Source organism: Vitis vinifera, chromosome 10, assembly GCF_030704535.1.
Source record: "Vitis vinifera cultivar Pinot Noir 40024 chromosome 10, ASM3070453v1".
Classification (NCBI taxonomy): domain Eukaryota; kingdom Viridiplantae; phylum Streptophyta; class Magnoliopsida; order Vitales; family Vitaceae; genus Vitis; species Vitis vinifera.
This window is the reverse complement of record NC_081814.1, coordinates 5,702,879-5,767,463: the sequence shown is the minus strand read 5'-3', so window position 1 is coordinate 5,767,463 and position 64,585 is coordinate 5,702,879. Positions and strand designations below refer to the sequence as shown.

Here is a 64,585-nt window from a genome sequence, read left to right as displayed (position 1 = left end):
TGTCTCCTAAGATGCTCAAGCACTTTATTATCAAATCCACCCATTAGAGTTTTTAAGAGTATAAATACACTATATATATTTATGCACCCTTGAGTTTTATTGCCATTATTATTTGTGTATTCTTAATACTTTCAAAGCTCATACTCTAACTAAGTTTGCTCAGTATGGTTGATTATATCCTCTCAAGACTCTTGGAAAGAGATAATGTTTGGTTTAGTTAAGACTGTGTACTCATTCTTTTAGGATTAGTAAATTTGCTTTATCATCAATTAATTCATAGTTTTTACATCTATATAGTTTCTACGAGACTTTATAGGTGGTTTTCCAAGTGCATCATGTGTTTATTGCAAAATTGTTTTTTATTCTAATTTTGGATCTTTCATATTGATAAAATAAAATTACATGTGAAAAAAAATTAAAATTTTTAGGCTTAAAACATAACTACCTATTCATCTTGTCTCTCTCTAAGTAGTTTCAAAAATCAAGATTCGAACTTTTAATTGGTATCAAAGTAAGTTAAATTTAAAAAATTAATTTTTTTCAATTCCTACTTGATTTTTAAGGAACTACAATGAATGAGATCTTTTATTGATTAATAATTCATCACACTTTGATGGAAATAATTATACAACTCATATGGAATTCTTCTTAAAGAGGCAAGAAGAATGAGATTAGAATGTAGTGGAATTTGGTTATGGACCTCCATTAAAATTGGATGGAATTGGTAGATCCACCAGAAAATTAAAGCCCGAACATAATGGGATAAACACTATGATGAAATTAGTAAAAGTGTTAAAGAGGCCTATTCTTTTTGTTGCTCACATGAGGTCAACTCTATTGTAAAGTTGTTTAAAATATATATAAATGTTAATTGCCAAGTTTAAAAATATAAGAATGCATGAAAATGAGACATTAATATTTTTGAATTCTATGTTGAGTTGAGTGATATTGTCAACACAAGTCTCAATACAGGGGAGAAGAATCTTAAATTAAAGGTAGTAAGAAAACTTTAGATTTCTTCCTATGAGGTTTAGTGTAAGGTAATTGTCATAGATGAAATAAATGATATTGGTTCTATGAGAGTTGTGAACTTATCAGATCTCTTCAAACTTATAAAATGTCCCTACCTAGTTCTAAGAAGTTAAAAGGTACAACACTAAAGATGTTTATAAATGAAGGTAATGAGTTTGAAGATCCTAATAACTAATATTTCATTTATGTTGAGCTTTCATTTTTCTATAAAAAGATAAGTAGATATTAAGTGAATATATATATATCTCAAAGAAATAAGAAAATTTAGTGCTTTAATCATAGGAGAATAGGATACATGGATGTTAACATCCTTGCCTCAATAATATAAAAAGGCTATGCAAGCACCTTGAAGTAATTCGAAGTTTGATGATTGTGGGTCTAAGGACACATGAAAGTAAAAATGAACAAAATGATAATCATGATCCCTTTAATGCATTTATGACTTATTCTAATTATAATTCATTGAATAAATTAAAACCTAATGATAAAAGTGAGTTTGATTTGGATAATATACATGGGATCTAAGATGTATTATTTGAGGAAAGCTTAAAAATAAAGGGAGAAAACATAAAAGTGAAAAATAGTTCATTGAAAATTAATAGGCATCATGATTCTCCTAAAATTGAAAATGTCAATCTTTTAAATGAACTTGTTTGATTTTTCAAGTCTTTTTTTATGTCTTTTTGTTCGCTATCTTTTTATTTTTAGAGAGACATCATCTAGACATACTTGTCAAAGAGTATTCTCTTTTCCACTTCCTTCTTCGAAGCTCAAATTTGAATTGTCTACCTTGGTCCATGGTCATGCTTCCTTAGATGATTTGCTAGTTAGTTTGCTTTCTCTCTAAAGAGCATAGAGAGTTTTATAACTCCTCTTTTGTTGAACATAAAGTAGGACCCAAGTGAGAGCTCTTCTGTATTGCTCTTAAGGACACTAACATCCCTAAGATTTTCAAGGAGTATCAATAGGAGTCCCTTGCTAGTCTAGTTAGAGTTGTCTATCCTTATTATACTCAAATGTTCAATATAAACATCTATTAAGTAGTTTCTGGTGTTTCATTCTATGGTACCATGTATGGGATGACTCTTTGATGACTTATAGGTTTATTAGTCGAGCTTTAGGTTTTTGCACTTTTATATGAGACACTTCTTATTTTTCTTCTCGAGGTCCTAGGATTGACCACACTTGAGCCCCAAAAGATTCTTGTGAGCTTGTTTGGAGTTCCACAAAATCTACTTTATACATCTCTCAAGCTAACTTTCCTAAGTCAACCTAGATTCTTGGTATATTTGATAGTTACACCTTTTGCTCAACCTCCATACTACTTGGATTTGGAAAGCTATAATGCATTTCATTCATTATGGTTGGATTTCTCAATCTATCGATATAACTCAATTGATGTTGGACATGCATTATAAGCTCCTAGAAAGACTTCTCTTGTTTTGGGAGTCTTCCTTTTTCCCATCATCATCTCGTGCCTTTTGTTCAATGTTGGCTTTGATTTCTAGCATGATGTACTAGTGCTAGATCAAACAAGTCTTATTGATGAAAGCATAAATTTTCCTTATGATCTACTTGTTGGAATATCTAAATTACTCCATTCCAAGCCTTAGATTGTTAGGTACATGCAGAACTATCCTAGGGATCTCTAGATCTATGCAATGAGAACATTCAAAATAATGAATCTTAAATCTAGGTACTCATAGGTCATACTTGTGATCTAGATGTTCCTAAATTAATTATAGTTGATGAAAAAGGTAGCGGGGATTTCAAATACCTCATGATTTTATGCCTGATGACTCTTTTTCTTAGATCCTGGCATGTGAGAATGGTGAAATCCTTTTTATAGGGATGAATGCTACGGTTATCTCTTTCTAGAAGATTGAATAGCAAAAATTGCAAGTCCTAAACTCTTAAGGGGCCTATAGAGGCTTTCTTATGAGCTTAAGTGACTTCAACCCATTTTAGGCTTAAGTCACTTAATCTAGGTCATTCGATCATAATTAATTAATTAACCTTATTGGATTCCAATTAATTAATTAACCTAAAATAGAAAAACCATTTATAAGCTTTTGTGCAACCTCACATATTTACCAAAATGTCTTTATGCACATATATGAATAAAGAATCTAAATATCTCTCAAATAATGTGCAACGAAGGAATATGAGCTCGAATGGGAACCATTGAGACCTATAGGAAAATACCGACTTATTTGGAATCCAATTTTAAAGTTGACTTAATATCCTATTATAGAGAATCAACTACACCAGTATCTTATGATATTAAATCGAGACACAAAGTTCGAATTCATGACATACTAACAACTTCATGCATGCTCCTCATAAACCGATGTTTATAATCTAATGAGATGAATGCTATCAACATCTCAAGATTACCTTTATCATCATTGAGTCTCAGATTATCCTATTATGTGATCAACTAACATACTATAGTTCTCCAAGAGCATATGTCAAACTCCATTGAATGAATTACAACAATCACAACTCTCATGAGATCACGTGTTTAGGATCACTCAAGAGAACACACTATCTTAAACCCATGAGATATCATAGTGCATATCTTGAGAATACTTATTGTCATTTGCCTTGATTAATATTGACTTTATTCATATGGAATATATGACCACTTTAAAATCTCACTATGGGTCAAAACTACCAAAGACATTAATATTAACTCAATATTCTCTTAAGATTGAAAGCTTATTCAATATAGTAACTTAGTGAAGTTATGACTATCCAATAGTCAATGTCATGACTCATTATAAGTCTTATTCTATATATAACTATAAACATAGTGTACTCACCATAGGACCTCTATCCTGATGACTAAAATAAGTTATTCCTCCAATTAGGAGATAGTCCACAACAACCTTAAATAGATTGTTTAAATCCATGAACCGATTGTGAACTACTCATTAACTTGCAAAAAATTCATGACTTAGATTTTTAGTACAACTTCTAATGCACTTTCATCATATACAATGCAAGCGAAACGGATATAAATGCTCAACATAGACAACACATAAATAGGATACTAAAAATGAAATTAGAATCATTATATAAATATTAATAAAATCCATTTATTATTACATGATGTAATGCTTTTAAGGATTCTAACCCAATGCTACGGATACATGTTTTTTATATTTGTAGAGTTTGTGGGAGATTCTACTATAATTGATTTTCCACATACAACACATATCTATTATGAAATTATTTTTCATTTTGATATATGGATGTCTTCCCCTCCCATCTCATGGTAGGATCCAAGCTTTTAATATCTACGAAACGGAACAAGATATGGTTTCCAATCCCCTCCTGGAATAGGAACTCAAAATTTTGTCAAGGCTTGATTAGATGCTAAAAAAAACACTAGTAAACGTGGAACACGGCCCGCAATTTGAGAAGATACATTCAAATTATGATTGACATGTGTCCATCACAATAATCAAGAGAATTTAATGCCCAATAGGTAAAGGCCGGCGGCGAACCGGTCTTGTAAATTGGTACTGCCTATAGCCCGTGGTAGTTACCTGTGGCAAGACTTAAAAACATGATTTCATACCCAAGACTTGTTTTACTATCTAAAGTGTGATTGTAGATCACTGCGTATATGATAGACCAGGAAGTGAGGTGTCCTAAAGCAGTATATGTAAATCTGAGTGGACTCACTCAAACAGTAACCATTTTGTTTCCATTCAGGATAACTTAGTGCAAGAGAAATGAATGATGATTGGTTGGATGAAATTATCAAATTTTCTTATAGTTTCCCGTCATACAAAAGAGAGTCCACTCGAAACCGACCAGTAAGCCTCTGATTTGTCGGCACTTGGGAGCATTGAAGGCGTCTCGTAAGAGATGGGGGACAAGCAGATATTGCGATGCGAATGTGGCGAAGTAGGGATGAAGGGCAGCCCCACAGCCCCACCCATAGTTGAACACATATCCCCATCACTCAAAAACCATCCACAATCCATTGTTCTCCATCATAATACCCCACCTCTTTAACCCTACCAAACTATACGAATCTTTACTATCAAAGTAGTCTGAGCTGGGCTTTCATTTTTTTCCATTCACCACACCTTTACTTTCCTTTTTTCTCCATGCATGAGCAAGGGATCCCATGACAAAAGTTTAAAAAAAAAAAGTTAAAAAGATTCTAAAGTGGATCATCGTCATCATCCTTGATAACCCAACTATATTATTGTAGTTCAGACAGCTTCTTCGCCATTAAGAAATGTGTTCGTGTGCATGCGCCATGTGGGTGTCTGGATTTTCCTGGTAAAAGCCCCTATATATGGTCAGCTGATCTCTATTTCCTCTACTGCAAAGGCATATGTACTGATCATGTTCTGGTCAATAATTTTACACTGCTTTTAGTAAGGTATTGTCCCCACTCAGTCAGATTCATGTTTTCATAGTTCTTAATTCTTCTGTTGTACAACTTGTCAACCTAATCTCACAAGATAGATAGGCTTTTGTTTGGTTTGCATTTCTCCCTTACTTTACCCAACCCCTGAAGAATTGAGAGAAATACAAGAGAGAAAAAGAAAATAAAAATATAGAAAGTGAGTACAGGAGATAGAATTAGAAAGGAAAAATGGTGTTGATTGATTGATATGTTCTTTCATTTCTGATTACCCTTATCTTTATCTTGGGAGGTTCCAAGAATCCAACATGGTCATAAAGGGAGCTGTGATTTCTAGACTATAGACTTGCTCAACCACCCTATATAGCGTGTGATCTCACTATGATGACAGCATCTTCCATTATATAACACGGGCGGGCATGGCATCCAACGTGGTACATGCACAAAAAGGATAAAAACACTTAGATAAGATTGATGCATGATAAGAGAAAAATATTTCTACAAAACGTGACATGTAGTGTGGCGACACACGAGATTTTCCATTAAATATGAAAATGACGCGGAGTCATATAGGAATCACTAATGCCCGCAAGCTCCATCATCATGGTTGATTTTAATAAAAAGCACGAGCCCGAATCATATAGTTGAAGGTAGGACCACTTCATGGCACATCCATGGATAAACCTCCATATATATTCAGATTGATCATGAGCTACAATTGTGGCTGTCAAGCCAACTGTAAGACTACTAGCTACATTTGATTTTATTCTATTGTGAAGAAATAACAAGCAGTTTTGTGTATTTGTGCTGGCCACCATATGTATCTTTTTGCCACGACTGTATGCAGCTTGACTCACTTTAATTAATATTCCTTGCTTCTTCCTTACTCCCCCTGGCTAGACCCTCCTTTGCAGACATGTATCTTAATACCAATCTAATGGCCCTACCACCACAAGTGGGAGGACTTAGACCATTTCATATATACTTTATGTACTGCTTCAGCTAGAGCTTGGCATCCCCATATGTGTTTTTTTCAGTGGATGTTTATATGGAGAGCATTAGGTACTGGGGTCACTTTTTTTTCTTTTTTGGCTAGAAGTGGTAAAAAATCGAACGGTTTAATAAATAGGTAAGCTTTGAGGAATCGATGTCAAGGGAATAGGTAGGATTGGCCTTAGAGTGCAGATTTTTGGTTAGTTTGGATGGGTGCTTTGGACAAGATTAGAAATGAGTTGGGTAGTTTCTTGTTGTCCCAAAGGTCCCCAAAATTGACAACTCATGTCAAGCTCTATATACATCAAATGTGGATCAAATTCTTCTGTGTTTGAAAATAAAAACAAGAATAGAACAATCATCTGCCCCACATGGTACTCGGAGGTAAGCGTATTAATAGACTCAGACAGATGAAACCTCATCATGAGTGGCTGCTAGTCATTCTTACAAGGAGGCATATGGAATTGATTCATTGTTCCTTGCAGTGAGTTGAGATTTTCATGTGACCACCTCTGTTTTGTTGTTTTGTCTTTAGTATTGTTCCGTAGGGGCTAAAGGGGAAACTGGTAAAGAAGTTTAGGAGCGAAAAGATGAAAACGTTCATTTCTAAATATTTCATGTAACTGGTTTGGAGCCATGGAAAACTATGAAAAATGACAAGGAAAATGGTCAAAAAGAAGTACACAAATTGAATGTTCATGATCCATACAACTTATCATGACTTGAGTGTTTTATAGCCCTGCATTTATCGCCTATCACTTGTCTCTTGTCCAGCTTAATTTCCCTTAAACAACAAAAACGTCTCCACCTTATTTTCCAAGTATTTTCTCACTTTGGGGGAACTTCACCTAAAATTGGGATCAAGATGAAAAATGGCAAACAAAAATGCACAATCCAAAGGTACAGAAAATGAATATGAACCAGCTAGTTTAGTCTTAGATATCTCAAAATTTTCATAATATTTCCAGGAACACATTTTCTTTGGAAACTTCCAGAAAATTTCATCAATTCATGCTTCAATATTTGTGGGGATGATCATAGTACCTGAATTCTGATTAACAATTCTGGTAACATGTTATTTAATTTCCAAATCGGTCTGTATCTAATTGAGTTGAATGATTAAACAAGCTGCACCTACCTAAGCACCGAATCCCTGTCCCAAGCTGTAACCATCAATTGCTGTTGTGGTCCTGCCATCCGGCGCCTCCCGACAGCTTCTTTTACAACAGTCCCCTCATTAATTTAATGACTATATTTGGTACTAAACTAAGGGCTGCTTCTTTCCCAGCTGAAACAAGAAGAGCCTGCACCAGAAGTTGGCGCCCACGACTTAGAGCGAATAGTTTCTGAATGTTGCTAAGTAGTCAAGGAGAATGGTTCATGAAGGACCTACTAGTGGGAAGATGGATTATGTCTTCAGGTGGACTGATTAGACCATCATTTAAAATTAATATTTGATTATTTGATTATCAAGCTCAACTAGTAAAGTTGTTTCCTAAGTTGTGCACCAGACATTCCCTTTTGTCTTGTAGACTATATGGAAAAAAAAAATAGAAAAATTAACTCTACCTAACCAACCTACCAAGTTTGATTTCCATCCGCACTTCCTAAAGATTACACTAAAAAAGCCGACGGTCCAGTCTTAATTATATGCACGTGGCTCACGCCGTCCTAATTGCCCCACATTACCCAACTTGTACAAAGAATTCTCTCCATCTATTTTATTCCATACCCCCATATAATTTTACTTTCGATTGCTAAAAAGCAATGGAGTTTTATGCAGTAGAGCTGCAAGAAACAAGATCAAATTGCTTAATCTGAGTAGAAATTGGACAAACGTTAATGAATGTGGATTGAGCAGAAACACTCCCTCTACTTGTAATAACTTGTTAATTACTAGTATCAAATGTAGGCAGGCCCCAGAGTATCATGACAATCTCTAATGAGTTAAAACGGTAGCAACCCACGAGGGATCACGTGATGCCAACTCCCTCTACTTGAGTCTTGATCTCTCAAAGTAACACATGATGGATCAATAAAAGACGTACAGATGAGACCATGGCCCCCCGGTATAGGCTTTCACATCTTTAGCTTGTCTTTGCCATAAACTATATAGTATGCAGCATGAAGATCAACGTCATTTCTTTCTACCTAAAAAATGTACAAGGCACTGTCGACGGTGGTGGGCGATCCACGTGTTGCTCATACTGCCTTCACCTTCGGGGCTAAGTAATTCCCTCTATAAAATTGCATGTGTGGAAGGGAAGACATTGGTATTATTGGAAAGGAACCAGAGCTGCATAATAATAGAGAGTTGCCCCCCACACACAAATCAATCAAGCCATACGAGGCATTCTGTATTTTTTGATTTTCGATTCTCTTTTTACCATTATTATTATTCCTTTCACAGGTAGATTTGCGAGATAGGCGTAGATATAGGTAGATAAAAGATAGAAATTCTCTAGACATGCTCACTTCTCATCAGCTTCCTAGCCATTTCTTTGCATTTTCTCCAGGGCAAGGCACTGTTTGGCTTAAAAGAAACAATCTCACACTCTTGATGTTCTTCAGATTCATCTCTCTTCTTGCGCCCCGATCCAAAGGCTAGAATTCGCTGTTTGTTTCTTCAACTGATCTCGTCTAGTAGTCGCCGCATCTTGTTGGTTTTTGGAAGACCTGTTCTTGATCTTGTCTGGGTAGAATAACAAGAGATGGTTTTGAGTTCGAAACAAGTTTCTGGAGATGGGATTGACTGGGGTCACACCTTGTTGCAGGGTGGTAGTTTGGAGCTGCACAAGCCTCCTATGATGAGGAGGCAGCAGCAGCAACAGCAGCAGCAGCAGTTGGAGCCATTGAAGTGTCCGAGGTGTGATTCCACAAACACCAAGTTTTGTTATTTCAATAATTACAACAAGTCACAGCCCCGGCATTTCTGCAAATCTTGCAAGAGGCACTGGACGAAAGGAGGAACTCTCCGCAACGTTCCTGTTGGTGGTGGCCGCAAGAATAAGAGGCCCAAGACATCTGCCACTGCAACCGCTGCGGCGGCCACCCCCACCGTGACCTCCTCCCCGGCCACCCCCACCACTAGCAGTATCACCAATAGGAGTAATATCAACATGGGAATTCAAACCCAGCAACAGCGGAAGAGCAGTCTTGCACTCGGTGATCATGAGAAGAGTAGTCTCTCAGATATTCTCTATCAGGCCTTTATTCGTCCACCACTTTCTGTGATGCAACAGAATTCAATCGGCAGCAGCAATGGGATGTCTATGGCTTCAATTCCATCTCTACCTCCAAATCAAAACCTACACTTCCCCTTTCGAAGCTTGAGCTCTTTTGACACCAGTCCTTCTTCGATTCCAAGCTCTTTTCAGCCCTCAAATGTCTATAATTACACTGGAGAAGCCGAAGCAAAGGATGGATCAACCACGGCCTGCTTCATGCCCAGCACAAGCGGAACCATCACTCAGCCATGGCAAATGCCAGCAGCAAGTAGCGTGGTGGACACGACCAACTACTGGAGTTGGGATGACATAGATACATTTGTGTCCACTGACCTCAACATACCATGGGATGATTCTGAGATGAAACCATAAAGCAAATTTAATGTTATTAGGAATGTCTATAGCAATCTCTGTGAATTGGGTGTTTGTGTTTGATGAAGGTTCGTCTCATTTTCTACTGTCCTAGTCCAGTACATGTAGTTTTGTTTTCATTGATAATTTCCATAACTGATCTCTTTGCCTATAACTGTTATTGTGAGACATAGGCTGTTTGAAGCTGTCCTTTTTAGTTTCGGCTTCAGGCTAAGGTGTTCATTAATTTGTACTCTCTTTCTCTCTCTCTTCACTCTCTTCTTCACTGATTGAAGAATATTTGTAAGGTAGGTAAGGATCGTCCACCATAGATTTTGATAGAATTGGTGGGAGTGAGAAAGGGATACCTGAGAGATGGGGTCTCCTCCAGCTGGGGTGGATGACTGGATGTGATGGAAGATTCTTGTGGATATGCACATGATATTTGGATACCAATTAATTTTACATGGATTTGTTTGCTTATAAACCACAGACAGAATAGAACCACTTGCTCAGAATTAAACTCTCCTTCTCTTCCAGTCTTTGACAGCCTCTGGTTTGTAACCAGTTTTATGATTTTTTTTTTTTCTTAAGTCTTTGTACCTGTAATTCTGTGAAACCCCTTAATTTAAGCACTAAAATCTTTGTTCCAAGGTGGTCCTCTCTCCGCCTCTCATTCTGGTTCTACCGAACATGTGCATGCTGGGGCCACCATTCAACAGCTTGTGTATTCTGTACTTTCTCTTGTTTCCTACACTTCATGGGTAGAGCTGGCAACGGAACCTCACCGTTTCATCAGGGTTGATGTTTTAAGTAATTTCCCTCCTTTTTATTGAAGGTACATATACTTGATGCCATGGTTTCTCAATTGAACAAAAAAAAAAAAAAAAAAACCCACCAAAACCCAACACACAGTGTGCTAGTCCCTGGCAGAGGAGTGATGGAGTTCCAGTTCCATGAAGTGGTCAACTTTGGTGAGAGGTGTTGGGTTGGATGCAGTGCAGTTAAACAGGATGAGCAGAAACTGAACCATAAATTTGCAAGTAACATATTCCAATATTTTTTTTCTTATTCTCTCTTGTCAGGAAAATTATGATTTAGCGGTTCCTTCATCTGGATGAGGCATTTTCCCAATTGAAATCCCATCAAGTGGAATCTTAAATTTCCGTGAGTTTGAATGTGGTATGAGACTAAGTCAGCTAATCCCACATCACAAACAGTTCTGCACAAACTCAATATTTGCAATAGATATTGAAGGACAATTCAAGCACTTCAAATTGTTGGAGAGAATCCATTGATTCCATTCCCCAACCAATCCATGTGACTGCCGAAACATTATGCTCCTTGGGTGGCTCATGAAGACTTATACCAGCAGCAAAATGGTCCGGCAAATCCTTGCCTTGGTTCGATTCTGGACCATCAAAAGCAGCCTTTTCCATATCAATCAGTTAGGCCATTTGGAATGAGTTGGATGCCATTGCAATTTTGCAACCATTCTGGGATCAATCTTGATAATTGGGATGTTCAATTTTAATGGGCAGAGACTGATGCCCTTTCCAAAATGAAACATGGCGGTTGAGTTGGTACTAGGATTTGATGGGTATTGGGGATGACTAAAATGGGGACAGAAACCATTTGCCTTGCTCTTGGGTAACCGAGTTCCAAGACATACCCATTTGGAACAGATTAAAAGTGAAACCGTGGGATTGATTGGCATTCTATTTTCAGCTCTGGAATGATGATGAACTTGACTTCAAGCCATGGTCGGTAACCGTCCAACTGATCAGATCCTTTTCAGTTGTCGGGACGATCCAGCAAAGTCAAGAACTCAGAAAATAGGCTTCCTAAAAACCTAGGCGGTTGGAGTAGTTATTAAGTGATAAATACCACCTACAAGGTAACCTAAATTAGGATCCCACTCTGAAAATCAATCCAAAAGATGCTTAAAAGTTTTTCCCTGATCAGAAAAGATTAATTTTCATCTATGTAGGAGGTCATCAGTGATGTGTAACATCAAATATGATTGTCTGATCAACAAGACAGCAGAAAGATGTGGATGAGTGGGGGTGGATTAGCGTGTGGTTTGGTTGTAGTCATGGAGACCAAAGCTCAAATTGAATGGCAAGGCCACCAATACGTGTTCCAATATGGTAAGGAAACTGCAGGACAGGAAGCATTGGCCTTCAGATTGCAGAGTCAGAGAGATTTATCAGCAGGGGAAAAGTTCAGGGTGCTGCTGGTAGCCTGGTATCCGAGAAGAGGAGAGAAGGCACTCAAAAACAGCAGTAAAAAACAAATTTCTAATATTTTTTTAAGTGTTTTCTCTATTTTCAAATATTTCTTAAATGTAATTTCTATTTATAATATTTTATTCTTAATTTTAAAATAACCTAGAAAATAAGTGAACACAATTGAAACAATTAAAATATGTTTTTGAAAACTAGAATATTTTCGGAAAATTTCTCAAAATGCTATTTTCTAAATAAAAAAAATATCAAACTCGTTTTTTAGTTTGAAAAACAAGACTTTGTTTGATAAATGTTTCTCGAAACAATTTTAAAACCTTTGGCCAAAACAATTCTAAAATCCCTCAAAAGGTCAAGGTCGAGGGGGATAGGCTTTGTCTCGCATCCCTAGGTATTATCTACCTACCCACCTGAATGGTTTGGGATACTCGATGAGCCTACACCTAGATAACAAGACCCTATGAACCCTATGAAGTTTTACTGATTCTTGGGATGATTAACTTTGTGCCTTTCCTGGCTTTTGAGAATTTTATTTTTTAAAATGGTTTCGTAATATTTTGTAAAACCAAACTTGCTTTGTATGTTTTAATTTTTTTTTTAAAAATAATTTTTATTGTAATATAATATTTTTAATTATTTTTCATATTTATATAACAAATCTTAGAAAATAAGTAAAACAACCAAAATATATTCTCCCTTTTATGTTTTTAAAAACAAAAAAAGTTGGTTTTTATTTTTTTAATAATAAATATGTTTCTTATTTTTTATTCCTAAAGATAAAAATTATTTTAAAAAACAATTTTTTTTTTAAGAATAAAATACTATTTTTTAAAAACAGTTCCAAACAACCTCTAAGGGCGCTAAGTTTTGATTGTTAAAAACTTGTCCTCTCCTGGGGTAATAAGCTTCAAAACCATCAGAAGTATGTATACTAGCAACCATCTTTGGTTGATTATTGCAGGGCAGGCCTTCCCACAGACTTGAAAAGAGCAGTGGAAATGTCTCTGCAACTTCAGAACAAGATGGAATAATTCCAAAATTACATAATAATTGTCTCCATGTGAGCTCATAAAAAATTTCCTCAGTTTATTCTGTTTGAATTCAGTCGTCATAAAATGCAGAATCCTACCAAAACAGGCTAGGATTACTAGATAGCGAAAATGGTTTTGACATCATAGGAAGCATTGCCCAAGTAGTCTGCTAAGAATCATTCAAAGAAATTAGAAAGCAAGAAATTCAATCTTCGACGACAAGAATGAAAATAAAACACCAGATTTTGGCTGGGCAACAACTTTCTTTGGGGATCAATCCCAAGCCACAAAAAAAAAAATATGATTCTTTCCCTGGTAATGCATCTCCCAAGTGCGTCTAGGTGTAATCCTGTATACTGAGTGAGTGTATATGTGGCATGCATTTTGTCTATTGAAAATGATTGCTTGAGCTTTGGAAGACTATTGACAAAAGAAAACCAGCTTCAATTATGTGGCAATTGTCCGAACATCACAAGACAGGCCCCATTACTTGTTTCCTTGTCCTAATATAGGATTTTGATCCACTTCTTCCACTGCATGGAAGTCTCCTTCTCGTACCATGCCCAAACCGTAGCTTCTAATACTCAGCAGAGACTAGATAATGACAGTTTCTAAACAAAAGCCTATTTCTCAATTTGCAGAAACTTGGGCAGTACTCGATTTCAAGATGCAGAAAGATTGTTGTTGTGTCAGTGGAAGCTTTAATCCAAAGCTTGTTAGTTCAAAAACATAAAAGCTAAAATAATCAACACAAAGTTTTAACGTGGTTCGACCAATCATGTTTACTTGTTTCCACAACCTAAATCATAACCTTTCTCACTACACTAGGTATCTTCCGTTCTTCCTCATATAATAATTCACTTTCGTCTCATGACCTAGAATATTTATAAAGATATTCCTCCTAATTTTCCTTATTTTATAAGAAAATCTAATATTAAAATGATATATCAACTTCGAAAATATTTTATATAATATTCTTTACAAAAACGAATATTTACTTATTAGGAATTCATGACACTTTTCAACAATTGTTATGTTGATGATGTAGTAACCTAGAGAGCAGGAATTCTATGGTATTTTATGCTGTTAAGAAACACTTGCTATTCAAGTTTTCCATGCCTTCCAAAGTTGTTTTGGTGAGAGGCCACTGGTAATCTTCTAAATCCTCCCAAAGTTTTGGTGCAAGAAATCACTTGACAACAAAGAACCTAGGGAGATGATAAATCAAAAATAAATATATCCTTCAAAATGGTAGGTGTTACTACTATTTAATTATAGCAATAATAAGCAACCGCATAAATTATAAGACATGAATAAAATATGAACAACCAGATTTATTTATTTATTTTTTTCTGAATTTCCTAAAAGCAGCATACCTCTTAAAAACGAACAATTACAGATTCATTTGCCAACTTTGGGCTGGTAGAAAGATGTAATGGAAGGACAATCCAAGCTTGAGAAAGAAGCCAACTAAACAGACATATGGAAGATGTTTAAATTCAATATAGATCCTCCAGCAATTAAACAATATAATGTACAATAGATGTATACTCAAACCACACGAACTGTTACTCTCTACTTGTCCATAGTTATATTAAATCAACAGGTAAAAGGTAATGTCATGCACCACAGATCGCTTCAGTTGTAGGTTCCCATCCTCACACCAGTGTCCTTGTTGTATGGAGCCTGACCATCATTAGCATTGGAATAGCTAACATAATAAAGCTCAGAGAGTATGCCAGTAAAGACGATAAAGGCAGCCCCTGCCCCAAAGACTCCCTTTCTCAAGGTCTCACAAGAAGAAAGCTCCTGTGACAAGGCATACTTGGTATGGTAGGCATTCCTCACAGAACCCGCCAGCAAGCATACCTCAGCTATAAAAAATGTCACCCTGAAATATGAAGGCAAAATAAAAATAAGTTTTAAGTTAGCAAAAAGAAGATCAAGTTTATTTGAGAAACACCCAATTCATCATTTTAAGAATTGGGGTTAGGCAAATACCAGCAGGTGATGAATAGAGTAATTGCACATGCCCTAGAGCGACCAGGTTTCAGAGCCCTTCCACAGCACAAGCATCGACTTGCCACCATTATAAGCAGTTGACTACCCAAAAGGAATAGCAATGCACCCACACCCAAGCCGGTCGCAATGTCTGAGTCATAGTGACAATAGTTACGATCACTAGCATCTTTGCGGATATTGGCCTGTAAGAGAAAATGGCAATATGAGTTGGGCCTGCTCCTAAAAGAACACATCAGAATTCGAGTGCTTCAGCAATGGCTTGCATCCACAGCTAAGATGGGTGCTCTTGCACCATCCAAGGCACTTAAAAAGGAGAAACTCTTATGATCCTTTCTTCATATTGCTTAAAAATACGAGAACATTCAATAGCCCTGAAACAGCCCCTAAAAATATAGATATCTGAAGCAAAAACCTCCACTCAACTCTGCCTAGTGCAATTATTCCACCTAATTGAGGTTAGGTTTTTCTTCAAAAGGTTCATATACAAAAACAACACAAAACATAGTATTTTAAAACTTCTGGTTTCTTTTCCTTCATTTCCCAATAGTGAAGAAACCAAAATAACCATGTACCTTCTCAATAAAACAATTTATTGCCCATCACAGGTCAGATCACGCAGTGTTTCTTCAACAACAGTTTGTCTTAAATTATCTTGAAATGGAAAATTTTCATTAGACAGTTTCCGACCGATGTTCTTGAGGGAGATGCTGGAGGTTGTTTCTTTTCTTCGTATCATCTAATTATCTTTATTTTCAAATTAAAAATTTGACGAAATCGACATCACAACTTGTAAAATTATACAACTATCTAAGATAAAGAAGCCATGGACTTAGGATACAAAGTCAAGGGTTCTAACCCAATATGCTCTTAAGGCTAATTTTTTAAGAAATCACAAACCCAATTAGGAAATTGTATGAACAAAAATTCTTCCCCTAATTTTCCTTGACCCTATTGTTGGATCGCCGGGGAAAGCATAGAAAAGAAAAGATGAAGAACTCAACTCAGGAAATCGAAAAGCCCACTCCTAAAAAAGTCTAATTTCTTTCCTTCTTCCCAAATGTTTTCCACAGAAAATTAACAAGCAAGGACAGAATTAAACCGGATAGGACTATCCCAAACCTCAACCAGCCACCCAACGTCTAAAACCCCAGAGCAAATACAAGGCAAAACAGTCCGTAAAGGGAAGAAAAAAAAAATAAATAAAAAAAAAAGGAAGTAGGGAGAAAGTGAGAGAAGACAAACAGTATTCCTCCTCTGCTCAGCAGCAACAGCAAGCGCAAAAGCAATGAGATCAAGCACGAGCACAATCACCAGAAGGAGCGTTGAAGCCATGGAAACAACTGCACCTCCAAAAGCGTTAGGAACACCAAATGAATCAAACACCACACCTCTCTTTATGCTTAACACAGCTTTAATGCATCCGATTTCATTTTACTCATAACCCAAAATTTATAACAAATAAATAAATGTAAGAGTAGCCACTCACAGAAGCACACGCGCCGCGCTTGTGGGTAGCCTAGGGTGGTTTGATTCTCTGTCTTCCCTCTCTTCGGAGTTTCGATAAAGAAGAAGAAGTAGCAGCAGCGGACGCATATATTAAATGCTTGGTTGCGTGCAGGTAACTTCCACTTTCACTAGTGGCCACGTGAGATGCTGCTGCAGAGAAGAGATGCAGTGGAGCACCCACTCAGTCGCCTCCCTTTGCCTGCAACGCTTGTTTTGAAATCAACGGTCTTCATTTCTCAATCATGCGTGCTGGAGTCTTTAGAAGTCAAGCCGTCCCTTTGACCTGTTGATTCGGGGACTTTGTCCAAATCAAACATTCCTAATTAAATGTATAGATACTTAGTGTGAGCAATCAGACCAGTTTTTTCCATCTTAGCAAGACTTTCTTGTTCAGCAATTAAACCAGTTTAATAGTTTTTTAAGATTTGCTTGTTCTTGTTCAGGCATGGCGTGTAACTTTTATTGAAAAGCGTCAAGTGACTAGCAGCAAGACCTATTGAAGAGGTAAATATAAGAAATAAGCATCAATTTTTAGCAGCTTAAAACATAATAACTCATTACTTGGCCTATGGACGGGAGTGTCGTCACGTTGTTTTATAATGCTTCACTCTCCCAAAGAGGCTTTCTCATTGAATGCCCACCGCCAGAAGCAATAAGCTGATGCATGTCACACCACGTACTTTTCTACCCAAACAAAAGGGAGTGAATTGAAAACGAAAGGCTTATAAAGACTGCACAAGAGACATCTGAGAAAGAAACCCGTTCCGCCAAGACTCACAAAACGTGATCTCTCTAGCAACATATGAATACCCAAAAGAGAGAATCTAAACAAATATTTAAACACCTTAAGAGAAAACCGGTGTACACTCGGATTAAATTAGAGCCAATGAAAGTAAAAGATTAATCAAAGAGAAAGAAACAAAAAAATATAAAAAAGATAGGCTTGTACTAGACTATACAAACGCCATATTCTTGGGGCACACATGCATTACATAATGAACCACATTGCAGAACTACACCTACTTCCCCAAAACTCTGCCGCAGCATTGAGATAATACAAACTTCCATACCACGTTCCATTGTACAATGAATGCACAGTATCTATACTGGAAAATTCTCTTAATACGGACCCCTGCTCCTCTTTCATTTACAAGATTAGCTCCTCAGGACGGGTGATACTCAGATGCTCAAGGAGTTGCTGCTCTCCATTGTCTTCCTACAGAGGTTCAATTGTCCCACTCTTTAGCCTCTCCATCCGTGCTTGAAGCCCAGATAATGCTTTCTCATCCATGGGAAGAACCCCACCCTGCACAGGATTCTCTGCAACAGCACGATCTGATGCATGAGTAAGTTGACTAGCGATCCCATGGCTCAAACCGCCATTCACGTACATAAGTGGCCTGTTTCCAGAATCATGGTTCCCACCAGCTGTTGCTAACTGGATGCTCTTCATCCTCTCCCTAATAGCATCTAATGTTCCGCTGGTTACTGCACTTGCTACATCATCTTCCTATCAGGGGTTTTTCAACAAAGCAAAACAGGGAAAAACAAATGAACTAATATGGGTGGCAACCAAAATTACCTCCGGAGGGAAATCTTTCATTCCTTTGGTCGCCCAAATGCTGCCGAAACTCTGGGTGATCAGATGTCAGACCTCTTGAAGGAAGGGCATTTAAGGCCCTGTCATCTTCACCATACGATGGTGGTAAATTAAAGTTTGTTGGTTCGGCTTTCACATTTAAAGATTTTGAATCATTTAAGGAATTTGTATGTAAAGGAGATAGTGGTGCAAATTTGGGGGAAGAAAGGCTTAGAGAAGAAGGGGGAGGTGTCGACATGGGCAAGCTCGATGGGGTCCTTCCAGCTGCTGCATTCTTCTCCATCTGCAACAACAAAAAGGAGGAAAAGAAAAGAAACTGCTTGTTAAAATGTACCCATTGTAATCCTGGAATTTTCAATTTGGATATTCTAAATGCAGACCTGGGCTAACCCATCCCTGATATAAGTCCGAAACGCCTCACTAGCATTTTGGAGCTGCGCAAATATATCAACCTGAAATAGAAATCACAAATTAACTTTCTGGCAAATACAGTAGACAGGAAGATAGATCTAATTAAGAGATCATTGTGTTAGCAATCTTTGGCCCGAGCTCAACCAATAACAAACCTCATGCTATTCACTACTTAAACTTCTTTTAAACATATACCATGCAATTTATAGTTTACCTTGGGGTACAGTTGAGTAATACGGTATAGTTCATATAAACCAATAGTGCATGTTTGCTTGTCACCAATTTTCTTGAATATAGCAGCAAGTTCTTGCTGCAAGTTGAAATAAAAACAAGAGAATCATTGTCAAGCAACAGGAGAAAATGAGATTGAATATACACACCACTAAAGAAATTGAAAGTAAAACATAACACCCATGAACAACCTCAAATATGATCTTCAAAACAATAAATGAAGAAAATAAAAACATTATAGTACCTTCAACTGGGCATCTGCAGAATGTGTAGCAGGTGATGGATTGTTGGCACCTGAATCACCCCAGTGAGTTTGGCCAACTGGCCCAGATGGGGTCAACATTCTTGCCGCAGCCAAAGTCTGTAAGGTTTGGAGAAAGAAAAAAAGGAAAAAAATAAAGAAGAAAGAAAAATAATTTGATGTCCAGAAAGAATAAAACAGGTATTTAAGTAAATACTTGAACTCAATTAATACCTGAAGATTAAGGTCAATATAGGCAAGGATAATTGGCTGGGGTTCCATGTCTATAGGAACCATAGAAAGGTGACCCTTTATTGCAGTTCCGCGAAGCTTAACAAGTTCATGTAGAACAGTTTTAACCATGCGTAATGGTTTGTCATCAGCTCCAGCTCTTATGGTAGTTCATTTCATTGTAACAGCCAAAAGAAGAACATTAAGCAACTAATGATAAAAATCAACTGCATTGCCTAAAAAACAAAGAAAAATCCTGAAATTTTTCGGAACATGATTACACAAGGGATACCTTCTTCTGATTTCTTCCATTCCCAATTCTTGCAGGTATACATGTATACTTTGAAGGATGCGGTCAAGGTCAACATCAAATATAGTACTTTGAAGAACCTGCACCATGTGGAAGCTGATCTATGAGATTGATCATAGCACAAAAGCCCATACCAAGAGAATGACATATTAATGTTCAACCATAATTCAAACAAGTTGAAATTTACAAACAACCAACACCCATTCCAAGAGCTGACTTCTGCAAATGTTTACAGACCAAGGGAAACAAGTGTGATTTGCTGATGTCATAGTTCTATAGAATATTAGTGGCACAATTGTAAAAACAGATTCTCATGAATCAGGAATAAGTTCCAAGTTTTAGCAATTTGGCTTATGTCATATAATGCATTTAATATAGTTCTTCCAGAGTCCGAATCTGAGTCAGGAGCAGACAATTTACCCAAACCACTAGTTAGTCAAGGCTTTGTTTGGAATCTAAACAAAGATAGGGAATTAGAATTTGGAACTGGAAATCAAGATAAATAAATGGGCATTTCCAATCCCAGGGTTTTTAATGCACAAGATTTGGGGTACATAGAATTGGAATCCTCATCGAAAGCTACATATATTAGGTTCATAATGATCTCAGAAGAAGTTATGGGAGCTGGGCCAGAGCACTTTTAGAGAAATACTAGTGGGAATGATAAACCCACTGTCAATTGAATGCCAGGAAGAAGATTGGATTCACCTCCTTGGGAAGAGGCCCCAAAAACATTTGAACCACTAGGAATCCTTGCAGAATGGCAACAACCATCTCGGATTCCTGCCAACCAAATGTGACCTATGGTTCTTTCTTTCTGTCATTGCTACTGATAACTGTGGCAACTAAGTGCTCATTGAAGCTTTCTTCCTCTAGTTCAGAAGCTTTTAGAGCATTTAAATTCAAGTATTCAATTTCCATATGCACAAACAGGCACACAGAGGTTGAAGACAATTTGTAAGTGTGCATGATAAAACTTCACTCCACAAACAAGTTGAAAATATACTGAAAAACATGTAACAAGGTGCCAAGCATGAAAGATTACTTTTGTGAGTTTGATTAGACATTTGACAACCAAATCAGAAAACTTCTGATTTCTAGCAGCAAAATTCTCATTGGAAGCAGGAGAAGGCCATCTTGAGGCGTCCAAGGGACGTAAGAGATTAATCAGGACAACAAAGGATGCTGTTCGTTCTGCATTATCCTGCATTTGTAAGCCACTAGTCAGAATGGCGAGAGAACAGATACTATGAAAATACAACAAATTTATACATGTTGAAGTAGAACTTAACCAGGATCTTAAGCATCAAAACATTCAGAGCTTTCAGAAGTTGGCTGCCATCATCCATATGAGGAACCCTTTCATCCAAAAGCCAAAGCAAAAGCTCAGTGATAAGACTGTCAAGAGTAGACTCCTTGACAGCATGAGCAAGTTTTTTATTCTGAAATGTCTGCAAAAAACTCCAAGTAGTTAAGTTTTTGTGACATAATACATTTCCTTCATGCACAGTACAGTTGTCAAGAATCCAGATTTTTTATTTTTATTTTTATTTTTAAGATTAAAATGTTTTCAAAAATCCAATTTTTCTTCTCCTTTTGTCTCTTTGGCAACCAACCAGTGCACAAAGCAAAACTACTCATAGAAATTGGATGGTAATCTACCTGCATAAGTGTGTTCAGAACATATTTACAAGACCTTGATGAAGCTCCTGTAAGACTGAAATCAAAGGTTTTTGCTACCTGTTACCAAAAGAAAACTCTTATGAATTCTCTAGAGAATATAATTTTTATAATCCATTTAGGAGCTAATATAGGCACATAACACATGCAGAGGAGAGATCAATACATGGAGCTGTATTTGTTACCTTATTAGCTAAGCATGAAACGAGTCTATCCGCATCTTTCAAAATGTCATCCATTGCACTTCCCTCTGGATCACTGGTCGCCTGTGCCAACTCATGGCACACAACTTTCATTCCTTCAACAGACTGTACCCCAAAAATATTTACAGAATAAGAAAGTCTCTTCCAACTAAAAAGGGAAAAAAAACAGATGAGGAAAAAAATGAAGCTAAGATATGGGGATATCAAATTATAGAATAATAAGTAAAATCATGCGTATTAGCAATCGTGAACCAGACGAGTATAACTTAGGTCACATGTCAACCAGGATAATTGGAGGAAAAAGTAACAAAAAAAAAATTAGCCCCCAAATCCAAGGCCCAACCAACCGTATCATAAATGAACATTTAACAAAAAAAAAAAGTGGATTAATAAGTAATTCACAAAGAGTGATAAATTATATGTTGAAGCTATTCAACAAGCTTTGAAAAACAAAAACATATTTCAAGAACTGATGACCATTTTTAACGTAAAAAACGTTCACAATCATGTTTTGACAGTACTAATCCAAGGAAGAAGCACCTTCTTGCATAACACAGTTTGGAAGGCATGTTTTGACAGTTCTTATTCATGGGCAAGCAACAGTGGCAAGAGAAAATGGGCAACCTGTTTTGCCATCAAACCTCTTCACATTACAAGTTTCAGCCCAGCACCTGTACTGCATCATAAGAGTTGATTCCCTTTTCCAACAACTTGTCTTTCACAATAAAGTTACACATTCCACAGTATAACCATAATATAAAAGTATACAATACACCATCCAAAATTACACAGTCCACAGTATAACTATAATTTAGAAGTATTATAGAATAAGCCCAAGACTACATATGAAAATCAATGATATCTAAACTTGACACATTGATGCACTGAAAAGTCACAATTAATTAGAAACTAAGGGTAGCAGCGACCTAGTACCACAGGTAAAAAGCTTATTGACAATGAAAGAGATCAAGATAAGACAGTAGAAAACCTGCTCAGGTGATCCAAATGAAATGATATCCAGAGCTTCATTCCAATCTGTAGGACCGTTTGTACTAGGAAGTGTACGGGGCATTAAATGTCTCTCCATGTGAAACTCAGGATGAGCATAGTTTTCCCTAGAACCAGACCACATTAACATCATATACACCATCAGGCGAAACAATATTTACAATCATCACAGGAATATAACCATGGAAACTTTGAAACTGAAATGTAAAAAGAAATCCATAATACCTTGTGAAGATTGGGCCAGATATAGATCTGGCAACATCTCCACTTTGCTCTGCTATCTCAGACCTAAAAATAACATAACATGTCACATTATTTACAACTGCTGCTTTGGACTTATGGATATCCATTATTGAAGATTTGAAACAAAGTAGTCACTGATAAAGAATTTCTAGTGTACAGCTTTCTGACAAACAAAAATGGTAACAAACACAAGATATTCTGCAATCAACACCTAGACAAAAAAGAATCAATCATATGAAAGATGGTTTGTCACTTCAAAGAATCAAAAGGTGATACAAAAAAAAAGGGACAATGGGACAAGATAACACTGCAAGCACATTTTGCATCTTACAGAAGAACTGCATGAAACAATTAACCAAATATTCATGGTAATATAATATTAACGTTCGCATCCTACAAAAATAAGTAAGACATGAACGAATATTATTGTTGTGTTTGTATCCTACAATAGCACATTTTCATCATATGAAACAGAGACCAGCAGACCACCTCCATTTGCCTAAAAGGACCATTCATCACAAAAATAAAATTAGAAGCTAATTCATTATATCCTGCAAGTACAAAAATATTTCCAGAATCATTTTCTGCATTTACTTCATCCAATAACAAAAGCATCCCCAGAAAAAATATTTTCAAAATGGTTTCGACACCCTTTATTAATGAAACCATCACAGTGTAACATGATGCAAGGGACAGCTGCTAACTGCTCTTTTTATCAATCTTATTTTCAACAAGATAAGCTATTACAAACATAGCATACACAAGCTAAACATCAAGCATTAAAACCTACATGGAGAGAAAAGATAATGAAAATCCAAATGATGTTATTGTTTTTATTTTAATTGTGTTCATTTAAATTTCTTATAAAGGGACCAATAGTGAAATTGAACCCTAAAGCAGGAACGACAAATAGAAGAAAAAAAAATAGATGGTTGATAGACCTCATTATGCTCATTTCGCATTCATAATGAATATACCATTAGGACAAATATGAAAGATGGAAATGGAAGCGGTAAATACATGAAACTGATCATTGAACAGTAAAAAATGTACACAGCAAGCATTAAAGCAGATACACACCCATTTTCCCTAACAGAACGCCTTAAAGCGGCTCTAGCTTCACCAGGCTTTCCTTCCTTCCGTTTATCCATCTCCCGGGCCTGAAAAAATTTATATTAGTGAATGGAAAGAAACAGAACAGAGCAAAGTCCAAATGCATTTACTAACCTTCCACTTAAATCTGTCATCTAACATGCTTTTCTGAGCATCTGTTAGCTTCCCAACATATCTCCATATGTCCTCACCTAAGCAGTTGGAGAAATTTAGCCAAAAGCAGCCCAAGAGCAATGATTAAAAGTAAAAATAAAAATACAAATAAACCACATGCTAGTTGCTTACATCACATATGCACTAGAACATGACATGTAAAGGTATAGCCATGGAACCTTTGGGATATGGGTCCAACATGCCTATCAGTCAGACACATCCCAAACAGGTCCATTCAAAAAAGAAAGAGAAATTCCTAGTTCTTTGTGAGTAGCCTTAAGCTCAAGTTAGACATTCTAAGTTACATATTCCAATTTGGCCCAGCATATAGAATAACAAAAATGAAAAAGTAAAAACTCTTATACAAAAATTATAGACGTGCTTATGTATGTAAAAATTATTTTCAAAAATTTTGACATTTGAGGTAGTAAAAAAAAATTTAAGGCCTCAATTTTTTTAATCGGTTTTTAAATACCATTAAATTTTCAATGAGAGACTCCAAGAGTTCTTCTGTTTTATATAAAAGTTAGTAGTATTGTCTGTTTTCAAAAACAATAAACAGGAAGTATATCCCAATGTACATTAAGTAATTTATTCATCTTGTCCTGAGATCTGAGGAATAAACAAATCTGAAAGCAAGACAAACAGCAACACAACACTTGTGCCTAGAAATCCAGCCAGATGCCCCAACCCCTAAAATTGGAGAAAAGGGAAATTACCTATATACAGTATACACAAAGAACTATCTTCCTAATAAGTGAATCTCCATTTTCAGTCTAAGACCTCTAACATCAGAACGTACCAAGAATCTTATAACCTGTAGCCAGTGTATTTAAAGCAGCTTTCCTAATTTCACCATCACGCTCTGCTGTCAAGCTTGCAACCACCTGCAAAGATTTTAATTGTCCACCAATCTGTTGAAACAAATTGAAAACAGGTCAGTATCCTGAAAAAACTCAAAAAAGTCAAAGAAAAAGTTCTCTATTGTACCTCAGCACCATGATGATCTATTAAGAATCCAACAAGATCAACACTCTCTATCCGGGTCCTATTGTTCTTAGAACGCAGACCTTCCAAAATATAAGGAAAGGCTTTTTGTGCAGAATATATGTGAAAAATCTGTTTTGTCAGTTCACGCATTTTTTCTCGTACTTTCTCAATGTTGTGCCCAGACTGCAGTGCAATAAACAAAAATCATCATGTTTTTGCCAACCCACAGCTACTTACATATAGAAAAAATCGACATACAAGAAGAACTACATGTAACATGCTAGATAATAATAGTAAAAAAAATCAGCACCATACATACAACACCATCAAAAGTCAGTAATCTTTGCATAGTGTTTTAAGAAATTGAATCTAATGTAAACAAAAAATCAAATTATTAAAGTTTAAACAAAAGAACCTTCTCGATCAAGCATGGAAGAAATATGGCAGCTTCCGATTCAGTTAAAGCATAGGATTCATCTCTCAATGTGCCAAAAAGTTCAGGAAGAAATTCCAGCACCTGTTTTTTTTAACATAATAACTGAATGAGTCACATTTGATAAATCAGCATATTCATAGACCAAAAGGAAAAAAACAAAGCAATGAATGGGGGAGAATACTTAACCTTCAATAGACAGGTAGTGTTAGATTCACAGAACCGCAAAACAAACCATCTCAGAAGTATATCTAGAATTTCAATTATTTCCTTTCCAATGGACGGAAGTGCCTGGGGAGTTTTAAAAAAAGAAGGTCCATATTAAACCGGTAACAGACGATTCACATGTGCAAAGCAAATCCATGTAATCGTGAATATATCACAAATGCGACAGCAAAAGCACCTTTTGTAGCATTTCAAGACCATCAACTTGTTTCTTGAAATCTGTACTTAAAAGTCTCCTTTGCAAATCCTCTCTCAAATACTTCATAAGATCAGTCTGCAAAAAAGGTACATTTCTGGCATCTGAAAAATGTAATTTGGAAAACATAAATCAGTCCATGAACATTCAGCAAATATAACCTCAAGATCTTGAATCTGTTCTATCCTCAGCTCTTCAAATTTAAACCTGCGAACAACCATTCTTTCCCTATCCTCCTGCACATTAGCCAACCAAATTATAGTTGCTATCAATAAAATTTATATAGTTTCAAAGTTATATACATCATCTAAAGATACCTTGTTTGAATCCTTTATGTTTAACAGAGCCTGTGACTGCACAGCAATATCTTGGGCAGATATGAGAGCATCTGGCCTCGTGCCCTTTGTAGAAATGGCTCTCTTTCAAAATCATCAAGCAATCAGTATCTCATGTTATGTCTCAAAAAGAAACTAGAGCAGGTGAAACATACCGAGGATAGAGCTCTGGTTCCATGCTTCGGTATACCATTGGAAACAGATTTTCCAACCTTCAAGCTGCTTCTAGAAGCTGGGCCTGTTGAAATTGCTTTTGCTGATTCAAATGAATCTAGGAAAAAACAAAGTAGATTAGCAATAAAGAACATAACAAAGAGAAGGGAAAAAACAAAGCCAGCCAAGTCTACAACAAAAGCACCTTGAAACGGCCCAGATGGCTTTAGTCGTTCAAGAACAAGAGCTAAAGCAGGCCCATGTAGATCCCTCAAATTCTTGGACACCTGTATGGAATATAATACAAAGATAATGTTTATGTGCTAAACTAGATTCAAGAAAATTAGAGAAGGCACCAGAAAAGACGTAGCCCACGTACTATTTCCTGTCCACACACTTTTAAAATTTCTGCAAAGCAAGCCTCTGCTGCCTTTCTAACATCTGACGATTTGTCCTAAGAACAGGTCCACAAATTCACATAATTTAGGAAAAGAATAGCAGCTGCAGACATTGTACCCCCAAAAACTACAGTTAAACAAATACCGTCATAGCATATGCTGCTGGTTTTAGCAGATTCCCAGCATCAGAAAATTCATTTAATCCAGACAGTTGTTTTGATAACCAGTCAAAAAGATCCTTCCGGCCTTCTGCCCCAAGTTTAGCATCTGTTAAAGCTGCTGCAATATAAGGAACCTAGAAAAGACAGCATTATCATGATCATGGCAAACAGAAATAACAACTCAACAAATAAAAATGTAATAAACACTTACCATTTTGTCAAGATGAACAGCAGCAAGCCAAGCATCTAGAGTAGTCAATGTGCATTCTCTCATATGCTTTTTATTGTCACCAAGGCATTTCAGAATATCAGAAAGAATGCCCTGCAAAAAAACAATGCCATGATAAACTTCAAGTTTCTAAAGGATAATGAAAACACAACAAAGGATTAAATAAATATCATGAGAAGCCAACAAACCTTGCTTGACTTCTCAACTGCTGGGCCCATTGCAGAAGCAACACCACCAACAGTTGTCAAAGTAGCCATGACTAGATTTTTGTTGCTGTCATACAAACGCGCTCTAAGAGCACCAAACAATTCCACTGAAAGCCAAATAGAAGGCTATGATCAAGATATAGACAACTTTACAAGAAAAATGAACAACCACCTGAATAGAATTTTAGTTCATAGACATAAAGCAAAATAGCAGTAGCCACAAATATTCTGAATGCACAAACAGAATAAACAATGACGTCATACCAGTTCCAGTTGGTTGAATTCGTTTATTGGACTCTTCCAATATTTTATTTACAGTCTCAATTGATTCCAAACGAACCTGGGATATGAGTGAACAATGTGGTCAAGGTAATCTAATGCATGAGTAATATAAAACAAACTGGTCTAAAATATGTTATAACCAGACCTTCCAGTCAGGACTCTCTAAGCTCTTTAGCAGAACAGGTGTTATCTTTCCACTAATATCCTCGCGTGGCAGGCTATCTAACCCACCAGCAGACACCGAGGACATGGATTCTGAAGCCCTTACAGTTTTCTTTGTAACTGCAGAAGCACCCTGTAGGATGATATACTGGAATAAATAACCCACAAAAAACAAACAATCAAATATAGAACATGGAACATCAACTGGGTATACCTCATATGGGTTTTTTTCATACTCTGCATCAAGTGCGCTAAGAAGGGCAGGTTTGACATCCGTGAGAAACCCTTTGATATCTGCAGAAAGATTAAGTATTAGAACCTTGTGATAAAATCAAAGCAGGAAAACTTTCAACAAATAAGAGTGACGAATCACCTGGGCCAACAAACTTATGTAAAGCACCAATAAGCTTGATAGTAGCATTTCTAGTTGCAGCAGCGCTGGATTGCAGCCCAGTATCTTTGCAGAAATCAATCAAATCCTGCGAGAATAAAAACGGCTTCTCATTTAATTGTCAAATAAGTAATCAGGATGTAAAGAATTGATAACACCTACCAAAGATGGAAACAAACATGAATAGCCATAACAACACAAGAAAAGAATTAGGAACACCTTTAGTTTCAAATGTGAAACACCAAAGTCTTCAACTGCTGAAACCATCCACAAGATGCCCTCACTAAGGACCTTCGGATTCTTGTGCTCTTTCATGATTTTGTAAAGCTATAAAAAAGCATCATCCATAGAAAAATATGACCAAGTCAAGATTACTGAAACAACAATGGCCAATAGATATCTATGCTTCAGTATAGACACAATCTATATAAAAATATTAATTCTAAGGAAGTTTTTATATCAAACCAAATAGAGAAACAGAAGCTTCAAGCCCGATAGAAACTTGACTTACTCTTTCAAAAATGAACTCAGGACCCACTGCTTCAGAAAAAGTAGTAAGGCACTTCATGGCATGAGCACGAGTTTTGATATCTGCTACACGTTCACTTATACCTGTAAGCAATGCACATGAAGTAAAGATGTAAAAATCAGATAATACCAGAATCAACAACTTAACAAGCACCACTCCAACTGAAAGAAAACTACAAATTCACAAAGAACTTGTCACCAATTCCCCTCATAGATAAAACAAGCAAACCTGACTCCAGAATTAGTTCCCATAATAATTCTAAAATGCTTCAAATTCAGAAGATGAATACCTACCATGAAGGCAAAGTACAACACATTTTTTTGGAAATTTTGCTGCAGTAGAAGCAATGTAATTAATAACTTCAATAACTTGCTGCTGGACCTGCATTGTTCAATAAAATGTTGGTGCTTCGTAAAAATAAGAACAAATATTTATATAAAAGAGAGAATAATGGATGCATAGCACTTTGTGGTGAATGTTATTTACCCCTTTTTAATGACAAAATTACAACAATGCCACGTCACTATATTTACAACAACTTTACTCACTATATTTTACAATAACATCATCTGGGCACACAAAAGCATACACAGGTTATACAAAGGCACCAAAAGGCCAGCTAAAGAGAAGAGAGACAAAAGAACATATCCCTCTCCCAATGTAGGGCTTAGTCAATCAACGAGGTCCACCCTGGACATTGAGGAATCTCCTATGTACATTCTAACCCACTCCAAAAATTTATACACGATGGATTGTTTGATTGCTTGATGCACTTTTTCTATATTTTAAAAAGCTTTTTTGTTCCTCTCCTTCCATATGGTCAAGAATTAGTACTAAACAAACTTCCCTAAATTTTCAAAATTTATATTAATCTTTCCAAATAATAATTGCTAATTTATATCCAAATTTCAAAAAATCAATAATTTCAATCACTCAAAATTTGTGTATTCTTTTACAAAAAATGAAACTCCAATAAATTTTAATTATATTTTTAATATTTTGTATTTAAAATCTCACATTTAGGATGAATAAGTATGGCATTGTTATTATGTAGTTTAGTACTTGCACTTGAATATTGGTTGTAATATATAACAACTACAAACATCTTAAATTGATATAATTGTTAAATAACTATAAATTATCAAAGAGAAATAAAAATAAAAAATCAGACGAAACACATTTCTTATTAACTTGTATCACAAATTTTAACATATTATCATTGACTTTAAATTATTATTATCCGTACATAATTTTTATTCAAGTTTGATAAATATATATATATATTTGAAACTTTTTATAATTTATGTAACAAAAGTATTTTTTAAATCAAATAAATTAAATATTTCTTATGCAATTACAGATTTGTAATATAAAATTATATAATTTTAAAAACTTACGTTCTGAAACACATTTCTTATTAACTTGTTTCACAAATTTTAACATATTATCATTGACTTTAAATTATTATTATCCGTACATAATTTTTATTCAAGTTTGATAAATATATATATATATTTGAAATTTTTTATAATTTATGTAACAAAAGTATTTTTTTAAATCAAATAAATTAAATATTTCTTATGCAATTACAGATTTGTAATATAAAATTATATAATTTTAAAAACTTACGTTCTTGGTCCTCTCAAGTGAATTTCACGTCCAGTGATGCATATCATGCAAGTAAGATATTATAAAGCAATCACACACCTGACACAAAATTAAACTTCTGTGCTTTATTAAACTAATAGGTCACATTCCTTGTACATAGTCATGCCTAGTAATCCTTCCATACACATTAGAAAACACTTCAAATACCTGAACATTTTTCTCATTCCAACCAGGAACGGTGCAAAGTAAGCGAATAAGAATTTCAACAGACTGGTTAAGGTCCTGCACACCTTCCACCTGTTGTTTTAGGGAACCAATCGCTGCAATAGACAAGAAAAAAGGGAGTTTATTCATTTATTTTTATTTTTTTAAGATAAATGCAATGACAGAGTAGAAAAGCATTCACGAGCAAGATATCAAATGTTTACATACACATTCCCACGTCATCCACAATTAAGACAAACTTCACTGTTTTGTTATTGTTACAAAGACAACAAAAGGTTCAAGTATACTTACTAAATATTCAGGAATGAAAGTAAGTCATAAACATTCAAATGAACAACATAAATTAAAAATAAATAAATAACCATCACTAGTTCAACATCTAACAGAACTTAAAAGCAAGCAATAACAACAATTATACAATAAGTCCATTAATATCCTGCATGTTGAACAGCTTGAACACCAATTTGATCAGATCAGAAAGCCATTTACTTGCTCAGTACAATTCATCCAAGCAAGCTTTGCAGACACATAAACTGGTATCACAAATAGTGTTGACCAAAAAGCAATTTGCTTCCTGATGGAAGAAAGCAAGTCTTTCTAACCTTTTTTTTTTTTTTGGATAGACAAAGAGAAGAAATCAAATATAAATACGCCAAGTCTTTCTAACCTTTTTGTCACCTTAGCTAGAGTTATTGCTCTTTTTTTTTCTTGGAGAAGTACTCTTCTTTTCTTAGAAACAATATTTTCATACCCTAAAACTATCTTGCATGTCTATATAACCATATTCTTATGTTTGCCTTTAACAGTCAAGAATGAAAAAATGCACAAAAAAGCTAATTCCAATTTTTCCACCATTCCAACTCATCTTTGAGCTGGAAAGCTCTTAATAATACTTTTTGTACTCTACTTGATAGACCTAGAAATCATAGCTAGGAGAAGCAGCCTGGTTCAATTGGTGGGTCTGACAAGGACAAGAGAAAGGATAAAAGAACTTGAACCAAGGTTCCACTAGACGGCATTAATTCTATGCCCAAACAGGAGATATGACCTCAAACAGTCTGGATAGGGGAGACAATCCTTGTCGGTTACAACCCAAGAAGCTAGGATAATGAAAATGATGGCTCAAATCTAGAACGCCTGAAAAACAAACTCCTCAGCCTGTACCCAAGCACAACACCAAAAGAGTCATGCTTAGAGACTCCAGTGACTTCTCAAAGATAAAGGGGGGAAAAAAAGGGCCCTCATATGAATCACTGGCATTTTCAAAGCTTTTCAGGCCTTCATTATCATATAGAAAACCTCTTTTTCTCATTTTTCAAAATCAGAAAATAGATGGATAAATTCTATTAAGAAAGGCATGTACAGGGATGTTCAAACTCGAGATGAAAGCATGCTTGTTAGATTTGTACTTTTATTTCTCGATTTATTGAAAAAGCTTGATGCAGTTTATTTAAACTAATGAACTTGAATTTTGATTTTAAGATGGAGGATAATAGATTGATATAGCAAAAACTGGCATGAGCCAAAACGAGGTGACAAGCCAAGTATGGAATCAATGGAGGACTTAACAATTGCAAATACAAATAAGAGATTGTTAAAAGAGAATAATTATATAGAACCTTCAAGCCTTTCTTTCCATGCAGTGCTCTTCAATTGAGAAATAGTATCAGCCTGTATAAGAGAACCTAATCTGCTTTCAATCTCTTCAAGACTCATATCTGCTGGCTGCAAACAAAAAGAGAAACCAAATACGGACGCCAATTGCATGTCATAGAGAACCACAAGAGCACAAAACGATCAACATACAGAAACCAGAGACACATGGACATTTTACCTCCACATCTTCAGGTTCAACAGATTTTGAAACTTTTATCTGTCCACCACCTCCATCACTTTTCTTATTGCCACCAGATTTCACTGGTCCTCCTTTTTTGTTAGCAGGCTGAGCAACAGCCCAAAATCTCAGTACAAGAAGTTCAAGATGGAAATGTATGTCCAGCATGATATTATATAAAGAATTAGTTAAGAGTAATAAAAGAAAAAAGCTCACAGCTGCTTGAACAGGTTTCTTCCCACTAAGCATGCTCGCTGCTGATTTTTTAACAAATGAGCTGTCTGAAGACTACATACAGCATAACCATATATGAAACCTTAAGTTATGATCATAAGTATAACCGAAAACAAAAATATCATGTAAAGACAATAAGGTAAAACAAAGCATTAGACAAAAATAATATATAGCATTTAATGACACACAAAGAAGTGAGAATTAAACACAGTATAAACATCAAATGATTCAACATTTTAAGCCTGGACAAGATAAAGCATCAGACAATAATTTCTAAAAGCAGTAGAAGATTTCCACTTTATTTATCATTTTTCTATTTCTTTTTCACTGCTTAGGAAGTGGAGGAGATGCTTCCAAACAAATACCAATTTCTCACACATTAGAATGAGAACACTGATGGTAATTTTTCAAGACAACCTAATATGAACTTGATTTATACATTTATGGTACAGGAAAATAGTAGAACACAGACAAATACACCTAACTTTGCCAAGTAGCAAGGGTGATGATGGGAAGAACCAAAAGATAGGAGGCTCTCAAAGTTTAAGCATCAAACCAATTAAAACTATGACAGTTTCAATGAGATAAATTTCAAATAAAACATTAATTTTACAACATTTTGTGGATGGGGCTAGCCAGTTAACTAGTGACCCACCATAGGTGTTTTGCCAATGGAGCCAAAACAGGATTAGGAAAAGCAACAACCCTATGAACCAACACATCTCTAAGTAAACTAGAAAAACATTTACAAAACAAAAAACACAAGCAAGAACTCCGACGGCAAGGATAAACGCACCTCATGACCCGAAATGTTTCCCATCGAGGTTTGAACCGAACCTGCCATGTTGTAACAAAATATGTAAAAAGAAGCAAATTATAAGAGAAGAACAAATATCAAAAAAAAAAAAAAAAAAGCAATTGTACTAGAACTATAAGGAAAATTTTTCAAACCTGAGCTTGTACTAGTAGTTACACCACCCCCAGAATTTCCAATCATTTCAGCAAGCTTCTTTCTTCTAACGTCATCAAGTTTCTCCAGTGACCTCTCTAATGGCCTCATACCAACCAACTAAAGAAAACGTACAAGAAATATTATAACCGAAGTTACACTAGAAAAAGCAGCTTTGTAGGCAAATGGCAATATAATACATCTAGAAAGAATACCTTTGCTATTGCGGCCAAAGCTGAAAATGCTGCATCCCTCACTTCAGGAGTTCCATCGTTTAAACACTACATAAACCAAAACTATCTATTTACACATGATTTATTTTTAACAAAAAAAATGTATAAAACAGTAGCTAGAAGTTACAATCAATGTAAATCAAAGACAAACTTCATACATTAACTATGTGTACTGCACATAGCTACTTACTAAGTTGTTACAAATAAGAAAATATAAAAGCATAAGGAGGTGACTAATTGTATTAAAAAACCAATGACCCATTGAATTTATTGTACACTATAGGCATTGGGAGACTTCACATTCAGAAGGATGGGTTTCAAATTTCCTAAAGATGCTAATGACGCTGATCACAAAGGCACTCAAGCAGCACTTGAGTTCTAGGATTACCTCAGGGTTTCTAGGATCATTTGGAAAAAGAGTCAATAAGAATAGTTGTGTTCCACTGAACAGTTCCTAAATCTTCTTATTGTGACCCAAGTTCAACACTTGATATTCAATTTTTTTTAGGTATCAACCTTGGGTGCTGTTTGACAAAGCCAAAACCCAAACAGCTGTGTTAAGGCCAAGATGAGCTAACACAGAATTTCCTCCAAAAAATGAAGATGGGAGCAATTTCTGTTAACAACCAGAATCACATAGGAAATGGGTCCAGCCTGGTCCATTTCACAAATTTCTGAAACAGACCCATATCTAGCAGGATTGGATCAGGACTAACACCCAATAAGACGTAAGTGCAGGCAGCACCAAACACATGAAGTCTCAGACACTGATCAATTAAATTTCTTAGGCCTAGCAAGAAACGGTAAAGAACAAAAATAGAAAAAATAAAAAATAAAAAGCTTCTGTCATAGATCCACTGACCTCCATACAGATTGGGACATAGTCCTTATGCAGCTTGAGAACAACAGCCTTGTTGCTTGTCTCAATACAAAACGTTACCCAGTTTAGAGTTAATGAGCGCACAAGTGGAACTTTGTTTTTCACTGCAGTCTTAACATCTGCAATAAACAGCATTTGAGCATTTCAATAAAATATATATACTAACAAACTAGTAAGACCACGGAAGAAAAAATTAAATGGTGGATAACTCATTTTATGAAATGACACCTACACAAGAAGAGAAAATGAACATAGCAATCATAAACCTTGTGCAACAGCTATGCAGATGTCACATAACATGACTACTTTGAAGTTAAAAACATCAAGTGGTAGGCATCAAAGCTCAAGTTTTATCTTCAGCAGAACTATTCCAAATCTGCTAGTGCATTATTCAATTCCCCACCAATTATAATGGTTACATCATAGCTCTTCTAGTGATTAGCAGGTATCACAAATCTGTAATCAGAATAATGCAACACTAACTTTTTTTTCTCACCCTCTCACACAGGTGTTGATACAGAAATACAAAATTTTCCATCATTAAACCATGGAATCCTTACCAAAACCACCTGTTTAGGTTAGCTATATAATAGCAATAGCTAGATTTTATGCACTTCCTGAAATTAGCTGATATCATAATCTTTAATCAGTGTAATGCAGCACTAAAAAAAAAAAAAATCTCACCCTTTCGCACTGGTCTCAAAATGGGAATACAGAACAAGCCATCAATTAAGCACAGGATCCTTATCAAAACTACCTGCTTAGGCCACAAAAATCCCCTTCTATTTATAAATTTTTCACCAACAAACATCTTCTAAATTGATCAGGTTACAACTCCAGGTTGATAAATATGGTATGGACTGCCTGTTGAGATTCTAGACCTACAGTAGATTACTAATATTGACTAAGATTTTTTTCCTATTTAAAATTGTGAGCTAGACAAACTCTTAAATCAACTTAATTAGTTATAAATATAAAATAAATTGAAATTTACAACTATAAAGATAAACATGAGGTCAGAGCCCAACAGACATCCACAAAATCAAAGGATGAAAATAAACCATAACATATTTATGCAGTGATCTATAAATTGCTAACTCATACGTACAATTCTTATAAAATGTGGGTAATACCAAATTTTAGGAAGCAGCTACTTATACAATAATGTTAGGGACATCAAACATCAACAGAAACATATCAGAGGCAATTAAAATAACGTAAAAACTTCATCAAATAACTTGTTCTTTGACTGAAAACAAAACCCACCTTCAACGATGTCAGCTAGATTTAAGCACCCAGCCTTGTGCATTGCTTGTAGAGTTTGAGTAAGAGATTCTGCCAGAGTAGGTTTTTTCTCTTTCAATTTTTCCTATCCAAGCAAAAAAGAATAGATAAGAAATCAACACAACTTAAATAGCTCACCTTTGAAGAATAGAAACTGAAAGTATAATGTCAAATTCACATGAATGTAACAATACATTGATGTTAGATACAGAAATTTGGAGAGCAACAACAATAAGATATCTGTATACTGAAAAAAATAACAACAATAACTTCAGGAACAAACATTCCATCTCATTTTAGAAACATAAGACATTAATCAAGACAAAATTATCTATAGGAAACATTTTATCAATCAAAAGAATAATTTAACGGAAAAGACAACAAAGAATAGACCTTATGTACAAAGAGGTTCTTTTTATATTAGTCATCAAACATCTTATGAAGAGTAATTACCACTAAATGTTAATAAAGAGTATGAATGTCCACATAACAATGAAGGCACAGCAAATTAAGTTGAATGTCCAATCTGAGGCTGAAAGGATGACTGTAGCTAATCTCCAGCTCCACTTCCAAACTATTTTCCAATATGGATAAAATTAAACATAGATAAACAATAGAGCTCTGAAATGGCTTCCAGAAAACTTGTGCCCATGGATGGCACCAAATGCAGACTAGCCATGTGTAGTTTTCTTTGAGTAATACAAAGTTTTTTTCACAGGATGGCCAATGCCCACCACCAAAAGGGTAATTGCATCAGTAGACTGAAAGTAGGAGGGCTTTGGCTGGTGGAGGAAGAACCGATTGTGTCAGGATGACTAGTTTCTTCCAAGAATTGTATGCAAGTCGAGGGGCTAGTTTTCGAGTTGATACCTGTCTGGAGGCTGCTACATTTAGGAAGGAGGAGGTGCTGTTTTTTTATTTTGGATAGGCTTGTTTGTAAGAACTCTTAATGCAAGCTTCCTAGCTTTGACATCAAAGAAAAGAGAGGCAAAGGATATAAAAGTGTGAGGCCTCTACAAATTTAGATTGAAGGAAGTTACAGGGCAGGTGATCTCAAAGACCCAAAATGCTTTTGTAGAGGATAGACCTATTCCTGATGCACGCACATCTGATGAGGCTATAGACTCTACAAAAAAGAGCTTGTAAATGTGGGTGGGCTGCAAAATAGATAATGAAAGGCCCATGCCCATGTCAATTGGGATTTTATGTTGTCCGTGTTGCAAAAATGGGAGAGTTGAATGAACTACACTTCCAGACAAGTTCTCCATTTTGCTATAAGAGTATTCCTAGTGCTTTTTCCAAAGTCCTAGGAGGTTGAGATAAGGAGATCTCCTTTCTCATATTCGTTGTTGGTGGCTATGGAAGACCTTAGTTGCCTCATTTCAAGGAGCAAGGGTGTTTAATCAGTTGGTTTGAATATGGGGATAGAGGCCTAGAGGCCTAGAAATTTCCCATCCATCTCTGTGGATGATAGACTCATCTTTTGTGAAGCAACAATGGAGTAGCTGGTAAATTTAAGGCAAGTGTTCCTTTGGTTTGAAATGATCTCTGGCTGAAAGTTAATCTTCAGAAAAGTGAGATCATTCCAGTGGGAGAAGCAATTAACATTGAAAGATGGACTTCTATCATGGGTTGCAAGGCAGGTAGGCTACCTGCTACCTACCAAGGCTTACCATTGGGGCCTTTTATGACATGCTCCTTTGTTGGATGTGGTTGAAGAGCATTCCAAAAGGAGGTTGGATCATGGAAGAATCAGAATCTGTCTAAAGGGGGTGGTTGACCCTTATCAAGAGCACCCTCTCCACTTTCCCCATCTATATGTTCTCATTGTTATTCCTAAGGCAGTGAATATCATTTAGAAAATTTTCAACATGATCTTTTGTAAGGGGATAAGATGTCATGGAAAAAAATTGCATCTTAAGAAATGACACATAATCTTTAAAGAAAAGAAGAATGGGGGTTTAGGCAATACATGGCTAAAAACCGTAAACAAAGCTCAACTTAGGAAGTAGTTATAGAAGTTTGCAATGAAGACAATTGCCTTTGGAAACAAGTTATCATTGGCAAGCTTGGAGAGACTCCAAAAAAGTGGAAGAGGCTTTTGGTGTGGGACTCTAGATCTTTGCCTAGAAAGCAACTGTGGGAGGATTTTGACATTGAATCAGCTCAAAAGAATAGGATAAACATCGCCAAACAGATGTTATATGCGTTAAGGTGAAGAAGAATTAGTTGACAACCAGTGGCAGCTATTTTTTTTCCTTGTTCGGAATAATTTGAGTGGATGGTATTCTTCAGTAAGAGTGACTTTTTAGAGCTTACATGGGCCCTTTGTTGGGAAGAAGCAAAAGAAAGCTTTAAGGGCTGCTCCTTTATGCTTATTATAGAAGATATAGAAGGATAGAAAATCAAAAATCATTTGAAATTGTTTAACAAACAGATTAATTCATCGAAACCTCTTTGGATTATCCAAAAAAATAAAGTCATCAAAACCTCTTTTATGTAATTATGTGCAATTTTTTTTGGAGTGGGCTGGAATGTATAACTCAAGGACTTTTTTTTTTTTATAGGTAAAAGAGTATTGTATTAAAAAAGGTATACAGGAAGTATACATACACAAAAACCAATAGGGGCAAGTACACGCAAAAAACAATTGCACCCTACAAGGAGCCTAGCCAATCCACAAAATCTATCAAAGAAGTAACACAATCCCCCATGTACACTCCAATCCAATCTCAAAAGAGATATAAAAAAGAATTTTTAATTGTTTGATCTAAGTTTTCCCTATCCTCAAAGGCTCTCCGATTCCTTTCCCTCCAAATGGACCAAAAAATGCATAGTGGAACAACTTTCCAAGCTTTTTTCCTTTTGTTTCCAACCGAGAAGTCATTCCAACTTAAGAGCACCCCTCTCATAGAAGAAAGCATCACCCATTGTACATAAAATAGAGCAAAATCCAGCTGCCACAATATGCTTGCTTTCATACAATGCAACAAAATATGAGCTCTCATTTCCTCTCCAGCCTTGTACATGAAGCATCTGTTTGGCATCCTTATTGATTGGTTAAGCCTAAGTAGGAGGAAGGAGTAGCTTTTCACTTTGCTTTTATTTTTTCTCTACTTTTTTTTTTTTTGATAAGTAAGAAAAGTGTTATATTAGAAAGAGGTGCTAAAATAGCAGCCGAAGATGTACAAGAAAGAAAAGGAAACACTCACCCCCTATAAAACAAAAGATTGTACAAAAGGATGTACAAAAAACAACCCCTCCCTCAATGGGGCCCCCCCATCCAATTAATGAAATCAAATAACGTCGAAGGACCATCTTTTATAAACATTTTAGTCTCCGACCAAAGTAAGTAAACAAAAGAAGCTTTCAGTCTTTGGATGGACAGCACCTCACCTTCAAAGACGAGATTCTATTCCTTGCTTTCCAAACTTACCAAAAATTGCATAAAGGACCCGCTCTCCAAACTCTCTTGCGTTTTTTACCCACAAAAGACCCATTTCATTGCAAGAGGGTTTCCTTAACTGAAGAAAGAAATACCCAAGACACTCCAAAAAGAGTGAAAAACATCTCCCACAAAGCCCTTGTTTTTTCACAATGGAGAAGTAGATGATCTATGGATTTCTCATCCACTTAACAAATATAACATCTCTTTGCTAGAACTTATCCCCTCTTCCAAATTTGGTCCAAAGTTAAAGTTTTACCCCACATTGCCTCCCAAGCAAAGAAGCTTACTTTTGGCTGCACACAAAAGTTCCAAATGATCTTCATTGGGGAAAAAAAAAATGAGCCTAGCTCTAAACTTTTGTAAATAGACTTAAACGAAAAATTTCCATTCTTCGATTCCATCCACCACACCCTATCCTCCTCATCCAAATTCACTCTCTTCCCACACAGGCATAATAAAAAGCTCTCCATGTCATCCATTTCCCAATCATTAAAAGGCCTGGAGAAGCAAGGACTCCAGTTCCCCCCACACCTTCTGAAACAGTCTAAACATCCTTCACCCAAGCCTCTTTGGAAGCAGTTAAGGCAAATAAAGAGGGGAAAGAAACACACAAAGGTGTAGTCCCACACCACTTATCCTTCCAAAAACTCACCCTCTAACCATCACCCAATACAAAGGAAAGTCTACTGCTAATGAGGTGTCATAGCTTCCTAATTGCTTTCCTCAACCCTACACCATACCCCCCTTTACATCACAAGAACACCATCCACCTCATTCCACCCCATACTTCCCCTTTACTACTTGATTCCAAAAGGGCTCTCTCTCATTTGCAAAGCACCACCTCCATTTGCACAAGAGAGCCTTATTGAGTGTAAAAAGGCTCTTAACCCCCAAACCCCCTTTTCCTTTGTCAAGACAAACTATTGCCCACCTTACTAAATGAGGTTTTCACTCTAAAGCCCCACCTCCCACAAAAAATCCCTATGAATCTGCTCCAACCTCAATCTAACCACCCTTGGCCAATGGAGAATAGCCATAAAATAAATAGGTTGGCTGAACAAGGTGCTTCGTATCAAGGTAATTCTCCCACCCTTAGAGATATATTGACAATTCCACATTTTTGGAGTCCTTTGTATACATTGTATGTACTTTGGTAGGCCATTTTCTAGGTCTTAATATATATTCTACTATCCCATTGAAAAACTGGAAGGTTATCAAATGTGGGTGGAATGAGTTTTGGCAAAGGACCAGAATCTCAATTGGGAATAGGCTAAAATCAAAATTCAAGTTAGATAGGTAGTGTGAACATTCTTTACTAAAAGATCATTTCCCTTGTTGAAAATAGTCTTCAATAAAAATGCAAGAATGGAGGAGACAGGATGGTGGAACCCTTGTTTTATTGGGGTTGGTCAAGATTAGGAGTTAAGCGAAATACGAACTTCATGAGCACATTCAAGCAATGGCTGTTTGAGGTGGAGGGGAGGATAGTTTGGCATGGAGGGGAAGAAGACTGGGAAGATTTCTGTCAAGTCCTATAATTATTGCTTAAGTTACAATTTTTTGAGAGGTTTCCAGCCAAGCATATCTGGAATGTTCTAGTGCCCCTTTCGGGGCTTGCTTTTTTCCATGGGAAGCTGTTTGAGAAAAGATTATGACAGTAAATCAACTTAGAATAGGGGGCTGGACTATGGTTAATAGGTCTAGTTTGCGTAGAACCTAATGCAGGACAATAGACTTGTGCTGTGGAGTTAATCCAGCCTCACCTGCTACCCTGGTTTCAGCCTGCATGAGGACCTAGGAGGAGTTAGTTTGCCATATGCTAATCCATTGCATCAAAGCTCGTAAGCTGTAGGACCTACTTATAACAGTATTTGGCTTACAGTGGATGTTTCTGAAATCTATCAGATTGGTCCTCTGAGGATGGAATGTGACAAGAATGCAAAAAAAGTTAAGGAAAAATGTGGAACTTAGGTTCCTTTGGCATGTTTTGATGTATATGGAAGGTGCATAACAACATAATCTTCACAGAATGCCTAAGGGTGGGAGAATTACCCTTATTAAGAGTACCTTAGCTAGCATTCCCATTTATCAAATGTCCATCTTTAGAATGCCTAAGTCAGTGGCTAAAAGGCTTGAGAAATTACAAAGAGATTTTCTTTGGGGAGGGGGAAACACGGGTAGGAAAATCCATTTAATTAATTGGAAGGTGGTGTGTACTCAAAAGGAGAAGGGGGGTCTTGGTATTAGGAGGATGGGGTTATTGAACAAGGCCTTATTGGGCAAGTGGATTTGGAGATTTTCCGTTGAGAAGGATGTCTTGTGGAAGAAGGTGATCGGGGTGAAGCATGGGTTGGAGGGCTGTGGTTGGAAATCTAAGGAAGCTCGGGGGCCCTTTGGAGTGGGAGTTTGGAAAGAGATTTTAAAGGAGATGAGCTGGTGCTGGAATAACATGCAGTTCAAGGTGGGGAGGGAGACGAAGATCATGTTCTGGACTGATCATTGGTGTGGCAATGAAGCGCTGTCCCAAGCGTTTCCCCATATTTTTGCCTTGGCAGTGTGCAGTAATGAATTGGTTAATGATGTGTGGGACCCAAGGCTTGGCCAAGGAGGGTGGAATCTCAGATTGGTTAGAGATTCTAATGATTGGGAGCTGGGGTTAATAGAAGATTTGCTCTTTTTGCTAAGGGACATCAGGGCAACCCCAGAGGAGGATTCTGTGCTTTGGAAAGGAGGGGATTCTGCCAGTTTTCGGATTCGGGTGGCTTACAATCTGCTGGCAGCCCCTAATCCTCTTGCTTTTTCGGGAAAAAAATATTTGGGTGGATATGGTCCCAACCAAAGTGGCTTTTTTTGCGTGGGAGGCTACTTGGGAAAAAATCCTCACGTTGGATAGGCTGCAAATGCGTGGATGGCAGCTTCCAAATTGTTGTTTTTTGTGTGGGTGTGAAGAGGAAAATGTAAATCACATTCTTTTACACTGTACAGTGGTTAGAACCCTTTGGGATATCGCCTTTGCCTTATTTGGGGTTCAGTGGGTGTTTCCAGATAAGGTCAAAGAGGCATTGTTCTGTTGGCGGGGCCCTTTTGTGGGTAAAAAAAGGAAGAAGATATGGAAGACCATTCCGTTATGTATTTTTTGGACGGTGTGGAAGGAAAGAAATAGGTTAGCTTTTAGAGGGGGTCTTTTGGCTATTCAAACTCTTAAGAATTCTTTTGTATGTAGTCTGTGGAGTTGGGCTAAGTTGTATAGGGGAGATGAGTCCTCTTCACTTCTAGGCTTCTTGGAGTGGGTAGCTGGTGAGGTGTTCCTGTTTTTGTTTTTTTTGGCCTTGTGGCTGCTTTGTATACTTCCTGTATGCGGTGCGGCCTTTCGGCCTTCTATATTTTATTTTCTGCTCTCGCTTATCAAAAAAAAAAAAAAATCTTCACAGAAGAGGAGCATCCCTATCAAGGGCTAAAAGGGCTAAAAGACAGTTTCCTGAAGGCATTTTATGAACGCCCAGATCCCTTTAGGGACTGACCTTCTCTTTAGGAATTCCATTGAGGTTTTGGGTCTACTTTGGGCTGTATAGATCTTTTTAGTTCTGGCTCTTGTTTTTTTTTTTTCGCTCACTCTTGCTCCCTTAGTTTACTTTTGGCGTACTGGAGTTGTGCCCTTTTTTTGCTAATTGGTCTTTATCTAATTTTCTGTTTTACTGTCAAAACATAAAATTTAAACACACACACACACATACTTTGAAATACATAAGAATCCTGATAAAAAATGCATAGGAATCAAAATTTGATAAACATGGTTACAGTGATCCAAAATCATAACTAAGACAAGTTTTAAGAGCATAAAGATAATTATTCATGGAACAAAGTTAATTTCCTTAGCATTACAATTACTATCTACCTGCTAATTGCAAAGTTTAACTTCCAGAGCATACCACCACTAACAACTCAATTATATACAAAATCAAGAGGTAGAGAATGGAGTATGAAAATATGTTCCCTATACTATATTGATATTTTAAATAAAGAGGAAAGACACATCGAGTAGCTCCTTTCTGTACACATATAATTACTTTTCTCACATCATATCAAACAACGAATGGCATATGAGAAACTTAGAGGTAATCAAGATGACAGCCATGATATAGAACATTTAATAGCTATTTAACCAAATAATTAAAGAAAGCTTAATAAATGAATGAAGAAAGGGTCAGCATATGTTTCCATAAAGAAAAATGTACTTACAAGTAAAACTGGCAATAAGAACCGTGAACTCCCAGAAAAATGGGTTCTTAGACCCCTGGCAAGGTTACCAATGGCTTGGATGGCTTCAACAGCAACAGCTATGTTCACATCAGTAACAAGCTGCAAGTAAAATCACTCAACAAATTAGCAATCAATTACATAAGCTATGCAACCAGGATTCTGATCCATAATTAAGAAACTCAAGATAATGACAGGCATGTAACCCTGGAAAAATGGACAAAAGGATAAAAGAAGAACATTGAAGGAATGGCCAAGATTGATTGGCATGTTAGCAATACATTGCTAATACTGAACTTGGTGAAACATGAAAAATTAACTGCTAACAGATTAAATACCTTCTTCAATGTCCTACAAATTTCTGTGAAATCACCAGGTGCTATCCTTTTAGTTGAAGCTAGCTTGGTCAGCTCTGCAACAGCCTCCTTTCTTTCTGACCATTTGGTAGCTTTCTAAAGGACAAACAAAATGTTAAAGAACTAACCTCTAATAACATGATTGAGAGATCAAAATAACAACAGTATTAAAACACAACAAAATAAGTAGCAAATGTCACTGAATAAGAGATGAGAGAGAGAGAAAGCACTGACCACTCCATCCCAAAATCCTGACTTTTCTAAAGGGGTCAATATATCAACAGGATCGACAAGTTCATATTCATCTATTTCCTGAGGAGCTGACAGATGCAATATGTATCAGGTGCAAGTATGAGCACATTAGTAAACTAACATATGAAATTAATATGCTCAAATAATGGACAATGCTGGTTGTCCCCAAATTAATACAGTCATATTTTATTACAAATAAGAATAAAAAATAAATAAGTCAATAAGATGCACTCCTAGGTTTCCATAGAGTTGATGGCATACCATCGGCTGAAGATTCTTCAGAAGGGCCAGGACTTGCAGCTTCAGATGCAATCTCAGGTTCTGGCTCCTTATCTTGCTCAGCCCTGATAAATACAACAACAAATCATTAATAACCTCTGCATCCAGACTTTACATAGCTTGGGAGAATTATAATAGATGCTCCTCGGATGCATGGGTTGAAACCACATAATAACTATAGCATGCAACTAATATCAGGGAAGGCTTGTAGCAAGACCCACTCTTGCCACCAACTGGCATTCCCGGGATTGGAACCAATTATAGAGGATCAACAAAAAATGAGAGCTGATCATGAAATAATATCAACCTTGAGTGATCAGGCATCCATAATATGGAACTTCAATAAAGATGTTAGGGTTAGTTCTTTTATATGCTCTTATATGAAATGGATATTTTGTAAACAAGTAGAGCACCCCTGTTGGTCACAAGAAAGACTATTCATTTTACATCAGTCATCAGCCTACTAATATCCAATTCCCAATAATGGTGTTCTTAAAGGGAAAAAATGTACATCTAGAATAAAAGGACATTCACCTTATTTTGCGGGATGGCCTTGCTGTAACAGTTACATTGACAAGCTCAGCTTCCAGCTCTTTTTTCTTATGTCACAAGGAAAAAAAAAATAATTTATTTCAGGAAATAGAAATATAAACTTCGTTAAAGAAAACAGGCTATTTTAAACATTTATTATACCATTGTATCCCGCATTTTCTCAAACAAAATTGATTTCACTGGGTCTTTCCCTATCCAACGACAGAGCTCAAGTGTCAGTCCTTTAGAGGATGCACGAACATTTTGGTCTTGATGATCGAAGAGTTCAGGAAGCATTTTCAAAATTCTTTTTGGTGGAACAACCTTCGCCCCAAATTCACTGATTACAAACACAACAATGAAGTCTGAAAATCAGCTAAGCATAAAATAAAGCAGAGTTTCCAGCAAAGAAATCAATGCACAAACCTTAGGGCTTGGAACATAACATCAATGGCAGGTACAACTGCTTTGGCAACTTTGTTTTTAATTGCTTTCTCCATGGCATCCTACAGTCACAGCAAACGTTGTCTGTAGCTAAGCATCCAGAAAATGTCACTAACAAAGGAAACCAAACCAATCAAACATTTGCAGCAACTGGGACACCCAAAGCACACAAAACCTGGTCATCTATAGGCGACTCCCTACAGCATGACCAACATCAGGTCTCTTGAATAAAGCTCCATTTTTGAATGATTGAAGCAAAGACGAAAAACACAGACAATATCAAACAAATAAAGTTACAGACCAGTGAAGGGACTTTTTCACATAATAGTGTCAAGTGTCTTTAAAACAAATGTTTAGGATAAAAAAAATTATTAGAAATTAATACGAATGCTTTGCATAGTTTCCTCACTGAGTACAAATATTTCCATTGAGCAGTAATGGGTCCTATTGTACATTGTTTCAATACATTGATCACCACATTCGAAACAACTAAGTCAATGTCGCAGATGAAGGAGGAAGTGACACGAGAAAGATTAAAACCCTAATACCACCAAAAACATACGCGTGCAACATGGACAATTTTTTTCTTTTTTCTTTTTTTTCTTTTTTTTGATAGGCAACTAGGAAAAACACGTATTAAAAGCACCTAAAGAAGGCATAACAAAGTACACACGAAGTATACAAAAAAATGCCTAGTAGTGCTCAAGGAAAGTAACAATGATATTGTGTGATCCTCCATTTACACTCTAGCCTAGATCCCAAAAGTATACAAAAAAGCATATTTGATTGTTTGGTCAAATAGCTCAACATTGTTAAACGCCCTTTTGTTTCTCTCCTTCCAAAGAGTCCACATCAAACATAATGGAGTCGGCCCCAATGATTTTTTTTTTTTTTCCCTCCACAAAAGAGTCATGTCAACTCAATAAGTGCCCTCCAACTGAAGAACCCACTCCACTCCCAAAAGAGAAAAAATAATATGCTACACCATTCTTGCTTAGAGCAATGAAGAAACAAGTGGTCTGTCATTTCCTCCACATGAACAATATTCGATCTACCAAAAGAAAAACTTGCTTTCACCTTCCATGATTTTTTTTTATAGATAAATTGCTTTCAACTTCCATAATGCCTATTCTCATTACAAGGATTCAGATGCAGGCATGTAGCCAGGAAATGGATTCATACAAAACCCATATCTTAGCATTTTGAAACTTGGTGTGAAACCAGCCAAGGATACATTGTGCGCTAATATTTCACCTATAGTATAATAATACTATAATATTTTCATAATACGGATTGAACAAGATGATAAATAAGAAAATATGTCAAAGACAAAAGATACAGCAGGGCATTTACTTCCCACATCTATTTTTCAAAGCCTTTTCTGCTACACTCTCTCCAAAAGTCCAAAACCAACCACATTCACTAAGCTTCATGCATGACAGATACTTGAAATTCCTAAGTTTGCCTAATCTATCCATTTGCTATCTCAAGGAGTTTCAAATAGTATGTGATACTCCAAATCTAGTAAAAGCTCCTGAATGGAAAGAATAACAAATTGATGTCTTATTTAAGAATCCTTCCGCACTTGCAAAATGTCCATCAATTAGAATGATTCAATTCCTTGCATTAAGTGCCTACTCTTATTATTTATCTAGTATTGTTGTGCAAACGAGGAAAAATAACTACTTCCGAGGGAACAGGAGATTTCCAAACTGATCTTCTGCGATCCATCCTAATCCATAAGTGAGTAAAATGACTTCACCAAAATGTGCCCTAGTTCCTCAAAAAATGCAAACCTATCTAGTTCTCAAAAAATATTTAAACAGCCAGCTCTGGATCATCTACCTATCATATCTTTTCAAACATGTAAATTTTTCTCATGTTTGCCCATTAATCAATAGGTCTCAACCTCCCATACTCCCTATATAAGAGTTCAAACAAAAATTTGCTAGGCAAAAACTACGAATATTGTATTATATTCTATTTTCTTATTTAAAATATGCATCATAAATCCGTTTCATTTCAAAACTGGACATAGAAGTCAATAGAAAAACAATTAAGAATGAAGTTATGGATTGAAACAACTGCCAAATCAAAACTTTGCAAAGTTAAAGATGAGATTTGAAAAATATAAAACACACGCACACACACATATATATATGCCAATCAAAAATCAAAGCAACAACATTAAAATAAATAAACAAAAAACTAATGAAATTTTCCAATATCAAAACAGAAGAACAAATTAAACATAAGAATGGAGGGAGAAAAGCACTGCCCATGGAATAAGAATGGATGGAGATAGACGTGTAATTAAAGTGATGTGCAATTGGAGAATATCTACAGAAGATTTTCTGGGACAACTATAAGGATAGCCACATTTTATGGTATAAAAATGTAGGAGAGTTAAGAAAAATGTATTCAAAAGATGATTTTAGCTAAATCTTGTTTGAAATGAATACCAGAAATGGTGGAAAAAATTAAACAAGAAATGAATGCACCTTTAGGAAACTAGACACACAACAATACAGGAGAAGATGTGTTGTATAGAATGGTTCAACAATTCACAATGAAGATAAATGACAAGTGATTTAATTCAAACCATAGGTGCTAAAAGACCAGAGATTATGCTAATCATGACCCCTAGTATGTGGCAAGGAGGATATAAATGATGGCCTATGATTTAATGGAGGATGTATTGATCAAAAAAAAAACAAAATGGAGGATGCTACCGCAGATCAAGCTGAGTAGCAAATAATTAATAACGATATGCATCCAATCTCAGTAGACTAAAGCTATGTTCTTAAGTTGTATGAGAACAAGGAATGGCCTCACAAAGTAGCAATGAATGGAACAGTAATTGGACTGGCACCAAAAAGGGAGTTTGTAAGGTACCGCATTTGGACCATAAGTGTCAGCATGGTCCAACAGATATAGAGTAGAACTAATACAACTTCTTCACAGCATTAAACAAGCAACACCAGTAAGAGATGGCATCATGAAGACACAAAGTGAAAGATTTATGTCACCCTGAGACCAGTGTCCTGGGGGGTTGCTAAGGCAAAACTCCTCTGGTAAACCATCATGAGCCAGCCTTAGGGCCTAAACAAATAAGCATGGCTATCCAAGTAATATCATTACTTTCAAAACAAATACCAAGGAAACCAACCTAATAAAAGACTGGGCAGTCATCATCATCATCCATCAACAGGCATTGTTTAAACACTTGGGGTATAAAGTAAAATGCGGGACATTTAAAGCAATGCTGACACAACAAATAAGGGCGCTTATCATTTGGATGATTGGATTTGAAAAGATCCTCATCACTGTATTTAATCAATTTCAATTCTCCCCTATAAAATTAGATAATCCATATATGACCCAGGCAACCTATTCACTCATGTAAATGTGTCATTTTATGACAAATCAATTATTTAGCTACCGGTCATGAGTACCACTAGGTGCACTCCGAAAAAAATAACCCAAAGCAATTAAAACTTACCATTTTCATCAGTTTTCCTCTATCTGGGTTTGTCTCTTTTTTAAATTTTTATTTTTTTCTGAGAAGTAGTGGGGTGTGGCAATCACAATTTTTCTAGTTAAAAGAAAATGTACCAGAAAAACATCCACGGCCTCCAACTCCACCCAAAGCATAAACACCGCCTGCGACTTCTCCACCGTCTTGGGACGACCGGTGAGGCATTTTGCGACAACTGCATCGCACACTTCTTTGGCATACCTAAATGCAACAACGGAAATTTCCCAATTTCAAAAATCCAAAAAACAAAACAAACATAAACGCACAAACCAAAACACCACAAAAGGGAAACGATTTAAAAAACACTAAAACCAATGCTCTACCTCCCCGCATCAGCGTCGGCAGCTTTCAGAAAAGCAATTAGAGCATCGAGGGCCTTCTCCTGAACCGGCGCATTCGAATCCGCAACAGCTTTCTTGAAAAACGGACCTGAACCAAACCAAACCAAACAAAAACAAAAAGACATCAACCGAGATCCGCATCCAACCCACCATCCCGAACCAAATACGCACAGATCACTCAGATCTGAGCCGCGTTAAGAAAACCCTAACGTACCGAATTCACGGAGGCGAGGATCTTTGGGATCCGTGATGGAGTCGCAGACGGCGGCCAAGTCGATGTTGGCATCGTTGCGAACCTTCCAGTTCTTGTGCGTAAGCCGATCTTCCCATGGCAATTTCTTGGCCTCCTTCAACAGCTTCTCGTCCTCCGACATTGCATCTACCGATATCGATATCGATCTTCAAAACTGTTCTTCCTATCTGCAGATATTGTAAATAGAGAACGACGAGAAAGAAATGAAGAGGTCTCGTCCAGTGTATTTTCTTGGGGTTTTTTCTTTTTCCTCTGCCGAGTGTGCCGGCGGGAGAGAGGTAGGGGAAGAGCCCAAATAACAAAACGAGAGCGGATAGAGGGAGACGGTGCGTACTATATCTTTTCTCTCTCTTCTGTTTCGAAAGAGAGAGAAAGAGAGTATTTTGGGTTGTACGCTTCGAGCGGGAACTGAAGCCACGCGATTTGAAGAGCGTACTAGCACTTGCCCTTCGGATTTTTTACCCAGCTTTTTTTAACCAGGCCTTCGAAAACGGATATATTTTAAAAATATAAATTTTATACAAAATATAGAAAGTTTTAACTAAAAGTAGGTTCATATATTTGAAACTATTTTTAAAAAAATTTTAAATGCAAAATTTTAAAAAAAATTTAAATTTTGAGAAGGGTTTCAAGAATATGAAATAACTTTTTATTTTTTATAAAAAAAAATATATTTCATATAATAATTTTTACTTTTAAAAATAAATAAATAAAAATACATTTACGAGTTATCCAGAGTTTTTTTTAATGGATGAACATTTCATAATCAAGCCCTTAAGACTCTTCATGGAGATCCGAACCTCATCTCACAACCATTAGTACCAAACAAATTTAAGATATTGTTAATTGGCAAAATGAGGGTATTTTAAAAAAATATCGATATGAATTTTATAATTATATAAATTTAAATATTTTTACAATAAAATAATAAAAATAAAAATGTGTTTCATTTTTTTTTACAACAAAATTTTTTCTTATGAAATTATAAAAATTATTATTACATGTTTAAATATATTTATTATTTATATTTCTAAAACTAAATGAAACTACGGTACCTCACATTTGTAAGATATGAGAATAGAAATTAAATGTCAATTGCTTGTGTCTTAATCAATCAATAATTAAGAATTTAAAAAAAAAAAGTAATTAGGCATTTTCATTGAGGACCTCATTTCGAAATAGTAACCAAATATTTTCATAAAAAAAATTAATATTCAGGGATTTTTTTATTTTTGTAGCCAAATCATCTAATCTTCTTAAATTACTTATTTAAAAAATAAAAACAAAAACATTGAGTTTTTTTTAAATGCAATTATTTCATCATTTTCTGTGTTGGCAAAAGGGTAGCCCACGGTGGGCTTGCCCACACTGAATCATCCTATGAGTTAACAACTTAATCACCAAGCCATTGACGGCTTACCAACTTATTATTAGGTGAAGGGTTCGTCATCAAAGGCCCTCCCCACTTAGCCATCCCATTAGACCGTTCCCCCTACGCTCTCAGAAGCGCGTGGATATTCTACTTTTTACATTTTCAATTTTCGTGATGCGTGTGGCCGGTTCAACTGCGATCTATTTTGGTTGAGCCCTGGAAGTTGTGGGCCCCCGCATGAATGGGGCCCCATATCTTCCAGAGCGGTAGAGAAGACACCGCACTTGTAAAAAATCTGATCTCAAAAACTGTAGGAAAAAAAAAAAAAAAAAAACTATATAAATCAGAATAAAAAAGAAATGCAGGTACAGCTTCTCCAGATGCGCTTCCACGGAAGTGATTTCTGGAAACTAGCTCACGTCCGTTGGATTCAACACTCCCACTCTGAAAATCTGCAGGACCGTAATCAACGGCTCATACAGAACTCATAAAGTTCTTACTGTAGAATGAGGATATTATAGTGTACGTCTTAATCCTTGCTTTGCCGGCAAGTCCAATCTTAAACGGCTATTTCATTTTTGTCTCTTCTGGAAAATTACGCTCCATTTACCTGAGCGACCCCACCCTCAAAATCAAAATTATTTTCCTCTCACATCTCGACACCTGTCTGAACAAGGGCATTATAGTCAAAATATTAGCGCATTGGCGGTGTTATACGAGTTTATCTAATTACTAAAAAGCCCTTATCAAGACCATCAGTATAGGTGATAGATTACGTGGCAATCACACACTGCAAGCGCGTAGGAATCCAATATTTAAAATAAGTCGGCTATGGTTATGTATTCGATTTCCCAATCCGCCAATAAAATTCGAAAATTTTCAAATTGTATTTGCTTGAGGGGGCGGCGTTCACGTGTGGTCGAGTGCAGGGACTCACTTTACAACACCAGTGTGAACTGTGAAGACAAAGATGGTAACAAAATAGTGAAGAGTTTCTACATATCGTATGGTTTGGGTCCACTTGATGGGGAAATAATGATTGCGGATCAAGATCAGACGGTAATTCGCTATGGCGTATAGTTTGTGGGTTTGAAGATGGGCATATTTGATCATATACTGCGATCATAATTAGAAGTGAAGGAATCTTGGAAAAAAAATTATAAGAATGACGTGGGTGGGGCAATTTTTAATGGGTGGTTTCATGTCGTTTGAAAATCTCTGTCCCATAATATTAATTTTTTAACCACATCTGGTAATGTTGTCACACAGAGTCTAATCATTGTGAAGCAACTTATGAAATTTTTGAAAAAACTGGAGGATTGTAGTCCAGGAATTAGATGGCAAACCAAAGGAGACGAGGAATGAGCCATTTGGGAAGGGATAAAAAAAATTAAATGTTTTAAAATTTATTTTTATAAATGAAGAAAATCATTTGATTTAATCCTTTTAGTAACACTTGTTGGGTGGTGCTTTATCAAAGATCTCGTTCTTATATATTTTATTTTTAAAACACTTTAAAAATATTTTTTTATCTATTTTTAAACACTAATGATTATTTTATAATTTTATCTTTCTCAAAAATTAAATAATGTGAAAAAACATTTCAAAAATTGCCCTTGACCATTGTGATAGACCAATTTTGGGTTGAAAGAATTTGATATTAATTTATTTGATTTTTTAATTCAAAAATATTTTTATAAAAGGAGGTCCGATTGGTTGAACAAGTTCATCGCAATTGTGTTCCTTATCATAATTTTATTATTCAATTTTTTGAATCACTAAATTTTTTCATGTCGTCAAGTCGTCAAGTCGAGCTCTGATATCATATATAACTACCGACTTTTTTAAAATGTTAAACTTGTAAAATTTTGGTTCAATTTGTATATCATTCTCCGAACACAACTACCACATGAAAACAAGATAACAATTAATTGTCGGGAGAGCTTCGGTTGAGGAGATCAACCAGCCTTGAATTCAGTCAGTGTAGAAGCCTTGAATTCAATCAGTGCAGAAGCATCTGCTCTTTCTCTGGCATGCTGAAGTTGAAGCAAAGCCCAGAAGGTTTCTTGAATACTACAACAAACAAGCAAACATTTACAAGAGGAGAAATCGTGATCATTAATGCATAGCTAACTTAGATTATGAAACAGAGGTTTGCCCAATTCAGGTGCTGTAGCTAAATTGTTAAATGATAGTGCTGCTGGGCTGGCCAGGCTTGTATTGCCTATGAACGTAAAGAGCATGTGTAGGGTCTTCGCTTCGGCGTTGGGAAATGTCTGGATACAAAAAGTGAAAAGCCCAATGATGCCCACCAACACTCTCTCACCAAAAATAGGAAAACTCTTTACCATTGAAATTGTAAGCATCCATGATATAATTTTAAATCATTAAAGGTATATGATAAAATTTAAAAGATATTTGGTTAAAATACTTAAAATAGGGTTTGAATTGGAAAAATTATCTACCTCTATCATTCTTAACAAAAAAAGATCAATTTTGAATATTTTTATCCTTTTTTATTTTTGTAGAATTATAATTTCATCCTAATTCCGAATTCATTTTCCTCTAATTTTTTTTTAAATGTGACTTCCTTGTAAGTTTATACTCTCGAAGAGAATAAATATAAACTATAAGAGCTCTTTCATATATATTTGTTTTTTCAATATCGTGACATTCTCCATCTTTCTTTTTATTTTTTGTTGAGGCTTTTTATAATTTTTTTTCCGCAATTTTTTGCTTTTTTTTTTTTTTTTTTTTTTTATGCTTTTTGCTATTATTTTTTGTTGGGGATTTTTGAAATTATTTTTAGTTGAGATTTTTTATGTTTATTTTTTGTAGTTGAGATTTTTTATATTTATTTTTTGTTAAGGTTTGTAGTTGTTTATATTAAGGTTTTTTCACGTTGTTTTTTATTAGGGTTTCTTGTTTTTTTTTTTTTTTTTGTAATTTCATGTAGATTTCTATGATGTTTTTTTATTGGGTTTTTTTTTAAATTTTGTTGGGGATTTTTACAATTATTTTTGTTTTTCACTAAAATATTGGCTCAAGTTTTTTGTAGATGTTTTTTATCAGAGTTCTTTGCAATCCAATTTTTATTAACTTTCGAATATGAGATTAAATAAATGAATATTCTAATTAAAATTTATAGATAAAACGAAAATTAAAACTTATTTAAGTTTTTTCTAAAATGAAATTTAACCATAATACAATTCACACCATTATAATTAATTCATTTTTTAATAAATGAAAATGAAAATTTAACCTCACTTAAATTCTTTCCAAATGAAACTTAAATGTAGTATGGTTCATATTATCATTTTGATTGAAAACTTAATCTTATTTAAATTTTTTTAAAATCAAACTTAACTCTCATGCATTTCAAATGAACACCCATAATAAAAAATTGATCTTAGTAATAAATAAATAAATAAATAATAACCAAAAATAAAAAAAGGTAAAAGGGTACTGAGAGGGTCATTTCTCGACAAAATTTAAAAAAAAAAAAATTATCTCCGGTTAACATTAACATGTGACCAATATGCTTCCTTCAAGTCTCATAATTTTCATATATAATCATAAATAAAATTTTTAAAAATATGGAGAATGTTGCAATAGAATAAATGAAAGATATTGAAATGCAATAGCATTTTGAAATAAATCCATGTGAGTAGAGAAGGCCCAAAACATGTGCCGGGACTGTAGCTACCTTTTTCATTCATGTTCGCCACTGCTGTGGAAAATATCAAGTGGTGACTGGTGAGGGATGCCAAACCCCCAAACTTTTCTAGTCCAAAGCTTTATCATGTGGAGCATTCAGGACTTGACTTCACTAACCAAGTAAAGTTTTGTTTGTATCTGGAAAGTTGTTAAGGCAGAGAGAGGGGGAGATATACATTCAGGAGTTTTCTTTTACATGTCGGCTACTTTTGGTTCTTGAAAATTTAGAGGAAAAAAATAATAATAATAATTTAAAAATTAATAAATTATTTTAACTCTTTTATATAGGAATTAACTCACTGAAAAAGAATAAATTTATAATTTAATCATATTTAATTTTCTTTTGAATTTTTGTATAGTAAAATCAAATATGAGAAAATTATATTTTAATATTTTCTTAAAATCTGTTAGTATATTAGGCTATTTAGTTTAAGTGACAATTTTATTCAATCCATTTTGGTTTATGATTTTGCATAGATATTTATACATAGATATTTATAAATAAAAAAAATCAAGGTTATTGTATAATGGATCCGTAATTAATGAGATATTGAAAATTTAATGTTACTGCATAATTAATTTGTAATTAAACAAATAAGTATAGTTAAATTAATTAAAAATAATGTTATAAAAAGCATAGAGTGAATTTATGAAAATTAGAAATAAAATTAATCTAAAATATTTTAAATTGAGAATTATGTTCATAAGCATCACAAAATCCTTCATCATTTAGATTAAGCAACTTTCCTTAAAAGTCAATAGTAGTTTAAGATCCCCTCAAATATCTCAAAATCTGTTTGGTTAAAATATCTAAAATATCTTAAAATAGTTTAAGATCCCCTTCAAATATCTCAAAATTTTACTATTGACCTTCCTTAAAGGCCAATAGTAAAATTTAAAAGATATTTGGTTAAAATTACTTAAAAGATGGTTCAAATTGGAAAAATTACCTCCCTCTTGTCATTCTTTAAAAAAAAAAATGATCAATTTTGAATATTTTTATCCTTTTTTATTTTTGCAGAATTGTAATTTCATTATAATTCCTAATTCATTTTCCTCCCATTTTTTTTAAATGTGACTTCCTTATAAGTTTATATATATATATATGTATATTGTTTTTTCAAGATTGTGGCATTCTCCATCTTTCTTTTTATTTTTATTGAGGCTTTTTGTAAATTTTTTTGGCAAGTTTTTGCATTTGATTTTTTGTGTAGGCTTTATGCTATTATTTTTTGTTGGGGATTTTTGAAATTATTTTTAGTTAAGATTTTTTGCGTTTATTTTTTGTAGTTGAGATTTTTTACGTTTATTTTTTGTTAAGGTTTGTAGTTGTTTATGTTAAGGTTTTTTTATGTTTTTTATTAAGGTTTCTTTCCTTTTTTATTTTTGTAATTTCATTTAGATTTCTATGATGTTTTTTTTTATTGGGTTTTTTTATAATTTTTGTTGGGGATTTTTACAATTATTTTTGCCTTTCACGAAATATTGACTCAAGTTTTTTGTAAATGTTTTTTATCAGGGTTCTTTGCAATCCAATTTTTATTAACTTTTAAATATGAGATTAAATAAATGAATATTCTAATTAAAATTTGTAGATAAAACGAAAACTTAAACTTATTTAAGTTTTTTCTAAAATAAAATTTAACCACAACACAATTAAGATCATTATAATTAATTCCTTTTTTTTTTTTTTGTAAATGAAAATGAAAACTTAACCCCACTTAAATTCTTTCCAAATAAAACTTAAATGTAGTATGGTTCATATCATCATTTTGATTGAAAACTTAATCTTTTTTTTTTTTTTTAAATCAAACTTTAACTCTCATGCATTTCAAATGAACACCCTTAAAAAAATTGATCTTAGTAAAAATAAAAAAAAATGACCAAAAATAAAGGTACTAAGAGGGTCATTTCTCAACAAATTTAAAAAATAAAATAAAATTATCTTCGATTAACATATAGTATTATATTTTCATTTATAATCATAAATTCAATGACATTAACATGTGACCAACATGCTTCCTTCAAGTCACATAATTTTCATATATAATCATAAATAATTTTTTAAAAATACGGAGAATGTTGCAATAGAATAAATGAAGATATTGAAAATTGAGTAGAGAAGGCCCAAAACATGTGCCGGGCTGTAGCTGCCTTTTTCATTTATGTTCGCCAAACCCCCAAACTTTTCTAATCCAAAGCTGTATCATGTGGAGCATTCAGGACTTGACTTCACTGACCAAATAAAGTTTTGTTTGTATCTGGAAAGTAGTAAGGCAGATAGAGGGGGAGATGTACATTCAGGGGTTTTCTTTGACATGTGTGGCTACTTTTTGGTTCTTGAAATTTTTGATGAAAAAATAATAATAATAATTTAAAAATTAATAAATTATTTTAACTCTTTTATATAGAAATTAACTCATTGAAAAAACATAAATTTATAATTTAATCATATTTAATTTTCTTTTGAATTTTTGTATGGTAAAATCAAATATGAAAAAATATATATTTTAATATATTCTTGAAATCTGTTAGTGTATTAGGCTATTTAGTTTAAGTGACGATTTTATTCAATTCATTTTGGTTTATGATTTTGCATACTCTTCTAGTTTATATATATAATTTACATTCATTTTAAAAATTCAAGGTTATTGCATATAGGGATGACAAAGGAACGGATTCGGGACGGGTCACTCCCATTCCAACCCCACCGCATTTATTCAAAATAATTCACATCCCCGTCCCATTTAAAAACCCGAAAAAAACCCGCCCATTATCATACCTAATTGCAAAATGGATCCGAAATTAATGAGATATTAAAAATTTAAGGTTACTACATAATCAATTTGTAATTAAATAAATAAGTATAGTTAAATTAATTAAAAATAATGCTATAAAAAGCATAGAGTGAATTTATGAAAATTAAAAATAGAATTAATCTAAAATGATTTTAAATTGAGAATTATGCTAATAAGCATCACAAAATCCTTCAGCATTTAGATTAGCAACCTTTCTTAAAGGCCAATAGTAGTTTAAGATCCCCCTCAAATATCTCAAAATCTATTTGATAGATTTCCAATGAGACTCTTATGGTTATTGCATAAATTAACATGATTGGTTCACATTATTATAGATTTCAATATGTGTAATGCTTACATATTGGGGTACTCTAACAATGCTCGGATATGGTCAAGTGATCTTCATAGGATCTCTACCAAAAATTGAAAGTTTCATCTAACTAGTCATGTGAGCATTAATTCCTTTAGCAAATTGCCTCTCGACCTTGCAAAGCAAATTTGTGACATACTTTGTTTGTGATGAATAAATACCTTTAGTAGAATGTTTCACTTATATAAAAGGAAAAAAAAAACTAATCAATAACTTTTAGATCCTTTAAGGGAAACTATTTATTTATTTTTATGTTGGATCACTCTTTGTGACAAATATATTATCAACATAAACTGATATAAATGTAGAATCGGTTGAGAAAATTTGGATACAAGTGAGTATGATTGAGTTAATTATGAGTAATAATGTAAAAAGTACATAACATAGTTATATAGAGAATAGTCATAAGATTAATTTGAAAATTAATTTTAACTAAATATTATGTAAAAAGGAAAAAGGGAGCTGAGTGTGCAAAAATTGAAAAATGAAAATTTATATGAGAACATTCTAATGCCTTCAAGGGCTACTCAAGCACTCCCGACACTAAAATTAACACAAATGGTGCTTGAGCATTCAAAACAAAATTCACCTAAAATTGCTGATTTCTAAGATTTCTCATGTCTTCTAAATCATTTTTTTTTATTAAGATTTCTAAATTGTATCCAAGGTCACCAAGGTTGGTTGAGTTTTACGTGCCTAATGTTAGGAGGGAGAAATTAATATATTACGTATGTGTATATGTATGCTTAAACTTTGCATCCTCTACATTAACTTGACATGCTAAAAAAAAAAAAAAACTCCCTTGGTTGAGTTTGAGGTGGTAGAATTGCATACCCTCGATGTATTAAGGAGTTCATTAAAGAGGCATCACAAATGTGAGAGTAGATGTAGGTACTTACAATATAAGTCTCATGAAGTATTTACTATTAGGTAAAACTATATACTCATTTCTACATATTTAATAAATTTTAGTTTTACGGTATGCTGACCCTATGGTTTTATATCTGGAAGTTTTTTGGGAAGTTATGGGGGTGGTTTTTCATGAAAATTTTATGTTACATTATGTAATCAAATGTTTTATATCTTAATAAAAAAAAGCTCGAAAAAATAAAAATTCAAACTTTTAAGTTAATATTTAAAGATTACCCATTCATCATCCTCTACGTAGTTTCGTAGTACAAGATCTTTAACTTTCAAAATGAAAGTAAAACTTATGTTTGTTATAAGGCTAAAGATTCATAAAACAAGCACAATTAAAGACTAAAAGTAGAGCATAATCAAGTTTAATATCATACAAAACGGCTAAAGATGATTTATAGGTGTAGGAAGTTCATTAATAAGAAAAATAGTTGTCTAAATGATTTGTCCTAAAATATAAGAGTGCTTAATAACTAAAAGAGTAAGTCCATTTTCAATAATGTGGTGATATTTCTTTCAATCACGGTATTTTGTTATCAAGTGAAAGGACAAGAATTTTAATGAATAATCTCATTCAACAAAAGAAAAATGAGTAAAAAATCTCATTCAAAGTCCCTTCGGTCATCAAGAAGAGAACCTCTAGCAATGATCGTCCTCTCCCACTGCCCTTGAGACAACTTCGATTGCCTACAATCAGGATGGTACTAGCTTGTAGATTTCTTTATGGGCCAAGTTCTTCAAATTGGGCCGTCTTCCAATTTTGCGTCCATCCTTGGCAAAGTATATTGCACTGCGGGATAACCGATAAGCCCATATATAGCAGTGGGTCGAGCTAATCCCCATTGGTCAAGCCCGGGAAACTATCCATAGGGCCCAAGATGCCGAGCCACGTCCCTTCAATTGGGTCGCATCAGCTAGTCTCTAGACACAAACAACCTGAGAGTCCAACCGCTACTGCGTTTCTGGGCTTGGCATAGCCCAAATTTCGAGTAGGACAAATGACGATGTTTTGCAAAGCATGTGGCTTGTTGTCAACTAACCTTAATTTGAGATTGCGATAATAATTCAAATCCAAAAAGATAGTTCATTTATAGCTTTTACCGTGTGTTAAGTAGAACTTAATCGAATTCATGTATGTTTTATGGATTATTTTTCGAATTTTACCCAAATGCTTTTAATTAATTCAAAGTGTGTATCAATAGATGATCCATTCTCATACTTGAGATCGACATTAGTGCATCCTATAATCACTCCCCGACATACATTTTTGTGACTTGAATTCATTACCCTTGACTCGATTTTTCACTAATTTTTAGATCAATCTTTTAACATTTCACCTAAAAATCAATCCATGCTTGTTGAGAGGTTAGGTAAAATATTTTGTGAATATCATATTGTTTCCACTTTTTAAATGATTTCTAATTTTTTTTATATTTATATTTTTAAAAAATAACTCTCTGTGCATAATGGAAGGTAGTATTCAGGTGCTACTTCCGCCTTTCCTACCAAAAATAAAAAAGAAATTAAATTAAAACAAAGAAAAGACAGTAAGAATGTAAATTTACTAGGAAATATATGAAAAAGAAAATAAATATAATGAAAATTGTTTAGGTGTTAATTACTTCCACTTTTGCTATTTTAAAAAGCAAAGATTTTAATTTTTTTTTTATAGAAATGTAATTTTTTATGATTTATTTTTTTAATTTCAGATTTTTCTCATATATATGAGATATCATATGGCTGATTTAGTAAAAAAGGATAATTATGGGTGCTAATTTTCATCTTAAAATTAATTAAAAAAATTAAGAATGAAACATTTGTAAGATTGTTTTTTTTAAAAAGAAAATGTTGATCATATCACTATTTTTACCATTATTTTAGTAATTTTCTTAGTTGAAATAAAATATTAATACTTAAATATTTTCTTGAAATGTTTTTAGCAAGTTATAGATTTTTATTACAAATTGGAAGCTCAAAAGAGAAAAGGCAGGCACTGGCACTGCAGGAGAAGACATCAACAACCTTATGTAAAGCTAACTCAAGGTGCAGTGATTTAAGGACCTTACTCTAAAAATATGAGCTATGGAGATCAAGCTTTGGACCTATAGATGAATCAAAATGCAGCTCTCTTAGTGTGAAAATATAAAAATATTTTCTTAAAAATAGCTCTACTTATTTAACCCAACTTTTTCAATAAATTCTCAAGTCTAAAAAGGGGCTTTTTTTTGCTCAAACCTTAATTGAACGAGAATATTGCATTGGAAACATAAAACCTTGAGCTACCCACCTGGATAAAATTCTTAAATGGTGTTTGTTTTTTTGGCTGAATAAAAAAATTAAAATATTTAATTTTTTCTATTAAATTAAAAGTAACTTATTGATATTGTCCAATATAATTAAAATAAATTTATTATTAATAAGTTTAATTTAATTATATTAAACTATGATAATATATTATTTTTAATTAAATAAAAAAAATTCAAATATTTTTGTTTTTTGTCCGTCAAAAAAACAAACACTTTGTTTGCCGTGTAGGTAAAGATTGATTGGCATCCAGAAACCAACTATATATTAAATGAGTCCGTACATGGTATGGCGACCATAAGGCTCAGTTAAAGCTCAAGGACTATGAAAACAGGGGAGTTGCTGTTGTCGGTACTTTATTGGTGGACTCCAGCGCGTAATGGGTAAAAGTGGTGGTACATGCACTATTTCGATGATCAATTCGATGTGGATAAGGAAGATTTTTTCCACTTGAGGTGATACTGACTCATGGTGCATATAATTTCATTCGACTTTTTAAATTTGGAAAATACAAGTCGTTTTCTATTTTCTTAGACAGTAGGAAACGGTTGGATGTCAATGATATTTTGCTTTCAATAAACGGGACCATTTTTCATTATATCCCTCCATGCTAAGTAGTAAAAATAACGATTTTTTTTTAATTACATTTTATTTTATTTTATTTTCTCCTATTTTTCTTGTTTGAAGATTGCAATAAATATTTACTTCCATAAATACAGGCTGATCTGTCATTTGATAAGATGTGTTTTTTAAAGGCTAATCAAAGGGATGGGTGCATGCACACATACACGATTGACTTTTTGTTTGAACGCTAGAGTTGAATGTCCTGCTAAGGTTATATATTTCTTATTAGTGTTTGAGTGTTAAGTTATTTGATTTTATTAATATTTTAATTTGGTTTAAATCTATTTATTTTAGATGTTGATAACATCTAAAAATTAATTACTATCGATCTATTTGGTTATGTTTTTTTAAACTAGTTTTAAGTTAAAGAATTTATAGTGTTTTATAAAAATAAAAGTATTTTAAAAATAGAAAACTTGTTTAGATTAGTTGTTTTTATTTTTATTTTTGTTTTAAACTCCAAATTAAGTGATTTTCTAAAATAGTTTTTAAAATAAAAACAAAAACCTTGTTCCAATAAGTTATTTTTAAAATTATTTTAAAATTATTTTTTTAAAATATACATTTTTTTTTGTCTTTAAAAACTAGTGAAAACCACTTATACTTATTCTCTAAAAATTGTTTCATAAAAATAAAATAAAATAAAAGACATTTAAAATTTAAAATAAATAAATTATTTTAATTTAATACTTAGAAATATTTTTAAATTTAAATTATAACATTAAATTATTCTATTAAATATATTTATCGATTTATTTTGTTAATTTTTCTTTTAAGATAAGGTTAATCAAATATGTTGATTTTTATCTCAATGGACAAGAAGTTCTAAAAGTTTAGGTTGTATATGATCATGTAGCTTTCAGAGGCTGGCCCACTCTGGGATGTTTATAGGGACACTACACATGGACTGCAACCCTTCAAGCAAATAAATCACGGGCAAGAAGACAGCCATCACGTGAACTCAGTAAATATCTGGTCCGTACTCGTCGAAAAAGAAGACCACAAGATACATCCGACTTTATCACTTCATAAACTCCGAACTAAAAAAGGTCACGTTTGATAAAGACAAAATTACAATCACTATGATAGTTATTTTTCAAAAAAATTTAAAATTTGATGTAAGATATTTTATAAAATAAAAATTTATTTAGAAATTTAAAATATTTTAAAAATGATTTTTATATTTCAAGTTTTATTTTTTTATCATTATACATACTTATATAATTATTTTTTTAAAAATAAATGAAATGAGTTAAAAGATATTTTTTAAAATCATCATATTTTTTTATCTTTTAAATTAATAAAACAAAAAACAGTTTTTTAATTATCAAATGTATTTTTCAGTTTTTTTTTCCAAACAAACCTTTATTTTTTATTTTTAAAAATAAAAATATGATATTTTTAGATAACATATTTTAACTATTTTAAGTTGTTTTAAAAGTAATTATATAAATATATAGAATGATTAAAAAATAAAACATAAAATGTAAATTTTATTTTTAAAATATATTTAAAAATATTTTAGATTTCTAATTAAACTTTTATTTTGTTAACCAAATCACGCACATATAAGAGCAAAAAATAAAGAAAAAACAATAATTTTATTGTGGTTTCATGATCAATGTGATCTCTAAGTACATAGAGTGCACCAACGTTCAATAATCCACTAATTAAAGTGAATGAGAAAAGTTACAATTGTAACGCTCTTGAAAAATATTTATCAATTATGATCGCAATTTCTATAAAACAAAACCATATACTTAAAATGGTTAAATATAGGATATGGACAAACTCATCCATCATCACATAAAATAAAAAAAATAAAAAAAATCTTGATAGGGCGTTGTCCATTTCAACCCCGCGAGCTAATTGGGAAGCTCAATCCTCACAAACTCAGTGGAGAGCTCCACCCCTACAAGTTGATAGGATAGTTCGACTTTTAGTATCTTGAATGAAGTGCAACAAAATTGATTCAAGTTTTACAATATAACATATTTTATAAAATATCATAAAATAATTTTAAAAAACTATCCTTAAAAATTGACTTTTAAAACTATTTAAAAGAACTGTTATTAAATAAGACCTAAGATTTTTTTTTTCTTCATATTTTTCAATAAAATTTACTATCCTTGATCATTAAAATATGATATAGATATTATCTTGAATTGTCTCAAATGTCATTTTCATCTAATAATATCTTTTACCAACAAGTATATAAAACTCGAGATATTCTTTAGTGTCACTCTTTTATCGTTGTTATCATGTGAGCATGTGCAGATACTATTTTCAAATATCATAAAATAATTTAAAAAAATTATTCTTAAAAATTGATATCTAAAAATATTTGAAGGAATCGTTATCAAATAACACCTAATATTTTTTTTTAATAATTTTCAATTTAATGTGTTATCCTTGATCATTAAAATATGATAAAGACATTATCTTTGATTGGCTCGATTAGCATCTTCCTCCGATAATATCTTTTATGACAAGTATATAAAATTCGAGATACTCTTTAGTGCCACTCTTTTGTCGTTATTGTCATGATGCCGTGGGCAAATGCAGTTTCCTCACACCACTATTCATACGCGGAAATGCACTTTTAATTTTTTATCGCACCACCA

At 34.3% G+C, this 64,585-nt stretch overlaps 3 protein-coding genes across 5 annotated transcripts; 1 reads left to right on the top strand and 2 right to left on the bottom strand.

Annotated features, from left to right (window-relative positions):
• The first annotated feature begins 8,678 nt into the window (after positions 1-8,678).
• Positions 8,679-10,168, top strand: LOC100246521 (dof zinc finger protein 4). The gene has a single exon (XM_002268240.5). The coding sequence runs from the start codon at positions 9,127-9,129 to the stop codon at positions 10,012-10,014; it is 888 nt and encodes a 295-aa protein (XP_002268276.3). The 5' UTR covers positions 8,679-9,126; the 3' UTR covers positions 10,015-10,168.
• Positions 10,169-14,751: 4,583 nt separating this feature from the next.
• Positions 14,752-16,994, bottom strand: LOC100263752 (uncharacterized). The gene is made up of 4 exons (XM_002271052.5): positions 16,779-16,994; positions 16,535-16,632; positions 15,272-15,474; positions 14,752-15,161 (listed from the first exon to the last, which is right to left on the bottom strand). Exons 2-4 carry the CDS (start codon positions 16,622-16,624, stop codon positions 14,909-14,911), a joined length of 546 nt encoding a protein of 181 aa, XP_002271088.1. The 5' UTR covers positions 16,625-16,632; positions 16,779-16,994; the 3' UTR covers positions 14,752-14,908.
• A 637-nt stretch (positions 16,995-17,631) lies between these two features.
• Positions 17,632-50,260, bottom strand: LOC100267797 (protein MOR1). 3 transcript variants are annotated; one of them, XM_059739954.1, is made up of 54 exons: positions 49,820-50,260; positions 49,588-49,693; positions 49,342-49,465; positions 45,709-45,788; positions 45,445-45,622; positions 45,286-45,350; positions 44,734-44,816; positions 44,455-44,540; positions 44,203-44,316; positions 43,847-43,966; positions 36,142-36,244; positions 34,858-34,994; positions 33,978-34,043; positions 33,765-33,882; positions 33,610-33,650; positions 32,796-32,867; positions 32,580-32,687; positions 32,365-32,470; positions 30,728-30,840; positions 29,206-29,293; positions 28,895-28,995; positions 28,603-28,710; positions 28,366-28,471; positions 28,207-28,286; positions 27,976-28,125; positions 27,813-27,888; positions 27,531-27,655; positions 27,325-27,435; positions 27,098-27,247; positions 26,934-27,008; positions 26,760-26,841; positions 26,557-26,672; positions 26,384-26,485; positions 26,228-26,302; positions 26,049-26,144; positions 25,835-25,936; positions 25,628-25,729; positions 25,213-25,395; positions 25,025-25,136; positions 24,184-24,260; positions 24,037-24,116; positions 22,939-23,001; positions 22,694-22,820; positions 21,688-21,810; positions 21,485-21,562; positions 21,115-21,273; positions 20,868-21,026; positions 19,805-19,902; positions 19,516-19,672; positions 19,285-19,401; positions 19,024-19,119; positions 18,779-18,850; positions 18,381-18,681; positions 17,632-18,308 (listed from the first exon to the last, which is right to left on the bottom strand). In XM_059739954.1, exons 1-54 carry the CDS (start codon positions 49,977-49,979, stop codon positions 18,301-18,303), a joined length of 5,835 nt encoding a protein of 1,944 aa, XP_059595937.1. In that variant the 5' UTR covers positions 49,980-50,260; the 3' UTR covers positions 17,632-18,300. The 3 variants fall into 3 exon arrangements, with proteins under 3 accessions (XP_059595937.1, XP_059595935.1, XP_059595936.1); XM_059739952.1 differs by having other exon boundaries at positions 17,632-18,295; XM_059739953.1 differs by having other exon boundaries at positions 17,632-18,286.
• Between the last annotated feature and the right edge of the window lie 14,325 nt (positions 50,261-64,585).

Bases quoted from the DNA above. Each gene is read 5' to 3' on its own strand.
- LOC100246521 (XM_002268240.5), top strand. From the start codon at position 9,127: ATGGTTTTGAGTTCGAAACAAGTTTCTGGAGATGGGATTGACTGGGGT.
- LOC100263752 (XM_002271052.5), bottom strand. From the start codon at position 16,624: ATGGCTTCAACGCTCCTTCTGGTGATTGTGCTCGTGCTTGATCTCATT. The intron at 15,475-16,534 runs GTTTGTCTTCTC...TTTCTCTTACAG, and splicing joins CTGAGCAGAGGAGGAATACT to GCCAATATCCGCAAAGATGC. The intron at 15,162-15,271 runs GTATTTGCCTAA...TTCATATTTCAG, and splicing joins ACTCTATTCATCACCTGCTG to GGTGACATTTTTTATAGCTG.
- LOC100267797 (XM_059739952.1), bottom strand. From the start codon at position 49,979: ATGTCGGAGGACGAGAAGCTGTTGAAGGAGGCCAAGAAATTGCCATGG. The intron at 44,317-44,454 runs GTCAGTGCTTTC...TTTGTCCTTTAG, and splicing joins CAGGATTTTGGGATGGAGTG to AAAGCTACCAAATGGTCAGA. The intron at 24,261-25,024 runs GTACGTTCTGAT...CCAACTGCTTAG, and splicing joins TACAGGTTATAAGATTCTTG to GTGAGGACATATGGAGATAT.